Genomic DNA, 72,089 nt, shown 5'->3' with positions numbered 1-72,089 from the left:
GGCTATTGAAAACCTTTCCCCCTCAGAAATCCCCAAAGAAAGTAGTCACAAATGTTCAAATCTGGTGACCGCACAGGCCGCCCGACATCACCCCTCAAAGAGACGAGGAGTCCCGGAAAAGTTTATCTCAAAACAGCAAGTCAAATTCGAGCTGTGTGAGCAGTAGCTCCATCCTGTTGAAACCCAAAGTCCCCCAGTCCATATTCTTGATCAATCTCGTCCATTATCGGTTGCAGAAAATTTTGTAACTTTGAAACAAAACGTGAGGAATTCACTGTGACGGTCACTCCTTCCTCCTAAAAGAGGTAAGGGCCTACCACGCCGAATTGTGATATGGTTCGCCACACTGTCACTTTACGAGAATGTTGCGGCTTTTCATAAATAATTCGGGGGTTATTTTGAGCCCAGCAGCAAAGGTTTTGCTTATTCACACACCCACTAACATGCAAATGTGCCTCGTCACTACTGAAGAACGCTGCATTTGGAGGGATCTGAGCAAGCATTTGCTCACACAGATTTTGACGGTTGGCGTAGTCTGCTGGGCGTAATTCTTGAGCAATCTCTATTTTGAAAGGATGGAACTTCAAATCGCATTCCAGAATCCTTCTCAAACTACGGTCTGAATTCCCCAATGCAACAGCACGTCGTCGAGCAGAACTTTGCGGAAATTGTTGAACTGCTGTTCTCACCCCCTGCACATTTTATGGAGTTGTGATTGATCTACGTCGGCCATGTGTATCTGTTCTTACTGTGCCACCAGTTTCCTCCAATTGCCGAACCCAGGAGAGAATTGTGTTTGCATTAGGAATTGCATTGTTGCGTGGAATGTTGACCTGTCGGCGAAAAGCTCGTTGTGTAGAGATCACAGATCTGTTGTTTTCTTAATAAGCACGAGCGGCAAAACCACGATGTCCACCGGTCCAGACCATGTTGGCTTCTGATATGGGGTCAACGACTGAACAAAGGCAAACCACGTGCAACTCCCTACCCCCACCACAGCCCCAGCGGTAGTCGATAGAAACTGCTTAGTCGGTTCTGCGACACCCTGTACTACCTACTGGAAGTATTTTATTATTTAAAGAAAAGATTAGTAAGTTAAACAAACATATAACTTGTAACGATGATAAGAAACTGAATTAAAAACCGTACATAGACTTGCTTCCTTGCTGTACGTCTTACTTTTCCGCATCTGCAAGTAATTTTTGGAATCATATCTAAGAAAAAATCGTAAACGAAGTACAGAAGTACGGTTCAGTTTTCGAGAGCTACATTTAGAAAAACTGTTTAAAAGAAAATGTGGTAACACACCTCGCGTAATGTCCAATTCTATCTAAACATTAAGAAATATTATTAGCGCGTTTGATTTAAAATAAAATACAGTAACGCAACACATGCTCAACACTAGAAACCAGGTATTTGTTGAAGAAACGTTGGGTGGAGATGTAACGCAGAATGATTTCAAACAGTCCACGTTTCGTATTAGCAAACATTGTGCTTTATTTCATAACACACTCATGGTGCGATATTAAATACGAAAATGTTTTATGGAAAATAAATTTGTGAATACAGAAATATCAACGAAAAAGTGTTTCTAATGATTGGAAAGTAATTTATCAGAACGAAATTCGTATTCCTGCAAACAACGGTTCTTGTCAACGTGCTGAATGTCTTTAATGTATGATAACTGTGAGAGCTGTAAGATCATACAAGCGAAATATTGGCCATGAAACAAACTCTTAAATGAGCCCAGCCGTCCACATGCGATTTAACCTTGGTTCCCTCCTACTAAGCACTCAAAAGAATTCTATAATACACTAGAGCTAATAAATTCCATTACCACCATTCACACGCACAGCGTCTCATATTCCCGATACTAACTCAAGCAATGTTGCATGGGCCTCTAACACCTCCAAGTTTGTGTCACTCGCGTCCATATACCTCAAAAACATTCTCTTTTCCTGGTTTTCTGCATGTAACTCCTTTCAGCACCTTCCACCACCGCTCACCCTCCACTTTCCTTACCCTCCCTACCTATACCATGTTGTTCCATATTAATGAGGTTTCCTCGCCTCTTCAAATATCTCTAATATCTAGAACGCCTTCCAATGCCTTAAGTCTTTTGAAAACTTGAAACTCGGCAACCCGTCGTATCCCGATACGTTTCAGAAACCCGACCTGCTCCACGTTCTTCGGCACATCTCATTTACTTTGCCATCTCCAAACACTCCACACCTTTTTCCCGGGCTAGCTGACTCCCTGTCCATGATCATAAGAGAATCCTTGAGATTTACCATTCAGGCTGTAATCTGCTGTACCCCCAACTACATTACCCAAAAGAAGTCACCAACATATTCTCTTGCTGAAATCACCAAAATCCTGTGGAAAAGGGCGAATAAATAACATGCCGTTACTCATTACGTATTAAATGTACAGTTAAAAAATAGCACGTAATTATCAAAGCCGTGGTCTGGCTACTTTCTCCTCCGCGTTGCCACAGATTCGTATAGAGGAGCAGAATGTCCAATGGGCCATATTACACTGCTCCCCTTGAACAAGAGCTCTAGCAAACCTGGCGCCTCCATACGATGTGGCTGTCTCTGCACACATGTAGTATGTAGATGCTGAGTCCGTTGACTTCGATGAGAGTCTCTATGGAATTGTAATGAGACAACCAAAATTTGTTACGTAATGAATTCGGTTGTTTATATGGATGCCACCTATTTCTAGCTTAAATATGATCCGACGATAAAATAGTAAACTGTCCTTACACTGTTGCATAATGATGCCTACTCTCATCAAGTTCACGCGAAAGATCATCTATCAGTTTCATTAGTCAAAATTCAAACCTTCTTCAATTTATAAGAAACTCTAAATACCATAACACGTCGTAAGAAAAATCAGACTTTCCTGAACTATATAATAGTTGATCGTCTCTCAGATGACCGAACTTGAGCGCGTGCTAACACCATATCAGCATACGCGACACCCTGTGGCTTCTACACTGATCTGCCATTAGTTACATAAACCATGATACAAAAACTGATTCGTCTGTTCTAAGAATATAAATTGTTTATCTGAAATTAACTATAGAATTATGGTTTAAATAAGTCACGATGGCACGATATGTGAAGATTAATTTAGTCATACTTAATAAACAAAAATCAGTGGCTTGGAGCACAAACAACACGACAGTCCCGTAAATCTTTCCTTACAGAGGACGATAAGAGCGCAAGTAATTTCTGTTGACGCAATTTCTCAAGCGTTGTGCATCATACTATGGTTGTCGTATCGCAACTTGAGATGTCATGAGTCTGGTATTATGGCCTTCCTAAGCTCAGCTGAAAGCTGTACGAATATAGTAATGACTAAAAGATGCAGAAATGTTGCAACCCTCGCTATCAGTTTCTTCCTGCCCCACAACCTCAAACATTCTTTTCAATGTAATGTCCTCACCAATACCGATTACGCTTAAATTCGTCATCTTTCAGTTTCCAGGAGTTCTCATCATAACTAAGCAGAAAACTGCGTATCAGTAACGTCAAGGCACAAGTGATCAATTTTCCATCACAAAATTTGTGTTGTAATCAATGTATTTGTAAATCATAAGCTCAGGAACAATAAATGGTTTCCGCTTAAAACTCTCAACAGCAGGAACGTAGTTTGCTAACAACTTTTAAAAATTCATAAGACGCCAAACTAGTGAAGAAATAGCATATTTAAAAAATCAATTGCCAAAGCATATTTATGGGCACTTGCGTTGTTCTGGTGAATTCCATATAACAAAACTTATTTTACTGATCAAGTTGATCATACACTAAAGAGCTAAAGGAACTTGTACATCTGTCTGATATCTTGTAGGGTCCTCGCCGGCAGGCAGATGTGCCGCAACACGACGTGGCATGGAATCGACTAATGTCTGAAGGAGCGCTTGACACCATGAACCTGCAGGGCTGTTCCTAAATCCATGAGAGTACGAGAGGATAGAGATCTCTTCTGAACAGCACGTTGCAAGGAATCTAGATATGCCCAATAATGTTCAAGCATGTAGCTTTTGGTGGCGAGGGGACGTGTTTAAACCCAGAAGAGTGTTCCTAGAGCCACTCTCTAGCAATTCTGGAAGTGTAGGGTTTCTCATTGTGCTGCTGGAATAGCCCAAGTCCGTCGGAATGCACAATGGACATGAATGGATGTAGGTTATCAGACAGGATGCTTACGTACGTGTCACCTGTCAGAGGAGTATCTAGACGTATCAGGGATCCCATATCACTTCAACGGCATACGCCCCATACCATTACAGAGCCTTCACCAACTTGAACAGTCCCAGCTAACACGAAGGCCCGCATCTCATGGTCGTGCGGTAGCGTTCTCGCTTCCCACGCACGGGTTCCCGGGTTCGATTCCCGGCGGGGTCAGGGATTTTCTCTACCTCGTGATGGCTGGGTGTTGTGTGATGTCCTTAGGTTAGTTAGGTTTAAGTAGTTCTAAGTTATAGGGGACTGATGACCATAGATGTTAAGTCCCATAGTGATCAGAGCCATTTAACACGAAGGGTCCATGGATTCATGAGGTTGTCTCGGTACCCTTACACGTCCATCTGCTCGATTCAATCTGAAACAAGATTCGTCCGACCAGGCAACATATTTCCAGTCATCAAAACCACAATTTCGGTGTTGATGGGCCCAGGCGAGGCCTAAAGCTTTGTGTCGTTCAGTCATAAAGGGTACACGAGTGGTCCTTCTGCTCCGAAAGCCCATATCGACGATTTTTCGCCGAATGTCTCGCACGCTGACACTTGATCGCCCAGCATTTAAGTCTGCATAAATCCGCGGAAGTGTTGCACTTCTGTCACGTTGAACGATTCTCTTCAGTCGTCATTGGTCCCGTTCTTGAAGGATCTTTTTGCAGCTGCAACGGTCCGAGATTTGATTTTTTATCGGATTCCTGATATTCACGGTAGACTCTTGAAACAGTCGTACGGGAAAAGCCCCACTTCGTCGCTATCTCCGAGATGCTGTCTCCCATCGCTCGTGCGCCGATATAACACCACGTTCAAAATCACTTCAATGTTCATACCTGCCATTGTAACAGTAATGTAACCGATCGAACAACTACGTCAGACACTTGTCTTATATAGACGTTGCCGACCATAGCGCTGTATACCGCTTGTTTACATATCTGCGTATTTGAATACGCGTGCCTATACCAGTTTTTTTGGCACTTCAGTGTATGTCCCGACAGCACAGAAACTAAATATCACTGCCAGTGACGCCATATTGTTGAAAGTCTGAAAAGTTTTCAGTTTGGCCTCGTTCACGTCCTTTCCTCTCTGATCCTGCCTCTCTATAGTTGTCATCAATGGGCTCGATTTTCCATTGAAACATCCAACGTCAGAAATTTGATTCTATCTACATATCAAAAGTGTAATCAATATAATTTACATATAGTACGTAATTTCACAAAAATAACGGAAACTCAAAAATATCTTTGGGGAGTGTGAGACTTGGCTGTACTATCAACGATACAGCCATTTGTTATATACAATGTCACCAACTCTATTGCATTGTCGCTGGTTCTCAGAAAATAGATTTGTTCAATAATACTGTGGAATTCGGTAACTACCACTCAATTATTATCACTGCTCAACAATTCTTCCAGAGCACTAGCGATATTTTTTTTAATTTTCCGTTACCTATGGACACAGGTATACGAAACCGACCAGCTTTTAAATTATTTTTTCCTAATATTAAAAATATTGAGGAGAATTAATGTGATCAACATTTGTTTTGACTCACGTAACGTTAATAAAACCAAACACATAGTTTCTAAACGCAGGGGAATAAGACCTAAAACGATACTATCACTATCTTCTTTCTAAATTCTTACATTAATAGTTTCAGTAATAATACACTCCAGGCATCTTTTTCCTGGAGGACGTTCCGGCAGCCGTTAAACATTTTTCGTCTGAAATGATTTGACTCATTAATAGACACAGGTGAAAGAAACGGGTTTATCATGGATGATAAGAAATAATACTTTGAAATCAGTACTTGGAAAACAATGCGTATAACAGAAGATAACATGTTTACGCATAATAGGCCAACAATAACGGACTGCGAAATGTGTCGTCAAATAATAAAATAGTACTGAAAATTTACACACACATTACAGTGCAAAGCAACTGATCATAGATTCAAAATCGTTGGCGTTTTCTGTGGCCTCGAGCAGAACCACGAAACAGAAAAATATTTATTTTTTTCCCTCTATCACTTATACACAACACTTAAGTGTATCGACAAATTGGAACTTCAGTTGCGTACTAGGAATAAGATTTGAACATCTGACTCCTCCATACTTACGACTTATAAATTAACTACCAAATACCATGTAGTGACACAGAATTGTTCATGCGAGTATGTAATTACTCACTGAGATTGACAGTACATAAGACACCTCTTCCATCTGAGATATTTTCATATCTAATTGCAAGATCGTGTTGTAGTCCTTACTACACCGCTAGAAAGAGTTGTTGCGCCGACATTTCGCATGTATTTTCCGTGTATGAACACAGACATCAATGATATATGTAAGTAGCCTGCATGTATGTTGGCAGCGCTACAGATCGTATTCATATCGCTGACAGTGCTCTGCGCCTTCGGCAAGAGATTTTGTGGTTGGACGGACTACCAGTTAGCTAGTGGATAGGAAAGTGTATAGACATGACATTCTTTGTGGAGACTCTTTGTTGGTAGGACATGCATTGTAAAGTGACATGAAATGATCTATTTATAAGAAAAAACGCAAGGAAATATGTGACGAAGGACGTTTGGTTGATAAATTTTGTGCACTGGAATTATTGACAACTATATTGTTTTGGATCAGGATGTCACATGAATAAGGTAAAATTTTCGAAACGCATTTTTTGCTCTTCAAAAAATAAAAAAAATAAAAATAAAGAGGTAGCTTCACCTAGCAACTCTGCCAGAATAATTCGCTGTAATCTTATGGTTTCCTTGTAGTCAGAATAATTAGGAAATGCTTAGAATTTAGTTATTGTTGACTGCTAGCGCATAATTGTATGAATGGAATTACTTTTGTAGTTGTAGTTCCTTATTGTTGTATTGTATTGTCATGAGCAAAGTAGTTGTGGCATGCATATGGATTTGCACTAAATATCTCGCAGTCGCTTTTGCAACTAATTAGGTATTGATTATTTTCATTGCTATTTTAGTGTTTCTTCTTATTTTTGCTTTTCAAATTGTTTTAGTGTCTTATTGTGTAAAATTATTGTGATCATCATGGCTAGTGGGAATCGTAAAACTAGGCTGCAAAGAAAATTTAGACATGCGAGTGGCGACGAGCTACCTTGTTAGCACCACCTGGTAACTAATTGACAAATGTTCAAGACAATAATTTGGTAACAGTGCATAGGGACATGGACCAGACAGTAAAAACAGTGTAGCAATTGAAACAATCAGTGAACGGGGAACTGTTGACGATCGATCGGTCGGTAACAGTACGCCCCAGGAATGCGAAATAACAGAACAAAATCTTGTGAACACCGTATATTCAGGTTTTGCATCAATACAATTTTTCAGTTAAGCCAGGACACACTCTCTCCTTTTCAAAATACGAATACTGCCGTGCAAAGATACTGACGAAAAACACAAAGGAACATGTTTCAGTCACTAATGCATTGTTATTGCAATTAATTAAAAAATTTGATCAAACAGACCAAAAGCTTCAAAAGTTAGACACAGTGTAACAAAATCAGAAATATACACAGCAACAACTTGAAAAGGTAGACACAACTGATAAAATTAAACACAAACATCATCGGAAAAAGTAGCCAAACTTTCGGATCAGTTAACCAATATATCTACGAAGTTAGGTGATGATTTGAATGATACAAGGCCGGTAGCGTTTACTGACACAGAGGAGTACGAGGAAATAAGGAAATTTTAACAGAGTCAGAAACAAATTAATATGCAACACAAAAGAGAAGCACAGAAGTACAAGGTCAGTTGGTACAGGTGATATAAGAAATGTATATTTCAGAGGATACTCGCTCTCCAACATGAGAAAAGAAATTTAGAAATACGGAAAAGTCACACGGTAATAATACATGGTATTTTGCAGATCTTGAAAGGAGTCAGCAGACTGCACCTAGCCTGGAGATGGGACTGCCGACACGACGTAACAATGACCGATTTGTGAGTTGCCGACACGATGACTGTGTCTGTAAGCTCTTCATCACAACGCATAAATTTAAAACATTCAATATTTTAGTAATGACATACATCCGCAAGCTTGGCCTCATCAATTTTCTCATTGTTTTCCTCCAAATTGGTCATTACAGCATAGATTAGAATTCACGTGTGGCTATTTTGAAAATGAGCCAGCTGCAAGAATGGGATCGATTATTCGCGACTGTCACAGTGAAGGAGGTTTTTATCATGCCTTTATATCTGCATATTGGTCTCAGGCTACACAAGATTGAGTAAAACACAATATTATAACGACAAAGGATTTCGAACAGTCTGAATTTTCCAGCTCTGTAAAATATTTTGGAAATATGTTACACAAAAAATAACATTTGTCAAACCCATACAACCCTCGGAACTTATTCGCAGTTGTTTAGTTCAATTGGCCGGACACTTAAAGCATTTTATTTTGGCTGGACGTTGTAAAGATGACATCGTAGCTTTTCAGGGACTTTTGCATTAACTGGAAATCGACAATCGCATGGTTCAAAAACAGGAAAACAACTACGATTACAGGTCACATCAATCACAATTTCGTGACGACAGGAACAATAATCCTACATGACAAGTCTACTGCTATAATGCAAATCATGACCAAAACAGACACTACGCATATGACAAACATTGGCAGAATAACATTAACTACAAAGACAGATCACATTTCCGATGTAATGACTATGAGAGAGGCCACTGTAGAAGTAGACAATATGGGAACCAGAATAATTATTATCAAGGGAGACAAAATGACTTCAAACGCAACAGTCCACCCCAAATTACGATTCTGGGAGATAATCTTCACCACCTAATTGACAAGAAAGAAACTAAAGAAATTACCGGCAAGATGACCGACGCTATAGTGAAGACTACATACCAGAATGTAATCAGAACTGTCATGATTCAAATTAGGCAGGGCCCTCTCGACAAGTTGAAATTGTAGAAATTAAATCTCCAAATCCTAGTAATGATACGCGACAGCAAAGGGATAATAGGCAGTGACTCGCACCACAGGCAGCTACAAAACGTACTTATCAAGCTGACGACGTAGCTGCCATGACTATCAATTATGTGAAAATGGAAGACATTAGGGACATTTTGCTCCAGAAACATGACATGAAACAGAACAATACTGCGAAACCTGTAATTCACATCACAACAAATGACATAAAATTTACGACTGTACTTGAATCCGGCAGTCCTATTCCGGTAATCAGTGAAACATCTTTCAGTAAATGCAACAAATCGAATGATTGCCTCACACTTCCTTTACGTAAAATTAAGCCACAAGGTGCAAAATTGGGAAAAAGTGCCGATGTAAGCCAACAAACTAACTTAGAATTCTCTTGTCAAAGCCACAGATTTATTATGAATATTCTTATTGTTAAATTATTGTCGACGGAGATTATATTATGTATAGATTTTTTGAATCAGTATATAGTAACTTTTAAACTTTCACGACTCTGAAGCAAGTTTAGAGAAAGCATGTAAGTCAAAGCTTTGAAATTTGAGAATGGCTCTCAAACCGTGATCAGGAAATCAACTGACTTTACCTATTGTCAGATTACAGTTTGGAATTTTTGACGGAATTTGACACTAATGATCACTTTGGAGTAATTACCGGGATGATATTGGAGACGTATCAGATACTAACGTTTTAATTCAGGAAAAAAATTTAAACAATTGAGAACTGTAATGACATTGATAGGCAGGACCTTTTTGACATCTTACGAGTGCAGTCACATTCCACAGTTTTTACTCACAAACAGGAACAATTGAAGGATTTCAGAACAAATTTTGCGTCAGACCATACATAATGCCGGCACATTATAGGCATCGTGTTAGCACAGAAATATGATCTATGCTTGCCGAGGGCGTTATTGAACCAGTGGTAAGCTCGTACAATAATCCATTACATGTTGTTGAGAAGAAAAACGGATCGATTAGGCTTGTCTTAGATTCCAGACAAATAAGTACCGTACTCATTCCTGAAACGGACATGCCGCAAACATTGGAAGAACGTCTTCAAAATTTCAATGGCGTAAAGGTGTTGTCTTCTATTGATCTGAGATCCGCCATTTGGCAAACAGAACTTCATCCTGGATGTAGAAAATATATGGCTTGTCTTCGTTCCAGCGTTTGCCATCAATTTCAGAAACTTCCTTTTGGTATGAACATTTCTTTGGCGGCTATTCATTCATGGGCCAAATTCTGTATTACCTGAGTTTTTTAAACGACACATCACCTCATACGTGGACGACATTTTTATAGCAGAAGTCTCTTGGGAACAACGTAATTGTATCCTCAATAGTTTGTCACGTGTTTTTGCTGAATCTGGAATTAGAGTTGGAAAAATCTGAATTCGGTAGAGCAAAGTGGAAGTTTTTGGGTCACTGAGGGCGTTCATCAGTATCCTGAAATGTACGACGCAGTCAGAGCTATTCCTGTTCCATCCACAAAAAGAAAAGATCGCAGTTTTCTATGACTCGGGAATTTCTACCGTCGTTGCCTGAATATGCAAACTCTAGTAACTCTAAAACTTTGTTCTCTCACTGGCAGAAACACTATTACGAACTGGGACGAACAGGCACTGTTGTAATTTGATTCTTTGAAGGAAGCGCTACTTAATCCACCAATCTTAGCTCACCAAGATCTGTCACAGGATATCTGTCTTAGCACGGACTCTTTATAAAGTTGGTCATGGTGCCCATTTATTTCAAGAAGTTATGGAAAATGACATTACTGTTCAGAAAACCATCGCTTTTGCTACCCGTGTGAGAAAAAATATTCCGTTGCTGAATTGGAAGTTTTAGCTAACGTTTGGACATTTGGCAAATTCCGTTCCTTTCTTTCTCGCGAACATGTAAAAGTTTATAGTGATCATCTAGCATTACCATTTCTTATGTCTTCAAAACTAAATTATGACACTTTGAAAAGTTGGGCATTATTTCTGCAAGGACAGTCACAATAGTCTACATTTCTGGCATGGAAAACATGGTGTCGGACGCACTTTGATGTGCACCGGCCGTCCTTGAGAAAAGCAACACAGAAGCTCACCCTGAGAAAAATTTCAGTAATCTTTACAATCAAAAAGTAACTTTTCAAAACTTTGTCACTGCATCTTTAAAGGGCATTGCTCATGTGCAAGACAAGGATCCGATTTGGAAAGATATTAAAAGTAAACGGCATGGAAAAACACACAAGCAGATTCGTCATTATTATCTGGTTAGAAATAACATACTCTTCAAAAGTTGCACTGTTGATGACAAGCTATGGGTACTTTGCATTCCTAACGATTTTGTTAATAAGTTTATCTGGTACATTCATTTCAGCTACGCACATTTAGCTCCACGAAAATGTTATCTATTATACTTCGGACGACTTGTTATTTAAGCACCATGGAAAAGAGAAACAGAACAGTTCTGTCTATTTGCAAACATTGTTAAAGAGCTAAACCGTCTACCATCTCACAGGCTTCCTATCATTCCCACTAGATTAAAGGAATTAGCTGCAGTTGATCTTCTTGGATCCCTCCTTAAAACATTGAATGGATTTTCGTACGTTTTTGTCGCTGTTGAACTTACTTCAAAATTTGTTTCTTCCGTTAGGTAAAGCCACTGGACATTCTGTATCCAACGCCTTTGTTAAAAATCTCTTACGTGAAGTTGGATAACGGACCACAATTCGGGTTTACTATTTGGTCATTCATGCTTCGGGATCATAAAATCAAACCTGTTGTTATTTCATAGTACTGCCCACACTACAACCCGTCAGCTTGCATTGCGAAAGAAATTAACAAGCTTTGCAGCCCTTATTGTCACCGGAAGCATCCGTATTGAGACAGATATTTACACTTATTTCAAAATGTACTGAATGAAATGCCTCATGACTCCATTGCTTTATCACCTGTTCTTGTACTGAAGAATGAGGAACCAACGAACAGACTTAGAGGCTTATACCTTCTCCGAGAACACGTAAATTTCGACATAAAGACATAACTGATTTGGCTATTAAAAATATAAATTCTGATGCAGACAAAAGGAGAAAACTACACGGCATGACAAATGCAAAGAAACTACACATTGGTCAAATAGTTCTCATTAACGCCCATTTATTGTCACATAAAAAGAAACACTTGTGTTACAAATTCTTTTTGATTTACAATGGACCTTACAGGATCCGACATATACCGCATGATAAGTGCATTGAAGTTGAAATTCTGCGTCCTAAGAAAAGTAAAGGCTTACACCACATTTCTCATGTAAAACCATTTATTGAGAAATAATTTGCTTTCTGACTCAGTCTTTGCTATAAAATTTTTCACTTCAAGTTACTATTACGCTTTGTCACATTTAGAAACTGTTAACACACAGTGATGTTTTGAAATTAACTATTCACTCAAGAACATATTAAGACAGTAATTTTACGAGTACACTTTTATAGGGAACAGACGACACGTTCTTCCTGTGAGTACGTTTTTGCTTGTCAGTTACACGATTATATTACGACTATAATGCTAAAATTCTTCGAACTCATACTGCTACTAAGGTTTTACTGCAACAAGTTGGTTTACTTGAAAAGACATTATTAATTAAAGTACTTTCTGAGAGGTGACAGATGGCAAAGTGTTTGATTTGTTTGACAGCTACACGATTATATTACGACGCCACCAATGAGTGACACAATTTTTATTATTGCTTTTACGCTGTATGTGTTTTATGTCTACACAGTTTTTCTACGTTCTTCTGGAAAGTGAAACACGTTTTGGTAATAACTTTTGTGGCATGGCGACAATCAGACAGTTATTTTCGTAACACAACCATAGGTTACAGTAAGTACTTTCAAGGTCACTGCAATGAACGTAATAACTACGACATTTACACGCATGGTACTTTAATTTTGTATATGACAAGGTAAGTACAATGATTTCTGGAGAACTTTGCCTATGAACGACGATAACTACGACATTTGGCATATTTTTACCGTTAACCGATGAGAGAAATTTTCATACGATAATAAGTACAGTTTATGGCTACATGACACGCATTCCAGTGATTTGTTTTTGCAATTGAAACATTATTCGAAATATTTTTGAACTACAATGATACGGAGAAGGTTTTCAGTGATAAATTTCATTCCGCAGTTTTAGTAGGTAAGATCTGAAGTATTATTCCATTATCCCTCAAGGGGGTACGCCTACTTTGTTTACCATGAGCGTGGCAAGTCAAAGGAGCCCTAGCTAATATATTATTTGCATATATAGTTTTACACATTGGTCTCATATTTCTCTAACACAGAATTACAGAGCTATCTGGTCATGAGAGAAATGAACATTTTTACTACGTCACTACCGAGCGAGGTGGCGCAGTGGTTAGCACACTGGACTCGCATTCGGGAGGACGACGGTTCAATCCCGCGCCCGGCCATCCTGATTTAGGTTTTCCGTGATTTCCCTAAATCGCTCCAGGCAAATGCTGGGATGGTTCCTTTGAAAGGGCACGGCCGACTTCCTTCCCCATCCTTCCCTAATCCGATGAGACCGATGACCTCGCTGTCTGGTCTCCTTCCCCAAACAACCCAACCAACTACGTCACTGACACATGTCTACGTAATTGCGCAGTTGGATTACTTTGCATTTATGAAATTGTATTTTGTCTGCATTTTGTAGACTGTTCACGTATGTTTTCGGAATCATTGTGATACTGCGAGAGCTTTGAATGATGTGTATTGTATTGGGATCTTGATTTTTGAAGTACGTTTGAGGTAGTTTCAAATACCAACCTAAGAAAGTGGTCATACGAAGCACAATTTTTCGCACTGGAAGACGGAGCAAATACAGGACTTAATTCTCAAACAGTGAATAAAACTTACTTTTTCATTCGCTAAGTCTTTCAGCGGATAGAGTTTTCTTGTGAGGAATTTTACTTTGCTACGCTAGGAAGGGTCAAATATCAAATGACACATCAACAGTATCTTGTGTGAACTTTAACTAGAGAGCTAGTGGTAAAATACTTAGACTTTACTTACGTAATAACCAACAATCGCAAGCAGGGATCGCTATGATATTACCGCAGTTTGGAAATTTATCATCACTGTATTTCTCCAGGAAAGGTGGCAAGTTAAAAATAAAATTCCAATCGTGAAATCACGATGTCGTACATTTTTGCTTTCTTACACAGTATTAATGTAAAATTTCACAATGTGATGAAACAGAATATTAATTAAGTGGCAATAGAAGGATAATAATTATTACACAGATAGTATGGTGTGTGTGTGTGTAATATGTATGTTGCAAGGAGGACAGGTAACAAAGGTAATGTGTAACAAAGTGTTAACCTAAAATTATTTTTAAAACTATGGAAGACACAAATTTAGATGAACGAAACATGAAACCTCTCTGAATCATTACAAACTATTTCTTTAATAAATAAGCTTGAAACAGGTGGCGAAGATGAACGAGGTCACTGTAGGAACACTTTTTATGCTGCCGACTTCGATGTCTATTCACGCGGTGCCACTGAATATTGCAACACCTATGAAGACCGAATGAATTTGGGCAAAGTGCAGAACAATGTATTAGTAATAGATGAGTGGGACTGCATGGAATTGAATGCCCATACAGTCAGCAGTGCACCCTCTCGTGTGATATGGAAGCCACGTATGACGGGAAGCTTACTCGATGAAGAACGTTTAAAGAAAGCGCTCATTCCGTGACGGTACATCGATCACAAACGTTCTCACGTTCACCCAGTATAAAAGATCCCTGTTGCTCATTTTGCATGTGTCACCTGTTCAGTAAGATCACATGTATTTTCTGTGTTTTGTTATCAAGTTTTATTTTCTCTTAATGAACTCATGTATTATTTTTCGTTTTCTGTAAAGATTCGCGTGTTTTATGTCACTTACATGTTGTTTTGTTATGTTGACACTTACATCTTTGTACTAAAGGAACGTATTACGGCAACTTTACACGGTGAAGAACGACCAAAGTGGAAACGAGAAATAAAATGTTTCGTCGCAGTGAACTGGCCTAATTAGAGTGTCAGTGATGTAGAACGGGACAGAATGAGCATAATTCGAGAATTATGTTAGCAAATAATGATAATAATAATAATTTTCTGTGGCTCAATCTGTCAGTCCATGTCTTTCTACTGGACGCCATTTCAGCGACTTGCGGATTGCTGTTCTAACCCTCCTCCCCCCCCCCCCTCCCGCAACCACCCAGTCGCGTAGTAATCCAAGTGGGGAAAGGAGACCTACAGTTCAAAGTAAAGTGGAATCCGAGCTACGTGTCGTTCCCAGATTCTCATTAAAAATCGTTTGGTGGTGAAGACTGGCCTAGCCGGCGGGAGAGGCCGTGTGTGTGATGCCCTTAGGTTAGTTAGGTTTAAGTAGTTCTAAGTTCTAGGGGACTGATGACCACAGCAGTTAAGTCCCATAGTGCTCAGAGCCATTTGAACCATTTTTTTGAAGACTGGACTAAAGACAGACTAAAAATTTCCGAGGTCCTTACAAGATTCGATATCCTGTATGCTCTCAATTTCCCGGTGCCTGCTCTGCCATTAGACCACGAATCCCCACAAAAAGGTTAGTTAGAACTATAAATTTAGGTCTGTGCAGAGAATGCTTCTGTGGTAGCAGTGCATGTGCGGAGAAAGTGGATGAGAGAACATTGTACGTAACAACGAACTTCTACTGAAATGACCGCCACATGCTGCATCGCAGCAGGTAACAATTTATGATCGGACTTCTTCAAACAACTCTTGATACGAATGATTCTGTAATCTGCACTTCTTTTTAGTATGAAACTTATCTAACATAGATAAATGTTTCTCGATTTTCTTGTTGTGTCATGTTTATTTGCATACTCGATGTTTCAGAGAGCAACGCTGCCGTTATCTTCAAGACATAACTCATTTCATTTTTATGGAGCCTTTCAGCACAGAGCATCATTTTCCATCATGCACCGATAGGGGTATAGCTGCTGTCCTGGTTGTTGCATATTATGAATTCAACAGCTTCATTGGTGATCCCAGAAGATAGTTGTATGAGAAAAGATTTCCGAGTAATGAAATGTGATGTTTTTTGTGATGCTGTGTTTGCAAAAAGCGAATTTGACAAAATTGTGAAATTTAATGTGCTGTCGGTGATATGTGTAGAGTTCTGAGGTCGTTTGTAAATTCCAGGAACACTCAGATCCGGCTGGTGTTTACTGGGCACAGTATCCTTTAACTTTCTTGGGTAGTCGGCAAATTTATCTAACACTTTGCAAGATTCCAAATTTCACTTGTAACCAAGACTCTAATAAAAAAGGAAAGGGTAATGTTAATGAGAACACTGGGAGGACTTGCGATCTAAATAACAATAAATTAATTCATTCTTAACATCACAAGACAAAAAATTGATAAAGAAACGGCACACCAACTTTTCTATTGAACAAACGCTTTCAAAGATAAGCGGCGTATGGTGAACAAAGTGATCAGCTGGGGACACTAACCAGAACTATTCGCCTTACCTGACTTCATACATGTGAATCCGTGGTATGGTCCAAAAACTACGCTACTATCAAGCATCTGTACTTTACTACACCATAAAGAAAAATATGGATCCAAAGAACAGGGTGCTGAGAAAAATATATTGGAACCATACACCATAGCAGAGAATACCTTACCCTTCTCCAGGTCAGGGCAGCACACCACGATGTGCTCGGCGACTGGAGTCATGGATGGCAGCAATCTATTGTTAATGGCGCGCGTCCAAAGAAATGCAAGTATGTCGTCTCGCGTTCGGCTAATGCAGAATGCAGGTACTTCCTTATGAGCCTCTGAAACTCCGGTGGATTACAGTGTGCAGGTGGACCCGTTTGCTGGTCTACCAAACCAGTCTGACTCCATGCCACAACTATGTGTGACGGAATGTGTCAAACGTTTAGACAGCCGATTCGAAACAAATATGTACACCCATGCATCACTTGTCGTGTGCGTGATGTTAGAAGCAGTATCTCTGACGGTTCAGATGGTGACTGGCACAGGCTCTAAGTGGCACACTAGCAAAGGGCACAAGTCTCACTATATAGGTAAAGACCTGCACTTCTTTACTAGCGAAGCGCAGTACACGAGTGTCCTCTTCTCTTTCTCTCAGCTTTCCTCGCCACCTCGGTAGCATAGCACATTTACATCTTAGACTACTCCCACTTTAGCCCAAGCCAATCATGAGCTGGAGCGCGGCATTCGAAGCTGGGAGACCGCCCCTTGCTCTGCATACTCAGATTTGACCAATCAGCGACTTTAAAAATTTATTTGGAGGAAAGGAAAAAAGACTCAGGTTCACGGCCTCTTTTCCATGTGTTCATGCCATATCTTTGCTAAAAAGCATGACCTGGATAGAACCACAGCCTTCCATAAAGAGACCTTTATACTCCTGTTGCATCCATTTCGAACTTTCCAAAGAATGGCCAGAAACTCCCTAAAAGCTTCATGGCTTCCCAAATATGTTTTGTAGCAGAGTCTGGAAGCCTGGGCGCCACTGACCTGCTCCATGGAAATTCGCAGAAACTCACAGTCGTCTCATCAGCTTCTTGCATAAAAAGGGTCCATCCTCTGCTTTTTTGCCAGTCATCGGTGCTCTGCCCACAGCAGAGCGACTTCTTGGCGCTAGTCAGCTTACCTGGACGCAGCCGCCGACTGACCCGCACCTTCCAACATGTTTGCACAGCGAGACTGATGAACTGGGCAGTCTGCAAATAATTTCACCCAGATTCCGCAGAAAAAACGCTCCCCTTGACCCTGAGGCGCCAGACGCTTTTACTGCAGTCGTTTAAATTGGCACCCTCTTCCTTTGAACGCAGCTAAAGCTTACCACTATTCCTAGAGCACACAAGCAAGAGCGTTAACTACTGCAAACCATTTCATCATATGAACGAAGTCAGATCGTATCCAGGTATAGCAAGTAAGTAATGAAGATCAACTTCACTAAGAACATTACGCAGCATAACGCCATATTAGAAGTGAGAGTGCCCTGCAGTCTCTCACTTTGCTTGTACAATACTCAACTTTTTAATTTTTTGTAGCTCTGAAGAATGGAAGGAGTGCTGTAGGTACTTCATCTTGTAATGACTGAGTACTTCCAGGGCTTTCGTTCCCTGTGTGTGGCTAACGTAATAGTTCGTTCACTGTAGATATTGTTATGGAACATACTTTTCACCTATCTGAACTGGGAATCCTGGTGGTCCTTCTTAATTTTAGCTGTATGTTGTGTCCACTCTTATATGATCCTAAACTTAAGACCCTTTAATAATAAAAATTATTGGTTCATATACATAAATGAATATTTGATATTTAATATTAATATTGGAGTAAACACATTCCTAAGAACCTACAGGCTATGGTAGCTAAAGATATGACTTTTTGGTTTTTCTTTTCTTATAAATAGCGATGTAACACCTTGTGTCTCTCTCTTCCTTGTTTTGTTCTTTGTTATAATACTATAAAGTTCTGGTCTGTGGAAATATGTTAAAAATGGAGAGGATGTTGTATTTTATTTGACAAAACTTCAAACTGTGAAAACCTTTGAATGTAACTGGACAGATAAATGGCGTTTTCAAGTATTAAAGGAAGTGATAACTGATATAATTAACTTGAAAAAGTTTTAGACATCTATAGGCACTGACATTAATAACTGACAGTGTTTCTAAATGTTAACTGGTTAATTTACACCACGCAGTGCAGACGCAGTTCACTTGACTGATGAAATTACCTCTTTTTCGTGACATCTCTGGCAAGCATTCTTTCTGAAGATACTGCAACTTAATAATTGAAATAAAATTCTTTTTAAATCTGCCCATAAGCTAAAAGTGAGTGCATTTATCAGGTATCAGTGATGTTATCATGGCACTGAGTCTCAAACATGGACACCACTAGAATATTAGATAATTATACAAATTATACAAAAATTTACGCGTCTCTGAGACATTAAGGTCAAGAATCAATAAAACTTCAGAGAAACTTCATACATCCAGCACCGGCGGAGACACCACAATTGGCGCCCAAATTGGGGCAAAGCAAATAAAGAAGAAATAGGGTAATTATCATAAATTAAAACAATTTCTGTATTCCGAATTATTGTGAAATTTTTAAGTAAATGTTTCTAATTGTGCTGCATATAAATGTGTGTCTTCAAGTGATTAATCTGCAATTTTATTTGTGTCATGTACCCGCTATGTTTGAATTGTGGGCCAAATGAGCTTCACTAAATGTATTTCAATTAGTGAGGACCTAACTGAATACTGCCATGGAGTTGAGCTGATCTGTCCACGTCTACCAAAGGCTTTGGTCTTTGAACGTCTTCCCTTTTGCATATGTTAACATGAGCAGTCATTCGGCAGTAATAAATAGTTTGTTTTAAATAAATGAATACAGCACGCATTCTTTGCAGTTGTATTCAGATGTGCTGATAGTCAGTTGTTACGTTTGTTGTGTTGCATACTCTGATATGGACTTTGTGAAGGATATTCCTAAAATGAGGTTTTGGATTTTATGATTACGAGTAACAGCATTTGAAATTATAGGAGTAATTTTTACTTTTGAAATGGTAAAAGCAAGAAAATGATAAATGAAATTAGATAGATTAATCGATCCGGGTTTGCGAGAGAATTTACCAGTTTTGGACAAACCTGAAACGAAAAATATTCCGATGCCAGTAAAAAATAAAGTGACTTTCAGTGAAACGTCGAGCCTTTCAGACACTGCATCGGCTATAGAGGGTAGCGATACAGGTTCCGTGCGCACTGTGCATAAATTACCCGATGAAATTGAGGAACTGCCAAAAAATGAGGTAATGTACCGATCTGGTATAGAGCGTCCAATCCATTTACGTTTACCACCCTGTTAATGAAATTAGATGAAGGGGATACGTAAAGATATAGAAAGCAAGTTAAGCCTGAAACCGCACGAAATCGAAGATTAGTTGAACTCGAACTGGAACGGGATAGAAAATTAACTGAAAGAGACCAAAAAATCTTTATTGATTTGGAACAGATCCACGATAAGTTAGCTGAAGTAAACCGAAAATATGAGCGTCTACATGAGTTCGTCAGCCAATTAAAGATTTCAAAGCATCGCAAACCAAAGTAGAAAATACAGTAGGCTACCTAACTCAGAATATGAAAAGATGGTAGTCGAAAATAAGAAACTAATTGACGAATGTTCAGTGAAGCAATACAAGTCGGAGGACGATATGTTCGAATGGATAGACACTAGAAACAGTGAAGTAACTACGCATGTGACTTCTGAGATAACGTCAGTGGTGCAAAGTGGTACCAAGAAATCCGGATTTAATACTCATGAAATCGTAGAAGAGTTTAAAGCCGAATTTAAACAAATCAAAGCCAAATTTGTTTTGGGGATATCTAAATGGCAATGCAAAGTAGACGGTAACTCGGAATTAATCGAAACTCGAAGTCCGGCTGAAATAAGACACAACAGGTAGCGTTACCGCGTGGATTGAAAACAGATTATGTTATTCTCCCGTATCTACTTTAGACACCTGTTGTGTAAACGAAAACATCATATTTAGCACGTTTTCTGATCCAGTTGACGATATGCGAAACGATATTCCGTCGCTTTCGTTATTAAATCTGGAGGAGAGCATAACAAAAACAGTTTCAAACTTTTTCTTCTGAAAAGGACTTCCACGTACCATAATATTGTTTTATAGTTTTAGGAATATTTTTCCTGGATCGTGGAATGAATACCATAAAGTAGTATTTATTGTATCCCACAAAACCGGAGATTTTGCTTTGTACGCTAACGATGCGGCAGAGTATTGCAGGACGTACGGAGAATTTGAATGAATGTTTGTAGCCAGATTTTGGTCAACGAGTAAAAAAGAAAAATTACGTTACGAGATGAATAGTCCTGAATATTATAACCTGAAGAAAGGTAGTTTTAGAAAACATTTCTAAAGCTATATTAAGAAAACTAGATATTGCGATGAACCAATCTTGCACAGAAAATCCTTAAAGCGAAATTACCAATTAACAGTAGAGAAAAACTGATTTATATGCTTGACACGGATCGGGGACATTTTTTGTCCAAGGTACATTCATTACACTACACTTGAAACAACTTAAGTGAAATAGAATTAATAATTGTAATGTAAATGCTTGGGGAAACCATAGTTAAGGGGGACCAACATAATACGAATAATAATAATAATCAGAATCGTAATAGGAATGGATATGACAATGGTTGTGGTAATGGAGATGTTGTATATTCTCTAGATGCACAATTTCCGTCCTTATGACGGAAACAATAATGATATGCAGCACAGTGCAAGCAGGAAAAGAAGATATGATGATAATTTTAATTCTAATCGCTATAGCAATAATAGCTATTTTAGTAGCCAATGGCGTAATAACAACTCCAGTCCTTGGTACCCATCTGCTGCTGCAACAGCAACTGAGCAGAACTTGAGAACCAAGTAAATAGTAATGGTAACAATTTACAGCCAAGTGCTGGACATAGCGAAATCATAGTGTTAGAAGTCGAAGTAACTGACAGTCATGAAGTGGACATTCCACTTCGTCAAACTAGGCCTGATCAATCTTAGCCTCTTCAGGATGTCCCAGGAGAAGGAGGCAGGAACTGTTGCATGTACTGTGTTAATGCTACGGTATAATAACAGAATTACAATTCAGGATGAGTTAGCTAGTGAACTGAGGGAACAAAAATCTTGCGACAGCGAGATAATACAAGCCATGATTAAAACGTCAATATAAGATGCTACGTTAGACGTAATTACCGATACTGGAGTTACAAAATCTATAGTGAGTATGAGTTACTACAAACAGGTTAATATGAATATTAAAATTCCTTTTTATCCATCACAGAACTGTAATGTTACTGGAGCTTTTGGGGTCCAGTCATAGACTGTAGAATTTCAGATACAGGTAGACACAATGGTTCAAAGGAAGTACTTAAATGCATCTCCTTGGTAGTAAATAATATATTGGTATCCTGCATTTGGGGATACAACTTTCTGCGGGAGAGGAGACCCATAATAGACTTCAAGATAGGACTTTTATATTTAGAAAGCAGTGGTAATAAAGTTGCTTCACAGCATACCTCATTTTCGTTCAGACATCTCAACTCGAGAACAGTGAATAGAAATAAATGATCTTATTAGAATAAAAGTAGCTGAATCTGAATGTCTGACAAATGAACAACAAGAGGAAGTACACAGATTACTGTCTTGGTACATTCAAGGTATCAATGACGAACCTAGTGTCAAAAGGGATTACATTGGTCATATGGAGGTTTATCCTTACAGTACTATTTGTAGAGCCTATTACTACAGACCTTGGTCAAAAAAAAGAAGCAGTAACCAAAGAAACCTGCAAAACATGTCACTGGCAGATCATAGAACCATCAAATTTTCACAGAGTAGTTAGCCATAGCTAACCCAGGCGTTAGCATTCGCTTTGTTATGGGTGTGTGGGGCATAAACAAAGTCATTGTGCCCAAACATATGGGAGCAGAAAATCTAGAAGAACTGCTACAAAAATTTTATGGAGTAAACTTCTTCAGTTCCATAGATTTAAAAAGTTCTTACTAGCAGATTATGTCAGATAAGTAATCTAAAAACCACACTGCGTTTATCTTCCCTGGAAAAAGTTATAAATTTGACGTTATGCCTTTTGGATTGAATGTGAGAGGATATGTATTTATTGCAGCACTGAACAAACTGTTAGGACCCGAAGTACCAGACAAAATTAGTCTCCCTGCGTATGATTTACTAATAGCCACGGAAACGTGGAATGAGCACGTACAATTCCTTGAGAGCGTATCTAAGAAATTCGCAGAATATGGTGTTACTGCGAACCAAATAAAATGAAAATTCAATACGAAAAACACTAAATTTCTCTGGTGTATTATATCACCTTTGGGGACAAAACCTGACCCCAAGAAACTAGTCGAAATCAGGAATTTTCTACATCCTAGTAATAAAAAACAGTTAAAGTCGTATCTAGGTCTCACATCATTTTCTAGAAAATACATGTCTAATCAATTATTGAATTCTCTTTCGTGTAGTAAATATGGAAAAAAGAGGAAATCAGAGCTATGGGTTTCACTAGCCGAATTCTTTATGACTGCGATAGTAGTAGTATAATAACAAAATTAGAAGTTCTTGCATAAATTGGAAGCAATTATTTACTTTATACACGGAAAGCTTGTGAAAGTATATCCTTCATGCGAGACTTGTTCATTGGGCGTTAGTCTTACAAAATTGTGATAGAGAAATAGTTTAGTTGAAGGGAAAAGACAACATAGTGGCAGATGCTCTTTCCCAACTGCTGCAAGATTTCACAATCTTACATGAGACTGCTGAACAATCGTCTAGCTTTGAAGTACTGTTAATAAAGAACTCCGCATTCAGGCAAGAGAATATGACTATGTGTAAAAATATAGCGAGATTACAGGACGATGTTCCTAGATGATGTAGAATTTAGGAATTTTTAATGCAAGACAGTGATAAGGATGATTTAAGCAATTTTTAGTGCAAGATAGTGGTAAGGATGTATCCAAAACGTTTAAACTGTATTCTGATGCGTTATTTTATAAAGATAATGATGTTGTAAATACGTAGTAACTCTTTACTCCCTCCCTGTGTCTGTTAAACTTTATATGGTTTACTATCACTGGGGACTTTTGGGGTTGAGAAATGTGCATTCAAGATATGGAGACACTGTTATTATCCTAATTTAAGAATAAAAGTTAATAAATTGTTAAGAACTTGTTTAATAGGTCAAAACGTTAAACCTATTAATAGATGTATTGCAATAAATTTACATCCATTGAAAATCAATAAACCATTTCCAATCGTTTCTTTTGAAATAACTGGACCCCTATCCCTGTGTTCTATTTACTGCGTATCTAAACTCCATTATTAAAAGTTTTTATTAAAGGATATATTCCGCAGTTGGGGAAACCCAATGCAGTTCTGTCTGATAATGCTTCATATTTCGTCGAACATAAGTGAAAAGAATTTGTAAGGAACAAAACAATAAATATTTCTCATTATCCTGAGTTTTCCCCGAATCCAGTCCCAAAGGAATGTATCTTTAGAGAGTTCAAAATGTGTTTCAGATAATATGTGACCAGGCAACAAACCAAATGGATTGAGTATGTGTCTGTTTTTGAACATATTTTTTATCATTTGCTTCAGTCTCACATAAAGCATATGCCTTCTGAAGTGATGGTAAATTAGGTAATCAGAAACGAATGGATGGACTCACTTCTGAAGGTACTTGAGTCACTCATCAATAAAGAAGAGCAACTAAGACGAATTCTACAAGAATTAAGCATATCGCTCAAGTGCAGAAACTACAGTACGATAAAAAGTTAGGTACAATCCTCTAATACCAGACTGGAGACAAGATTTTACTTAGGACACATCCAAAAGTTTCATTAATAAAGAAACAACACATAAATCAAGCTATGTCTTCTGGGCCTTATACCTTTCTTGCATCCCTCAACAAGGGAGGTTTTAGTCGTAACGAGAAGAATAAAGGACTTCTGTCTTCACAAGGATGTGAAAAAGTATTGTGAATGAGAAGTGTTCTATGTATCTCATTAATTAGCATTTATAATGAAGAAGCAGAATCATTACGAAAACTTGTTGATTATTCATGTCTGTAGCAATTAAGCATGTTTACATTGTTTGTTCTTAAGTGTGAAATTTAAACTAGTCTAAAGAATTGTGCGAATAATTTCAGACAGAAGTGAAAGGAATAAAATTCTGCAAACAATGTTAATGACTCATGAGCCTTCAGCTCTTAATTCTATGATTTTGTCTTAGTGAGCTTTCAGCTCATATTTGAAATAATTTATGGATCTTTCTTCATGGGGCTATAGCTCTTATTTAAAACCAGTTATGACTTTGTGCTGATGAGTCTTCAGCTCTTACTTGAAACAAGTTATGATTTTATCTTAGTGAGCTTTCAACTCTTACTTGAAATACTTTATGATTTGTGCATTGATGATCCTTTCGCTATTATGGGAAATATTTTATGAGACTGTCTTAATAGATTCAGCCTAAATGTCCTGTTAATCCGAAAATGCTATTGAAATATTTTTTGTTTAAATGAAAACACTTTCTGCACAAGAGAATGTTAGTGATGTGTAATATATAAAACTGCATAAAGACTCGTAATGACAGTCCACACTTAGATTCAGGACAGTGTACTTTGTAACGGAGCATTCCGCTAATTAGTTTTGAGGCTAGTGGTTTATTTGTGGTATTTGATGGGAAAACTAGCCGCGAATACCAACGTCCGCTACACTCTCGAATAATGACTACAACTTTGTAGTTGCTTATGTGTACTTAACTGATTGTGACTGAAAGCTTTCAGACTGATTAACATTTTGAACCTGAACTTTTAAAATGTCAAACTGGAAACAGACGCGTTTAATACACTCCGTTGCATTAATTGTGTGAGACTGTACTAAAATACCTCGCAACAATGCGCAAGTCACTGACACCCAGAAGAGTTGGAGAGGAACATAGAAGCAAAAAGGGACCCTCAGTGACGTAAATTTGAGAAAATAGTTGTTATTAGAGTGTTCGAAAAGGTGTTAGTGACAGAATGCAGTAAAAATGTGACTATAAATCAGCGATATAATGAATCGGTGGACGATAACCTATCGTTATGGTGTTATAATATAAACTCACAACCACGCAGCTTGCAGTCTGGGGGCGGACGTTCTCGAGATAGGATCCCACTCAGTATCGGTTCATGTAACCACCAACCACAGATCTAGTAGGTCCGCCACATGGCACTCAATCTTTCAGTCACAAGAAAACGGCAACGAAACGTACGTAAGAAAAAATCAATGGATACATTAAAATTATATAGTCAATGTGGATAATATTAAGAAACTGATGATTATATTGCGATTTTAAAGACATTGAGATTTTTATGAGTGAACTGTTAGGCTCAATAGGATAGACAATGAATTATTTAAGTCATTTACCGCGTATATCTAATTGAAGCACTTAGAGTGTGAAAATGTATAAGTTCACGTAGTTTTAGCCATGAAATACGCAAGTTTAACTGTGACCAATATCATTTAGCCTCATGCATAGCACAAGTGTACATATATAGTTGAACAACCTGATATTTTTAAGACAAAAAGAAGAAAGAAATAGATAAGTTTTGTCGTGGTCTCTTCTGGACGGAAAGCAGCGAAGCAAACTTCCACTGCCCCCGTCTGGGGGCCTTTTTCTAAACACTCTTATACGACCGAAAGCCTTAAGACATCTTAGTAATAAAAATACAGGGTGTCTCACTCAAACCTCCCTGATTTCAAGGACCCAGGAGAGAAAAACCACAACAGGTATGACAATGAAAAATGCACCACATTGTACAGCATCTCAAATAATTTATATTCCCACATCATAAATGCCAAGTATCGTCGCCAGAGTGCAGCATGGTCGCATGAAGTGAAAATGGCAACTCCACAGCAGCGCGCGCAAGCAGTAAAGTGGTTTGCAGAAACAAAATCGCCGATTACTGTGCAATGAAATTAACGTAATGTGTATGAACGTGATCCAACTGATGTGAAAACAATTAAGGAATGGTACAGGACGTTTCTGGCAACAGGAAGTGTTCTGAAGCATTCTGGCGGTGCACGTTATGGAGTTTCAGAAGAGACAGTGGAGGACATCAGACAAACGTTTCTCAGAAGCCCACGTAAGTCAATTCGTCAAGCATCTAGGCAACTTGATGTACCTCGATCAACATTGCATCGTGCAGTTCACCAGTGTCTTCGTATGTGTACTTACAAAGTGCAAATTCGGCAACATCTGACGCTGAACGACAAACCACGCCGACAACAATTTGCTGCAGATATGCTGCAGCGTATTGATATGGATGCCAGCTTCCTGGAAATATATTTATTCTCAGATGAGGCAACCTTTCATCTATCAGGAAGGGTTAATAGCCATAATGTTCGGATTTGGGGTTCGCAAAATCCGCACGCTGTCATTGAGCATGTTCGTGATAGCCCTATACTAAACGTCTGGTGCGGACTAATGCGCGACAGAATTCTTGGACCATTCTTCTTTGCGGAACAAGCAGTGAATGGGTCAGTGTATCTGGACATGTTGTAGCAGTTTGTGTACCCTCAGATACAAGACTTGCAACACAACATCATTTTTCAGCAAGATGGTGCCTCGCAGCATTGGTCAATGGCTGTGCGGAAGTTCCTACATAGGAAATTTCCCATTCGTGGGATCGGTCGCGGAGGACCCATTACCTGGCTACCACGTTCACCCGGCATTACGCCGCTTGATTTCTTCATGTGGGGATTCGTGAAGGACAGCGTGTATGTGACCAAAGTGGATGATATTCTTATGTTGTGACATCGCATCACTAATGCGATTGCAACAATAACAGAGGAACTGTTACAAAGAACTTGGCAAGAAATTGAATATAGACTCTTCTTTGAGATGCTCTGCAATGTGGTGCATTTTTCATTGTGATACCTACTGTGGTTTTTTTCCTGGGTCTTTGAAATCAGGGAGGTTTCAGTGAGACACCCTCTAATTTAAGTAGTTCTAAGTTGTAGGGGACTGATGACCTCAAATGTTAAGTACCATAGTGCTCAGAGCCATTTGAACCAAGTAATGAGTGTGACGGACAAACATCTATTAGGCACACTACGAATGTAGTGGTGTGGACATGTTGGGAGTGTGGGTGTCACAGGGAGTGTGCAAGGGATAAGTCCCTGCAGGCGCACTATCCTCTGTGCACTCGGTGTCTCAGATGGATAGAGCGTCTACCATGTAAGCAGGAGATCCCGGGTTTGAGTCCTGGCCGGGGCACACATTTTCAACATGTCCCCAATGATGTATATCAACGCCTGTTTGCAGCTAGGGTGTCGATTTAATTATCATTTTAAGTGGTAGTGATATTTGAATAAGTTCCTAAGAAATTGTAGGCTACGGAAGTCAAAGATTTTTTTTGTTTTCGTTTTCTCATAAACAGCAATGTATCTCTTTCTTTCTCTCGTTCCCTGTTCTTATTTCTTGCTTACTTGTGTGTCTGTCTGGGGATACTGATCTCTATTATTCTGCTGAAAAAGTTCCGATCTGTGGAAAAACATTGAAAAACGAGAAAATATTGGATTTTATTTGACGAAGCTTCAACCTGCGAAAACCTGTGAAAGTAACTGGACAGATAATTAATATTTTCATATATTTAAGTTAAAAACAGAAACAATGAACTTGAAAAATTTTTGTGGACATTTATTTGCAGTGACTTTATTTACTGAAAGTGCATCAATAATATAAAGTGGCAGATTTACGCTACACAATGCAGGAGCAGTTTACTTGCCTCATTAGATTGTCGATTCTCGCGTTCTTGTGGTATCTCTGGCAGGTATTCCGACGATGTTGAAACTTGCAAAATGAACTAAAACTCTTTTTAAATCTACTAAATAACTGGAAGTGACTATATTTATCAGATAGTGATTTTATAAGAACATTGGCTCTCTAATATCGATATGGATAGAATATTAGTTAATTACTGTGTCATCTATTGCATCTACATCTACATCTACATCTACATGATTACTCTGCAATTCACATTTAAGTGCTTGGCAGAGGGTTCATCGAACCACAATCATACTCTCTACCATTCCATTCCCGAACAGCGCGCGGGAAAAACGAACACCTAACCTTTCTGTTCGAGCTCTGATTTCTCTTATTTTATTTTGATGATCATTCCTACCTATGTAGGTTGGGTTCAACAAAATATTTTCGCATTCGGAAGAGAAAGTTGGTGACTGAAATTTCGTAAATAGATCTCGCCGCGACGAAAAACGTCTTTGCCTTTATGACTTCCGTCCCAACTCGCGTATCATATCTGTCACACTCTCCCCCCTATTACGTGATAATACAAAACGAGCTGCCCTTTTTTGCACCCTTTCGATGTCCTCCGTCAATCCCACCTGGTAAGGCTCCCACACCGTGCAGCAATATTCTAACAGAGGACGAACGAGTGTAGTGTAAGCTGTCTCTTCAGTGGACCTGTTGCATCTTCTAAGTGCCCTGCCAATGAAACGCAACCTTTGGCTCGCCTTCCCCACAGTATTATCTATGTGGTCTTTCCAACTGAAGTTGTTCGTAATTTTTACACCCAGGTACTTAGATGAATTGACAGCCTTGAGAATTGTACTATTTATCGAGTAATCGAATTCCAACGGATTTCTTTTGGAACCCATGTGGATCACCTCACAAGATAACCCGAAAATTTACACATCCCTGAGAAATAAAGGTTAGGAATTAACCAAACTTGAGGGACACTTTGAACACGCGGCACCGGAGGAGACGCCAAAATATACTTAACATTTTTAAAGCTGGTTTCTTTTGGGTTGAGTGAAGTTGAGGCTACAAAACCGACCAACATTATCGCAGAATCTTGTTGTCAACGAGAACGTAACCATCTGTAGGGGTCCGAGTGAGACCCCCGCTGTTGTCGGGATGATGCAACGTAGAGTGCGGAGGGGCGGAACTGTTATTACATCGAAGTTTAAATCGTGTATTCTTCTCTGGGTCGGCGTCCAGGCCGACGGCAGTGCCGCGCACTGCCTCGGAACAAGCTGATGCTGTCTCTGCAATCTGGGGAGGACGTCTGTAATCTCGGTTCCGTGTGGCAGGCTGGCCTCGTTGGCGGCAGGCGTAGTGTGTAGAACATGCATTGCTCCCAGCACTGCGGATTATGAGAGCACTCTTGAAGACATCGAAGGAGCAATATCAGGTAATCTCTAAGCAGCTCTGGAAGGTGAAGTTAAACATCATCATAGCCCTTCCTGAAAGGAAGGCCAGGAATGTCAATGATTACTTATAGGTATTGATTGAGGGTGGGGGGGGGGGGGGGAGGCAGGAGCAGGAGCCGTTAGCCTCGGAATTATGCAAACACCATCAGATCCACTCAGCAAGCTAAAGGTAGAAGTCTCTAAGTCTTCTCATCAGTAATTGCGAGGTCGGCAGCTGACAGCTACTAAGTACGGCAGACCAGAGAGGTATCACTCTCGAAGGCGGAAGTTACCTTGGTGAATGGTAGCGGCGCGTCAGAGGATCGGCCTCGTAGCTGGTGCAGTGCAACGTAAAAATGTCGAGTCTCGGAAGCCTGAGTATTCACTGCTGTTTGTCTGAAGCAATGACCTTATATCTGGTCGGCGATGACCTAATGTAGCCTGCTTATCCGGACTCATCAGCTGTCTTCACCATCCTTCAAGAATGACTTTCAGGGCTTCATATTGTTGCTCTTCCGCCATATCAGTAGGCTGATAGGTGATCTTGTGAAGCTACTCTCTCTTACAAAATCAAGCTTTGCTGTTAGAATGACTTCATGTCCTCTGCACGCTGGGATCTCGTTACTGACTTTACAGTACCAGCTTCTCGCTCGCGCGAGGTGAGGCAATTTTCACTGTGTTTGCTCTACCGAGTCGGCTTTCTGTCTTTTTGTCGTGTTGACTGTTATACGAGGGCTATCCACCAAGTAATTTACGTTTTGGAATTAAAAATAAATAAAGTATTGGAAATTTTTTTATTATATACAGATGAAAGCCACACTTAAATACTACTTTTCTACATAGTTGCCATTTAAATTAAGGCACTTATCGTAGCGATGGACGAGCTTGGAAATTCCTTCATCGTAAAATTCTGCCGCCTGCGCCTTCAACCACGTGGTTGCCTCTTCTCGAAGCTGTGCGTCAACGCTGAATAGCCAACCACTTCTTCACTGCTGGGAATAAGTGGAAGTCGCTCGGTGCCAGGTCGGGACTGTACGGCGGATAAGGAAACAACTACCACTTAAAAGATTCGAGAACTTCACGAGTGCCATTTGCCATGTGTCGTGAATCAGCAAGATCTTTGAGCCCAACTTTCCCCTGCGCTTGTTTTGTATTTATCTTCTGAGGCTGTGCAGAGTTTGGCAATACCTTTGAGAGTTTATTGTAGTGCCTCTTTCCAGGAAATCCACAAAAATCACACCTTTTCTGTCCCAAAATGGGTAACCCCGTGGTTGAAGGCGCAGGTGGCAGAATTTTACGACGAAGGGATTTCCAAGCTCTTCCATCGCTACGATAAGTGCCTTAATTTAAATGGCAACTATGTAGAAAAGTAGTATTTAAGTGTTGCTTTCATCTGTATATAATAAAAAAAATTTCCAATACTTTATTTATTTTTAATTCCAAAACGTAATGTACTTTGTGGATAGCCGTCGTACATAGTGTTGCTCTGGTGCCTTGGCTTGATGCTAGTTAGAGAGGACGTTGAGAGAATTTTACATTTGCCCAAAAAACATAGAAAGTGAGATTGTTCAGGAATAAACCAATGCCACTCGTTTCCGTAACAGAGGTTGCTAGCGCAGGGCTGTGGGTTGGTACTCGACACGGAGATAAGCCCATGCGAGTCCTGCTGAAGTGAAGGCGTACGACACTGTTGATGATGGTCCGTACTTCGGACAGGACGTTAATTTCAACGGAAGCACTGGTGCTATCCGAGGAGAGTAGACCAATCCTGGGACCAAGTTTCACCATCTCCCTTCTCTCATCTTTATCTTCCAATTCAAACGCAGCACTGCACTTCACAGTGCATCGTTTACATGGTACCTACACTCCGCAATGTCGCATACGACACAGCTCTCACATATCCAAACACAAATGGGCCAATGCGCTCGGAGAAAGAACAACCTTTCCGATAGGCGACTGAATTCATCCCACAGAATTTTCTAGCCAACAGTGTCATACGACAGTTTCTCCGAGTTTATGACATGACTTATGGCAGCACGAATAGGCGTAACACTACGCTTAATTTTGGAAGCCAGTGATCATGAACAATCTGTTATCGAAATAAATTGTGTATCACGAACCAGTTCTGAGGCATAAACTTGATATCTGTCAAATCTTATTTATCTTTGTATTGCAGTTTCCACGAACATTGTCATGTAGAACAGAGGAAAACTTCATGATAGTAAAGTTAGAGAGGGGAAGGGGATTTCGAAGTTAGCAATATTTTACCAGATAACCACATGTAGGAAATGCACTACCGTGTAACTGCAGGGATAAGGCGACAGCCTTTTAGCTGCTAGAGCGCAGTTTGTACAATTAAATTGGCTTGTGCCTGTCAGTCCGTATTAAGCTAAAGAGCGCAGTCAAAGTTAACAAAACTCCAAATGTGTACCAATGGCTGGTTAGGTTAGACGCAAATTTTCTGTGACATTCACTAGGTAAAGCTTCACTATTAAATCAACGGCGCTAAAAATACCCTAATGCTCTTAATAAGCTGTACAGCAGAAGTAACTCTGTCGTAAGAGGGATACGCTCGCTTACCAGATAGCCTCTCGCACTCGCGTCGCTGATTGGCTGTCTTTTTACATCCGCACTTCCATTACGGTGCGCGTCCGGGGTATGGTTATCTGGCAAAATGCTGCTGGAATCGGTGTCTCTGCACTGACCATATTATCACGTCGTTTTTATTTAACCTGTAGATTAAGGCTGATTTTATAAAGAGATTTTCTGTACTTTAATCCATTTCACTAGGTGAGGGCACATGAAGTGAATATTTGTGGATAAATGTCGTTCGTTGAGATCACAGTTTTTCTTTACTGATTTACGGTTCTGGACCATTACCGAGCTATTTTCATATCAGTCTAAAATGTTGTTCAGTGTGTGACGTTCATTAGACATCGTCGTTTCTTTTAGAGCTAAGTCTTTGTCGTTTATTTTAATTGACAACGCTAATCAGAAATCAAATGTTACTTACTGCCACATATGTGTGGCAAAATTTGTACTGTAACAACATTTGATTTGTGACTAACGTTGTCAATTTACATAAACAACTGAGATTTTCATTTAAGATTTTTTTATTGAACTAGTGTGGCTTATTCCTAAGAAATACGACGATGTGCAGTGAGTGTCACTCACAAAATAACACTTTAGACGATTTGGAGTCAGCAGATCGCATATCTGCCCCAGTGACAACATCAAAGAATAGCATACGAAGTGCTCATCCAGTGGTACACTTAATTGATCGTGTGCTGTCGCAAACATCTTCACTGTGTTTAGGTCTGAATGTTAATATTTTCTGCTGCCTCCCCGCCTACAATTAATGGATTTCTGCCAAGACTGATGCACGAGCATAATTTCACTCTCCAGTAGCCCGCCTAATTGTCCTCACGTCCCAGCCATTCCACCGGGAAACGAACGCAGGTCCCTTCCACTGCAGTGAGACCACGCTGACCGCTCAGCAGTTGAGCCAGGCTTACGTAATTCATTTGAATTTGAATAGTGCAGGAATAGGGGGGGGAGGTGAGGTTTAAATATAATATATAATAGTAATTGATTAATAATAGATGCTTGAATAATGAAAAATGTAAAGAATAATTAAAAGAAACTGGAAGATACACATATACTGAGTGAACTTTAACTCACACTAATATCAACAGACTTTTAAAGGTCAATACATTTTCAGATTATCATTTGTCATTTTTAAGTTACCTACTTCTTTTTCCTGCTACCGCTATTGTGCATAGAGCTTCGTATAACAACATTGGTTCCGGATCGCCCCTCCTCTGCTCACGCAATTGTTTCTTTTTTGCTTCGATCCGCTTGATGCAACATTCTCGGCGTGTGCGAAATGATGAACAGATGCACTTATTAATAAACTTCTTCTCTCTAATAAGTTTTATAACACTTCTTTAATGTTCGGTTAGAATACAAATTTTTGAACAGTATTCATGCGACGGAACTCTTCATAAGTCCGCTCGTTACCACTTATAGAGACAAACAGCTGAAGATACAGCGATGAATCAATCTCTGCTTGCTTTGTCTGTATCCCAAGACTACCGCTGAATATATATGGGCAAAGTAGTTACAAAACTTTATTGTAATCATATAGAAAACTTACAAAAACATCATTCATCGACATAGTCTCCTTGTGTTTTAACGCACTTGGTCCATCGTTGTACAAGCTTTCTGATGCCCTCATAAAAGGTTAGATTTGCAGGAGAAACAGTAAAATCCCCCACCGAATAAACTTCATGATTGTATGGGCATATTCCAGTTACGTTCAATGTTGCCTTGTCTACTGTTCGTGCCCGGCAGTGGGCATTTCTGAATAACCAGCCGCAGTGGTGAGTGCTCCTGAAGAGAGTTCACTAGTTGTAACATCTCTCGTTTGATCCCACCGCACGACAAACAGCTGCTGCTGTTTCTCAGGGGGGTTATAGCACGCACATTCGGCAGCAAATACAGTAAACTGAACTGTAGTGACTGTTCAGTTAAAATCGCTCTAAGTAAGAGGTGTGTGTGTTGTAATATTATTGGGATTTCCGTAGTATTGAAACGTCCCCTGAAACATCACCTTTGAAAAATTTATACAATGACTGTGCTTAAACTGACACACAATATTTATAGCGCAACGCAATCTGACTTTCAAAATTCCCTACAAAAGAATGGCCCTGACTAACATTAAACTATACCTTTCACAAATCACTTACCTCACAAAAATCTTCGCTGCTCAAGCTACTGCAATACAGCGAGCGCCACTACTGCCAGCTAAATAAAAGATTCAAACTATGGAAGGCACTAACTACTGATAGGGATAGTTAGCAAATGAAAGATATTAGTAGAGAACAAAGAATGTATTTACCTTGATATCATCATATATATAGCAGTTCATGACAAATTACAAACCCCGCCATCTCTCTCCCCACATCCACCACTGCTGGCGGCTCACCTCCAACTGCACAACGCTACGCGCTGTTCACAGCCAGCTGCCTAACACTACAATGGCGAGTATTACAACAATGAAAAGCAGCCACAGACTGCACACAGCACAGCCAGTGATTTTCATATAGAGGTGGCGTTACCAATAAAAAAACCTAAACAGCCTACTTACATAGCCCCCATGCTCCCCACAAAAATTTTTACAAATTGGTTTGGGCAGTGCCCAATACAGATTTGAAAAAAATTTTCATAATTACAATAACAAAGAAATCAAATGCACACACTTATTGATACAATGTTGGTCAAAAGCTAAAATTTTCTCACAGTCCATGAAGACAGTCCTGATCATTCATCACATTGCAGTGTTTTTCTCAAAGTCTGAGCAGTAAAAGAAAATGCACACGGAAGTAGTGGATTTCCATGCAGTCTTGAAGAAGTATCGTTGTCCTTCCAACGGAAAGACAGTGCTGACTCTTGACATGCAGACAGGTATTGGTCCACAACAGAGCAAACCCACAGCGGAGTCAGTCGAAGTTTTGAAGAGTATTGGTGGGTAGGTCATCACAGAGCAGACCCACTGTAGTCCTGGTAGAGATTACGGTATTGGTGGGCCACCAGAGGCGCAGACCCACTGCAGTCCTTGTGGAAATAATGGTATTTATGGATCATCAAAGATGCAGACCCACTGTAGTCCTTGTAGAGATGGCCAGCAGCCATCCATTGTGACTGTGCAGGTGCACAATCACCATTGAAGAGTCTTGCGGATAATATAGCAAGTCCATAACCACCACTTGTGCACTCACAAAGTTTTTGGAATTGTCCTTAGAACCAGCAATGCTGTTATCCAGTCCCTTGCTGAATTATTAACACACATACAAACACTAACAGTCCCTACTTCTCACATATTGTCCATATACTATGACCAACAGAAACGTGTGCAGTGAAATGTAACTTACAAGTTAATAATATGATGAACTGGTGTCTATACAATTATAAATTTACAACATAAGAATACAATTACAAAGGTACAAAATACATTATTAAAGAACATAACAATACAGATAACATTTGTAGTAATAGGGGCTTTACAAAAGAATAGAAATATATACATCAGTGTTACAGGAATTATGACATGAGTACATACATGAAAGATCAGAGTAACTTTCGAAACATCAACTTCACCCATGAGCATTAAAACAAAACAGATAAATAATGTCTAAGCATCTTTACAAAGTAAATAACATATTATCAATGCAATTTATATTTGAGGATAACAGTATTCCTCATCATAGTTCATGTAGCTGAGTATTAGAAGAGAAAAAAGTTCTATGAAACTACACAGAGACAGGAAGAAAACAAATACACAAGGGTACACAAACACATAGGGGGATAACACAATGGAAAGGACAGGGTTCGTTTTCAGTGTAACTTTTGGTACTGCAGTATTTTGCGAACAAAACCTTTTTTGTTCTTGGAGATCTCCCTTCGTTCATCATTATTCCCAAAAAGTCCTATCTATACCTGCTTTCTCTACTCTGTTCATATTTCTTTCGAAATAATTATTTCTTAGTGCACAATACTCATTTTTGCCAAATCTGTTTCTTTTATAGTCTACCCCTCTTAAGCTAACTTAAATCTACTGAGCTCAGATGCTAGGACGAGGCAATGCAGCATCACATAAAACAATTAATATAAACAGCAATAAAAAAAACGCAGATTTGCGAAGCAAGCAGCATTAAGAAATTAGCAAAGCAATTGTAATATTACAACTAATCTAAGGCAATGTGCAGCAAACAATAAAAATAAATCATTAGTAAAACTGGCTTAACAGAATAATACAAAGTCAAATTCAATAACACTATGCCTGGCAAACAGCAGCAACTTATACCTAAACATGATATAGCTCAAGCAGAAAAAATATTACAGTAAAAATGGCCATGTTTAAAACTTACGTCACATCTTAACACTAGAGTGATGCATCACAAAAACTTACTCTACGGAAAAAAAAATTACCAAGTAGTTGAAAAGAAAATTATGTATGCAGTTCCTGTTATTAGTCCCTTCTTATTGTTCTTTCCATTCCAAGAGCTCCTTTTTCGAAGAATGTGGGTCATAAAATAATTATTTAATAGATCTGTTGACAGAAAGTGTTCACATTAGCAAATGAAATATTTTTTTTATATAAAACCCATGCTGCAACACAGCTAGAAACTAGATATCAAATGAAAGAAGCAACTATGAAAGGCAAAGCATAAAAATATCATTCAATAGTCATGTGACATTTCATAAGTTAGTAAAAAAATCTCTCATCTAGAAAGACAGTAGTCATAATCAGGTGTGTAGACAAACTATTTCTTGTCATTTCATTAGGCATTTCAGTAAATATCAGAAAGTACGATATGTTTCCAAGTAATTAGCGTGTCGTATTTGCGATGCTTTCTACAAAGGAACGTCAATAGCGAGGTTAATGGCCTCTTTTTTTTTCCACCTAATGGCTGTTTCTCCAGGTGGCTGGCACAGGTGGCCGCGACGCATTACTTGCAGGTGGTCACTTAACTTTCGTACGGAAATATTTACGACAGCAGTTTCCGCTACAGTGGCAGTCTCATATAAAAATATTTCACAGGTCAAGAATTAGCGTTGCAAATCTGTAGAAACAAAATCCTATAAATAAGTGTCCAAAAAAAATATTCGTCAGCATTGTGATACAGTCACGCATTTACACACATTTCATAACTCTTAAAGTACGATTCTTGGTTTCCAACATAGTTCTTCACAAGTCAAGGGTCCCTAACCACTATTCATTACTCCTTACCTTATTACACATATACAAATTCGTCGACACTTCTTCAATACTTCATCATAAGATACATAGCATAATCAAATTCCTCATATAGCATCAGCTTCTTTATCATAAACATACCGCAACAGCGTAATACACATCGTCATCATAACATCATAAAACCTCAGCCAAATCTCAAAATCGTCGTAGCTTCCTGAATATTTTAAAACCTAAAAAAAATTCTCTGCTCATTTCAATAGTGTCATCTACCTCAAGCATACTTTAAAAATCATGATCTCATATCAAATACATCGTTCAAAGCTCTCATAGTATCACAATGGTTCCGAAAAAATATGAACAGTTCACAAAGTACAGACAAAATACAATTTCATAAGTGTGAAGTTATCCAACTGTGTAATTACGTAAACATCTGTCACTGATGTAGTAAAAAAGTTTATCTCTCAGTTAAATGATCAGATAGCTATGTAATTTTGTGTTAGAGAAATATGGTACCGATGTGTAAAGTTGTATAAGCAAACACCATATTAGCTAGGGTTCCTTGTGGTTGCCACACACATGGTACACAAAGTAAGCGTGTACCCCCCTGAGGATTAATGTAATTATACCCTCAGGTGTTACAGATTACAGCAATGGAATGAAATGTATCACGGAAAACCCTTGTATCATTGCACTTCAAATATCTTAAAAAAAATGTTTTAAGTGCGAAAATAATCACTCAAATACGTGTACTGTAGCGCTAAACTGTGCGTCATGTTGTAAGATAATCTCTGTGGAAGTCTCGTATTTATCGTCCTCCGAAAGCTAAGTTCTGCAGAAGTCAATGTACTTACCTCATGATAAACAATAGTGAAATGCTTTGTGTATAGATATCGTAGTTATTACGCTTATTGTTGTGATGAAGAAAGTACTGTACTGTAACGTATTGTTGTGCCACGAAAAAGGCTGTCTCATTGTTGCTATACCACAAGAGTTACTACTAAAACATGTTTTTCTTTCCAGAAGAATACAGAAAGCTGTGCAGATATAAAACAGATACACCGCAAAAGCAACATTGTAAATTGTCACTCATTAGTAGCGTCGTGATAAAATCGTGTAGCTGTCACATAAACTAACCTCTATGTCATCTGGTATCTCTCAGAAAGCACTTTAATTTCAGAATGTATTTTCAAATAAACCAAAATGTTGCATTAAAAACTCATTAACAGTACTGGTAAATGTTCTAAGTATGTGAGCCTTATAGTCGTTACGTAATCGTGCAACAAACAAGCAAGAATGCACACACACAATAACACTGTGTCGTCTGTTCACAATAACAATGCATTCGTAATTTCTGTTTAAATAAGTTCTCTTGGTTCTTGATTGGATATTTAACTTCCAACATTGTTGTATGTTAACAGATTCTAAATCTGACAAGCATACTAGGAATGTAAAGTGAAAAATTTTATGGCAAAGACTAAGTTAAAAAGCATATCATCTCTCAATAAACGGTTTTACATGTGAAATGTGGTGTAAACCTTTACTCTTCCTAGTACGCAGAGTTTCAACTTCAACGCAATTATCATGTGGTATACGTCGGATTCTGTAAGGTCCATTGTAAACTAGAAAGAATTTGTGACGCAAGTGTTTCTTTTTATGTGACAATGAATGAGCTTTAATGAGAACTTTCTGACCAATATATAATTTCTTTACATTTGCTTTACCGTGTAGTTTTCTCCTTTTGTCTGCTGCAGATTTTATATTTTTAATAGCCAAATCAATTATGTCTTTGTGTCGAAGTTTACGTGTATTCGGGAAAGGTACAAGCTCTCTGATTCTGTTCGGTGGTTTTTCATTCTTCAGTACAAGAGTAGGTGGTAAAGCAGTGGAGTCATGAGGCATTTCATTCAGCACGTTTTGAAATAAGTGTATATATCTGTCCCAATGCTGATGCTTTCTGTGGCAATAAAGTCTGCAAAGCTTATTGATTTCTTTCATAATCCGTTCGGAGGGGTTACAATGTGGTGAGTACAATGAAATAAAAACAGGTTTGATTTTATGGTTGCGAAGCATGCGTGACCAAACAGCAGATCTGAATTGCGGTCCGTTATCTGAAATGACTTTACTAACGTGTCCAACTTCACGTAAGAAATTTTTAACAAAGGCGTTGGATACAGACCGTCCAGTGGCTTTACGTAACGGTGTGAAAGAAACAAATTTTGAAGTAAGTTCAACAGCGACTAGAACGTACGAAAATCCATTAGATGTTCTGACAAGCGGTCCCAAGAGATCAACAGCAGCAAATTCTTTTAATTTAGAAGGAATGATAGGAAACAGCGGAGCATGATGGGATATAGTAGATGGTTTCGCCTTTTGACAAAGTTTACAAATAGACAAGACTCTTCGAATTCTCTTTTCCATATTGTTAAAATAACAAGTCGTTCGAAGAATATGATAACATTTTCGTGGACCAAAATGTGCGTAGCTGAAATGAATGTACCAAATGAGCTTATTAACAAAATCGTCTGGAATGCAAAGTACCCATAGCTTGTCATCAACAGTGCAGCGTTTAAAGAGTATGTTGTTTCTAACCAGGTAATAATGCCGAATCTGAGTGTGTGTCTTTTCACGCCATTTACTTTTGATGTCTTTCCAAATCGGATCTTTATCTTGTTCATGAGCAATGTCCTTTAAAGATGTGGTGATGAAGTTTTCAAAGGCGACTTTCTGAATGTAAAGAATACTGAAATTTTTCTCAATGTTGCCTTCTGTGTTACTTTTCTCAAACCCAGCCGGTGCGCGTGACAGCGCGTCCGCAACAATGTTCTCCTTGCCGGGAATGTAGACTATTGTGAAGCGGAATTCTTGCAGAAACAATGCCCAACGTTTTAACCTGTCATGATTTAATTTTGATGACATAAGAAATTGTAATGCACGATGATCACTGTATACTTTTACGTGCTTACCAGAAAGAAAGAAACGGAATTTGTTAAATGCCCAAACGATAGCTAAAGCTTCTAATTCAGTAACTGAATAATTTTTTTCAGATTTTGTTAGCACTCGACTAGCAAAAGCAATGGTTTTCTGAACAATAGTGTCATTTTCTATGGCTTTTTGAAATAAATGGGCACCAAGTCCGACTTTAGAAGAATCCGTGCTAAGGCAGAAATCTCGTGACAGATCTGGATGAGCTAGTATTGGCGCGTTAAGTAGCGATTCTTTCAAAGAATTGAATTCCAACTGTGCTTGTTCATCCCAGTTCCAAATAGTATTTTTTCCAGTGAGAGAACAAAGTTTTGGTGTAACAAGAATTTGCATGTTCAGAAAACGACGGTAAAAATTTACGAGACCTAGAAAACTGCGGACTTGTCTTTTTGTGGATGGAACTGGAATGGCTCTGATTGCTTGTAACTTTTCAGGATCCGGCTGAATGCCTTCAGAAGAAATAATATGTCCCAAAAACCTCACCATTGACCTACCGAATTCAGACTTTTCCAAGTTAACTGTAATTCCAGATTCTGCAAAAATACGTAACAAACTGTTGAGGATGCGATTATGTTGTTCCCATGAAGCTTCTGCTATTAGAATATCGTCCACATATAAGGTGATATGACGTTTTAAGAACTCAGGTAATATGGAATTTAGCCCACGAATGAATGCTGCTGAAGAAATGTTCAAACCAAAGGGAAGTTTCCGAAACTGATAACAAACGCCGAAACAAAGGAAAGCTGTGTATTTTCTACATTCTGGATGAAGTTCGATCTGATAAAAGCTGGATCTGAGATCAACGGAAGACAACACTTTTACACCATTAAAATTTTGAAGAAGTTCTTCCAACGTTTGCGGCCTGTCTGTTTCAGGAATAATGATAGTATTGATTTGTCTCGAATCTAAGACAAGCCTGATCGATCCATTTTTCTTCTCAACAACATGTAATGGATTGTTGTATGAGCTTACTGCAGGCTCAATAATGCCCTCGTCAAGCATAGATTGTACTTCTGTTCTAACACGGTCCCTATAATGCGCCGGAATTACGTATGGTCTAACACAAAATTTAGTATGCTCACGAACACGAAATTGGTATTGAAATCCCTTGATTGTTCCTGTTTTGTGAGTAAAAACTGTGGAATGTGCTTGTAAAATCTCAAAAAGGTCCTGCCTATCAGTGTCATTACAATTCTCAATTGTTTGAATTTTATTCTGAATTAACTCATTAGTATCAAGTGCGCCGTCGATATCACCCCTGTCAGTACATGCAGAGTGATTGTTAGTGTCAAGTTCCGTCGAAAATTCCGAACTGTTGTCTAACAGGAGGTAAAGCCGATTAATTTCTTCGTCATGGTTTGAGAGCCAATCTTCAAATTTCAAAGCTACTGACTTACCTTCTTTTTCTAAACTTATTTCAGCATCGTGAAAGCTTAAGATTGCTTTGTATTCATTCAAAAAGTCTACTCCCAGTATAATTTCCGTCGACAATAATGGAACAATAAGAAAGTTCATAGAGAAGCTGTGGCTTTGACAAAAGAATTCTAAGTTGGTTTGTTGGCGTACATCTACACTTTTTCCAAAGATTGCACCTTGCAATTTAATCTTACGTAACGGAAGTGTGGGGCAATCGTTCGATTTGTTGCATTTGCTAAAGGCTGTTTCACTGATTACTGAAATGGGACTGCCAGAGTCAAGTACTGCCGTAAATTTTACGTCATTTACTGTAATGTGAATCACAGGATATGCAATGTTGTTAAGTTTTACGTCGTGTTCCTGGAGTAAGACGTCCCTAATGTCTTCCATTTTTACGTAATTACTAGCTACGGCAGCTGCGTCGTTAGTGTCATAAGAACGTTTTGTGGCTGCCAGCGGTGTGAGTCATTGCCTATTGTCTCTTTGTTGGCGCGCGTCGTTATTGGGATTTGGAGACCTAACTTCTACAAATTCACCGTGACAAGAGGGCCCTGCCCTGTTTAAATCCCGCCAGTTCTGATGCAATTCAGCCGTCTGTCGTTACGATCACATCGTCTGTCGTCATGTTGGTAGTTCCTGTAGTTTTTTTCTTGTCGGTTAAGTGGTGGAGAATTTCTCCCTGAATCGTAACTGCGCGCTGGACCGTTGCGTCTAAAGTTATTCTGTCTCCCGTAATAATAATTATTTTGGTTCCCATATTGTCTGTTTCTCTGATTGTCTCTGTGATAGTCATTACCGCGGAGAGGTGATCTTTCCCTGTAATTATTACTACTCTGCCAATGGTTGTTATACGGGTGGTGTCTGTTTCGGTCACGATTTGTGTTGTGAGAATAGCCTTGTCGCGTCCAGTTATTATTTCTTTCATCGCGGAATTGCGACGGATGTGATCTGTAATTGTTGTGCTCCTGCGTTCCGCGATTGTCAGTGTCAATTTCCAGTTCTTGTAACAGTCCCTGAAAAGCTTCAATGTCGTCTTTGCAACGTCCTGCCAAAATAATATGTCGTAAATGTTCAGGTAATTTGATTAAGCAAATGCGGATGAGTTCTGAGGGGCTGTATGGGTTTGACAGGTACTGGTTCTTGTGCAACATGTCTTCAAAATATTTCACAAGACTGGAGAATTCAGATTGTTCGAAATGTTTCATCATTATGATGCCATGTTTTACTTGGTCTTGTGTGGCTTGAGACCAATATGCTGAGAGGAAGGCATGGTAAAATTCTCCTTCACTATGACAATCGTGAATGACCGAACGCATTCTTACAGCTGGTTCATTCTCTAAATACCCACACATAAATTCTAATCTGTGTTCTAATGACCAGTTGGGAGGAAAACAATGAGAGAATTGATGAAGCCACGCTTGTCGATGAATGTCGTTGGCAGAATTCTTAAACGTTTTGAATTTACGTGTAGTAATGAACAGCTTATAGTCAAAATCATCGTGTCGGCGAGTAGCATATCGGTCATTGTTACGTTGTTTCTGTGATTCCATCTCAAAATTCGGTGTGCCTTGCCAATTTCTTTCATAATTTCCGAAATGCGCTGTGTTATTATTTTGTGGCTGTTCCGCATTTCTATGTCCCTCTTCCCGTATTGGGGCGTGAGTGTCCTCTGAAATACGTAATTCTTGTATTACTTGTGTCAGCTGATCTTGTACTTCCCGGATTTCTCTTTGGTGTTGCGTATTTATTTGATTCTGATTTTGTTTGAATTTCCTAATTTGTTCGCACTCTTCTGTGTCATTAAAGACTACCGGTTTTGTGTCATTCAGATTATCATCTACCTTCGTAGATAAGTTAGTGAACTGATCCGAAAGTTCGGCTACTTTCTCCGATAGTGAACACATTTCCTCAGTGTGTTTTTCTGAACCAAGTTTCAGAGTGTCCATTTGTGTTGAAATCGAATCTACTGTGTCCTTTAAGTTTTCTTGAGTTTTTGCAAGTTGCGTAACCGAATCGGTAGATGCAACTGAGTCAATTTTAGCCAACAAGGTCTCATGATTTTCATGAACAATGGTTTGCAGTTCTTTTATGGCTGCTTCGTGATTCTGTAATGCATTTTCATGCCGCGAAAAAATAGGTTGAAAATGCTCACAAATTTGTGTTTTTACGTCATTACAGACTTTTTGACATTTCGATTCGATGTTATGTAACTCAGTAGTTAAATCTTCACGTGTTTGTTCAAGCGTGGTGTGAAGATTTTGTTCCATTGCGTCTAACTGTTGCTGTGTTTGTCTCTGGTGTTGTTCCATTGTGTCTAACTTTTGAAGATTTTGTCCCATTGCGTCTAACTGTTGCTGTGTTTGACTCTGATTTTGTTTCATTTGTCTCTGATTTTGTTCCATTTGTTGCATTAATTGCAATAATAATGTATTAGTGTCTGGAATCTGTTTCTCTATGCTTTTTGGCAGTGCATTTTCACCGGCAACATTCACATTTTGACAAGCAGAAAATGTGTCTTGACTCATTTGAGAAAACGGTGATGACCCAGAACCTGAATCTACAGTATTTGCGAAATTGTGTCCTGTCATTTCGGATTCCTGAGGCGAGCTGTTGCCGACCGACCGATCGATAATGCTTCCCTGCTCACTAATTGTTTCACTGTCTACGCCATTGTTTGCCGCCCGCTCCATTTCCCTATGCACAATTACCAAATTATTACTTTGAACATCAGTTAATTCATTACTCGGTGGCGCTGACACACTGCTTTCGTTTTCACTGTCATTTCGCAGTTTACTTTGGAGCCTAGTATTACGTTTTTCACACGCCATTATTGTCACAGTATTTCACACGACAACACAGAAAAACACAATTTGAAGAGCAAAAATAAGAGAACACATTAACATAACACTGAAAATAATATCTAGTTAATTGTAGCTGCGAAATACTTGGTGCCAATCTACATGCATGCCACAACTGTTTTACTGTACAACAATGAAAGACTGCAACTACAAAGGAGATTCTCTCTACAATTACGCACTAGCAATAAACAAAATCTACACTAATTACACAAACTACAAAAAAAAATCAGAAGATTCCAGTGAGGTATCCTGGCAGGGTCGCCATATGAAACGTCCCCTTTGAAAAATTTATACAATGACTGTGCTTAAACTGACACACAATATTTATAGCGCAACGCAATCTGACTTTCAAAATTCCCTACAAAAGAATGGCCCTGACTAACATTAAACTATACCTTTCACAAATCACTTACCTCACAAAAATCTTCGCTGCTCAAGCTACTGCAATACAGCGAGCGCCACTACTGCCAGCTAAATAAAAGATTCAAACTATGGAAGGCACTAACTACTGATAGGGATAGTTAGCAAATGAAAGATATTAGTAGAGAACAAAGAATGTATTTACCTTGATATCATCATATATATAGCAGTTCATGACAAATTACAAAACTCCGCCATCTCTCTCCCCACATCCACCACTGCTGGCGGCTCACCTCCAACTGCGCAACGCTACGCGCTGTTCACAGCCAGCTGCCTAACACTACAATGGCGAGTATTACAACAATGAAAAGCAGCCACAGACTGCACACAGCACAGCCAGTGATTTTCATATAGAGGTGGCGTTACCAATAAAAAAACCTAAACAGCCTACTTACAGTATCAAAGCTGTGAGTACCCTTGGAATGTCATTTACTTATCAGTACATTAAATGACCAGCTTATGAGATGAGACCTATTCTTTGAAAGACATTTGTTTTATATAATTTACGTAAATAAAGATGCGCATCTAGCGCGGACGCTAATACATCGATTGCGCAGTGAAAGAAACATTTTAACAGAAGCTGAACTGAACGTTCCGCTTCGATCTAAATAAAAGATGACAGTAAAAACTTTTGTAGATCTTCAGATTTTCTCGTACCTCTACTTGTAACGTGAAAGCGTAGAGAAGGTCTTTTTTAAGCCATAAAAGCGAGCGGTCTTGCCAGCGTGCAGACAACATTATTAATTAATAAAAGTCCAGTAGTTTATGTTCGACACTGTAAACCGACAAGTTATTGTTATGAAGGTGTTTAACGGTATAAGAATTGTCTTGAAGGAAGGAGAAAAGTAATGACTGTAATTTGTGACAAAAACGTGAACCAAGGAGCTACCACAGGACAGGCTGAAATCTGATCGCACCACACAGTTATAAAAGTACTTATGTAAGTTATACTGTTTATAAATAAGCCCAAATTGCTTGTGAGAATTGTTTGAATATATTAAGTGTTTACCAGATTTCTTATTCTATTCTTTTCGTTTCTATTTTTTTACCTCCATGTCATATTATTTTTGTAAATATCAAACAGCCTTACTCCTGCAGAGAATACTGCGGCATCCTGGTCGTAGACAGAAGGCCGCTCCTTGTCTTCTATACTACTCATAGCTGCCCCATTTATTAATGATTTCATTTGCAAATGCAATTTTTTTATTGTTCATTGTTAAAGGTCCCTTAGGCGATTATAAATTTCATAGTGATTACGTAAAGAAATCCGGGTGGTTCTTCTTCAAATAATAGAAGTCTTTGCGTAATCAAAAACTAGCCTCCTTCTGACAACGATCAGGAGCCGACCAGAAGACGGACGTCTTCGACCGCTTTCGTGTTTCCTGTGGCAAAGCTGTGCCAAACTGGGAACACGACATTCTAGTTTGAAGCACAATATATATATATATATATATATATATATATATATATATATATATATATATATATATGTATATATGTATATATGGTAACTAGACTACAGTTATTTTACTGCCCAAACTGTACCGTTTCTAGGGCAATGTACTATGATGTTCTTCTCATTACTCAAAAGGTGATTCTAGCTTTTGCTTATTTGTTCCATATGTCTCTTGCGTCAATATATATATATATATATATATATATATATATATATATATATATATATATATATATTGTGCTTCATATATTGTGATAAGTATATATATTGTGCTTCATACTAGAATGTCGTGTTCCCAGTTTAGCACACCTTTTTTTTATTTTAATCTGATATATATATATATATATATATATATATATATATATATATCAGATTAAAATTTAAAAAAAATTCAAATATATTTAACCTATTTTTTTGTCATACTCGAGTGTGTATGTGTGTGTGTGTGTGTGTGTGTGCCGATCTTTATCTCATACCGATTCACGGTGCATAGAATGAACGTATTTTTTCTCATTTGTAAAGTCAATTACGGTTTTTTTTTTTTTTAACGTGTGGAGTCAGTGTCTTACACCGCTTCATGGTAACTAGACTACAGTTATTTTACTGCCCAAACTGTAACGTTTCTAGGGCAATGTACTATGATATTCTTCTCATTACTCAAAAGGTGATTGTAGCTTTTGCTTATTTGTTCCATATGTCTCTTGCGTCTAATGTACGGTTTACTAATCATTTGCATTAATCTGTCTCGTGTCTCATTTATGAGTCTATTTCTTGGAAAATGTTTTCTTACCTGGGTACCAAGAAGGAATGGAGGACCTGTTCTTTGTGACACAAAGCAATACTACAGGAATGGTTAGCGAAGGCCAGTTACCCGCCAAATGCAACCAACCCAGCTACTCTCAGACAATGAGTACCGCCCTTAAGTAAAATTTCGGTATTTGCTGTCCTTTCTGATGTAGTTTTAATTGATAGCGGTATAGTTTCGCAGTAATTCAAGCAGTCTCTGAATATTTTACGTCAGGACAGTAGCTTTTAGGTATACGCGTCAGCACCAGAATGAGATGTTACTTTGCTTACTGTCAAACGCAACCGCCACGGCGCACTCCTCTACTTCACTTATCCAGCCGCGATCAGTTTTGTTGCCCCACATGGGAGACGAAACTTCTCTGCCAGCATAAGGCTCCACCTGAAATTCTGCGAGGCTCATCAGGGATTCTAAAGCCAAGCCGAATAACTTTATGAGGATCCGACACCGAGTGCAGAAAGGCGGCGAACGACGCGACTGCTAGCGGAGAGAATAAAATTCTGCCAATAAAGGACGCCTGCGTCCTCTGTAGGAACGTTTGAGTGTGCCTCTGCTGCGAAGCTGGAGGGAATCCGAAATACGATATCCAGCTGCACGGGAGAGGAAAGACGCCGGCTGCGTAGCGAGGAACGCTTCGCTGGTCGATGTTACAAACATGGAATTGGCTTATGGTCCACTGAAAGTCTTCGTTAAATTCTGTTGCGATCGTTCGGCCTACATGTCGTCCCTCGTTGGATATTTTTCTTCATGAGGTAATATGTCCTTTTTTTATCCTTCCGCGGACGGAGCTCCTTACCTGTAACAGAGAGATTTATATACCCCTCAAGTTGCAGATGTTTTTCAGTACAACAGAATAAAGTACACCCAAAATGAAGTCATCAAGCACAATGACATATACGTTGGATGTATGGCAGGATGTATACGGTGTAATGCCATTTGCTAAATGTTTCCAAAGAGGCATATGTAAGATAAAAATGCGCTACAGCAGAGATACTGTTAAATGAAAGGTGAAAATGTTATTTTTTTTTTCCTTTTTTCTCAGGCCGGCAGAAAGAAAAGTCTGTGGTGTGTCTTTAGAATGAGAGGACGCAAACATTTTTATCCCTTTCCTTATGCAATAGTTTCTTTAATAAGACTGGATTTTGGGTTAGTATAAAGAGCGTGAAGTGAAATACAGTGCCTATCTACTTATTTGACAAACAATTCACATCACCGCTTAGAAATATGAGTTCCTTTCATTAGGTCAACAGTTAGCAACTCCTACGGCAGCTATATTCGAAACGACCATCGCAGCAGAAAGAAGAGGTAAAATTTACCACTGAGAAGAAAATACAATTAAGAACATTTACTATTAAATTTTCTAGATGGTTTATTTCAGATATGTTTGATGGTGTCTTTTCAGCAGCCAGCCGTAAAAACATTTCATTAACTTCCCTTTATGACTTCTTAGTTAAAAGTCACAAAACATTTCCATTTCTAAAAGTCTACTCTATTATACAGACTGCATTACTAATAAAATTCGGACTTTGGACTGGAGATCGCAACAACAACAACATTAATAATAATAAATAAAAAGCAAATGAGACAATAGACTGGCGACTGAACAGAGACCAGATCCCATAGTCTCCGGCTCGTAAGTCAACATTAATGTAATTGTAACAGTGATTGTTTAAATACTAGTTTATTTTGTCTTTGTTCCATATACTCGACAATGAGAATACAATGAGACAAGGAGAATGTTATCTGTAAAAAAGGAATAAAATCATGGAAACTGAAGAAAAGTTTCTCCAGAGCAAGTAACTAAACTTTACGGAACTTGAATAGATGTACGTCAAACAAACGTAGAATCAAGAGTATTCCATTGATCACAGTAAGCAATAGAAATTTCGCCACAATGTCTTGATCCTTTACCTGCATGAAACCTGCTGTGCGGTTTTCGTCTTTCCCAACGTAATAACTGTTTCATTTGTTCACAGGAGTCACGTCAGATAATGTGAAACTTCAAGACAACTCCTCGCCACCTTCAAGTGATTGCTGACATGCTTCAATGGCTCGCCGATATATACGCTGGCTCGCTAGAAAAGCGCAGGTACCAAGGGGTGGAGCTATAACGTCATAGTAGACGAATCGTAGAGCACCGCGACATCCACGCCCCCCGTTGGAGAGACGGGCGACGGCCTTCGCAAGCACGGCCGCAAATCACGGACCAGCGCGCGCGCTGGCAGAGTGTTGGCGCCCAGTTTAAGTGTGCGGACTCCGATTCCCCGTCTGTGTTGACTCGGATTTGTACGTCTGCGCCCTAAGATGCCTTAGTAACGCCAATGCTGATTCCCATGCCTCATTGTGCTGAAATCCCGAGTCTCTGTTAATCAGGTCGTTACTTATACGTATTTCGACTGCTGCTTTAATGATGGAGTCCCAGTACGTGGTAGCGAATGAAAGGACCTTTGTCACTCCGTACTTCATGCTATCTCCCGTGCCAAGACAGTGTTCATCAACAGCAGACGTTTCTGGCTGACCCAATCTGGTGTGACGTCTATGTTAAGTGCATCTATCCTTAACAGTGCGACACGTTTGACCAGTGTATGGTTTTCCACAAGTGGCACGGATCTTGTATGACTCTGGTCTCCTTAGACCTAGGTTGGCTTTAATAGAACCCAACACTCGCGTTGGAGGGCTGAAGACACATTTTACTTTATGTCTCTTGAACAGCCGGCCGATCTTAAAGGCCACGTCACCAACACAGGGTAGAAAACCATCCTCGCCAAGTTCTCAGTTTCCTCTCGTTGTACTTGAGGGCGTACAGGTTGAAATGCATTACTAATAAGTTTATCAGATTACCCGTTACGTACAAAATCACAGTGAAGATGACTAAGCTCTGCTGATAAGCTCCCTACATCTGAGATAACTGTAGCCCCATGAAAGAGAATTCGTGGTCAGTGTGCATTGATTTACGAATCACACTGTGACCCAAGGAACCGTCTTGTTTCCTGCTGACCGAGACAATCCACTCCAAAAATATTGCCTATCAAGGCCAAAGAAATATTGGTCTCAGGGAGATAAGCAAAGACTACCATTGAAAGTTTTTGACCCACAGGCATTTAACACAAATAAAGAAGGACTGCGCCGGTATTTCGAAAGATACTTCAACAAGACGAGATTCTGGAGCAATCTGATAGCACATGGGATGTTTTGAGCATATTAAAGTGTCGATTGCGGAATAACATGCTTGAGAAACTGGTACCAACTTATGATCTATAATACTTTCTCGCGTCATGGATTCGACCGACTTCTTCCATGAGGGCAGTCAACACTCAAATGAATGTGACAGAAACCAGTCAGGTCCACCGAAAAATAAAGGAGTTAATAATCGTGGTAAGAATAGTATCTACAACAACAACAACGACAACAATAGCAGAAATCAGTACGGCAATGCGCAGAGCGGTTGGCCCCCGTATGAGCTGCCGCAGGGATATAGCGACAATGGAGGATTCGGAAATCGTCAAAGTAACGGTTTACAGGAGAGAAATATTAGAAATTACAATTCAGGGTACAGTGGCTCACCATCAAGAAATAACTGTAAGCTTCGAATAACTGGTGCGATCCCGGCGACAATAGACAGCAGGGGTGTAGGAACGGAAGTTAAAATCCACGCATAAATAATTGTGATGAAAACAATAGTAGTGGGAGCGGCATAAGCGAAGATCAGTGAAACGCCATCCCCAATTACGTACAAAACAGTCGGTGTAAAAATAATGATCGCGTTTTAAAAGCTGACTAACGGGAGCATCAGCGCCCCGCCTCCCCAGACCGAAACGGCGATCGGTCAGCCTAGCTCCGCCTCCCCCCCTCCACCCACACCATCGACCAAAAACGGGTATGTGTGCATGACGCTAATAAATGATTATTTCTAAAGGTATGACAGCGAAATCTATTTGCAAGATGAGCTATATACAGATCAGGCAAATGATATAACAGAATAACGATGAAGTACAGAAGGTGGTTAATGTCAAAATAGAAACAACAGATGTGCATGTTAGACACAAGAACTTCTACGAATTTTGCTTCTTTGTTCAATGAAATGAAAAACAATTAAACCTAACAACTTTACCTGTGCATAATTGGCATATTTTAACAACTATAAGAAATAGGTCAAAAGGCATCAAGTTTAAACTTATGTTGCAATAACTTTCGCTGAAACCATAATCACTCGTACATGCCTAGTAACAGATAAACAATAGTTAACTGTCTCCTAGGAATGGATTTTTTCAGGCAACATCAAGTGAAATATGATCTAGACGATAACAAATGTTATCTTCACTCAGGCTATCACGTAATTTCAATTGATTTAATAAAAGCACAGTTTTATGTGAATAACAAGCAAATAAAGTGAGTATCGATCTGATATATAAAGAAGTCTTTTGCGTGAATCAGCATGAAGTCACAGGCAAATTAAAGAAATCAGAATTTGCCATAAAACAACTTAAGTTCTTAGATCACATTATTTCACCGACAGGCATTCGGCTTGATCCACACATATTAGACGCCATCAGACACTTTCCTAGCCCACAAACTAAGAAAATAGTTAAAAGCATTCGTGCGCTTAGCCACATTCTTCCTTAAGTACGTGGCTCATCAGCCACTACACAGTGATGCACTGCTTTATTTTTTGAGGAAAACCCGCACATGGCTACGGACAGAAAATTGCCAGAATAGCTTTGACGCCATAAAACAACCTTTAGGAATCTATGACATATTAATACATCCTCATATAACACACGAATTTTGAATCAGTACCGATGCGTCCTTTCAGGGTCTGGTGGCCATATTGTTTCAGATTAACCATGATAATCAATATCAAAATGTAAATATAAACAGTTTTGGTATTCGCACACTGACACAGTGTGAAAGAACTTATTCCGTAACAGAACTTGAAGGCTCTCAGTAGTATAGGCATATATTGTAATCGTCAAGCACTTCCATTCTTACTGACATGTAAAATATTGCACGAAAGATTAGCCAGATGGTGTCTTTTCTTTTTTTTTCCAGTACGCGATTTTCAGGTGAACAGAACATTTTGGCACATGCCCTATCTATACTTTCACAACGGTTAAATGAATATGCAGAATTGACAGAACAAACATTCGACTTTAGGATTCTATTCGTGCACGCTGGTACATATAGGTTCTATTGTGTGAAGAGTTTAAAAATATCAGTCAGCTTGAAGTGAAATATACTCTATGGAACAAGGTAGGGCAACAACTAAAAAACATCGACGATGCAGATTTGAAAACACAGTATAACTTACATAATGGAGTCTTGTTTTACCGTCGAACGCCTCAGTCTGGTATTTTTTGTGTTTGTTTACCTGAAGCATGAATAGACAGTTTTGTTAGGTACGGGCGCTACTCATAACTTGTGGGTCGACTATGGTGTAGTCAAGCGTGCGCAGAAAATAATGTCATACTTCTGTTTCCCTAACATTAAACGTAGAGTACAACAACTCATCAACAAAATGGTTCAAATGGCTTTGAGCACTAAGGGACTTAACATCTGTGGTCATCAGTCCCCTAGAACTTAGAACTACTTAAACCTAACTAACCTAAGGACATCACACACATCCATGCCCGAGGCAGGATTCGAACCTGCGACCGTAGCAGTCCCGCAGTTCCGGACTGAGCGCCTGAACCGCTAGACCACCGCGGCCGGCAACTCATCAACAGTTGTGGAGTCTGTCAAAATACCAAACACTCAAACAGATCACTCAGTGAATCAGATCCTATTATACCAGTAAGACCTCTCAACCTCGTATCAATCGTTGCCGCAGGACCTTTCTCGACGGCAAAAGGAGGAGTGACTAAATATCTGCAGATGTGTGCCATTAAGACTCTAACGGCAAGGCCTGTAATCAAACGAATCGTGAGAGAATATTTTGTGAGGATTGGCAAACCAAAAGCTATTCGGGCTGATAATGCAGCTAACTTCACATGTGCGAAGTGGAAATATTTGCCAAATCACATAACACAAAACATATTTTTGTATCCAAATTTCATCCCGAGGCCGTGAAATAATATACCACACTCATCGACAGGTTATACACCAATCGAATTAATGTACGAGAAGTATTAAATAGACGACTAGGTTAATCTCTTTCCTAAATTTTTTGAGAACGAAATATCGCTGGAAGAAAAGGTTAGCCCTGTTTTAAAAACGTTGGAAGGAACTACTTTTCAGGGATGGACAGGAGCTGCTGTTGAGCACGAATCCTCAATTTACCAAACATAGAAAGCTTAACAAAAAATGGTAGTTGTAAACAGGGCCACACCTTATACACAACATACCACAGCTGAGGCGCTGTTTGTTGAGCAACCCAACAACTAGGAAAATAAGTGGATTGTATCTACATAAAAATATCAAATAATTTGTGCACTAAACGTAAGAGATAAGTGTGACTCAACCACTTCAGCACCTACAGCCCTTACGCAAAATACAACCATCTATAATCCTTACAGAAATTTTTAGAATCTATTTGATATTCAGAAATGAAAACATTTATGCGATGTGACATAATATACATTTTCGCTTAACTAATCCAAAAACCCACATTACTCTTGCAAAAGAAAAATGGAGAATCTCATAATCAATGATACACCAGGTATAAACCTAGGTAAGTACGAACATTGCTTGAAATCTATTATGAAAATTCTGTTATTCTACTTAGAGCGAAGTGAGAGTATGCATATTGTACGTTAAACACATTTTTGGAAACGATGAATAAGAACGGCAACAGTACAGTCTTGCAGCTTACACTTGGCAAAGTGCGAGCGGAGGATAAACTGATTTGCGGGTGGTAAACGGTCTCCCCCTCCCCTCTCTCCACCATCCCCACCCTCTCCTCACCACACTTTTGAAGTAACCTGCGGTGGCAATATTAACTCATGCGCGCTGTACCTAACGCGACAGCCAGTCACTTAACAAAGAATGATAGACTATAACAGAAACAGCGCGTCGTTCAGATATGAAGTAGTTAAAAGAATTGAGTTAATTACACAAAGGATATGCTATGAATAAACCGAATTAAGTAAACAATGCCACGTACTTAAGACTAAATTACAAGAATTTCGAACAAGTGAAGTAACAGCTTTTTCAGTGTTACGTCTACAACAAATTACAGGAAAAAAGAGTACACTTGATAACCCATATCGCTAGCCAATTTTTAATCATAAGAGTAAACATGTATAACAAGTACAGTTACCGCAAATTTTGTATTTTCTACACATATTTTGCTAGTATGATATATTTTATCTAATGGCATGTCCATTTTGCTTCGCCATTACGTAACAAGCTTCAAAACCAACTCCAAACACCTATGACCGTACACAGACGTAGGACTGTATACAAGATGCAAGATATGTTCGAATAAAAAGTTATAAACAAAAGAAATTATTTACACGGAAAGAGCTATGTTCACCCACGAAGAAAAAGTATGTACGGAAAGGTTACGATTATACTAAAGTAATAAATAAAGCAAACTTTAACGAGAAAGCTATGAAGAGGAGCACGCTAATTAATGTAGTAATGGTACTGATATTAAGTGTGGTTTAAATTGCACTTTCTAGAGATACAATAAGAAAGAAACCATCGTAGCTTACGGAGTCCTTAGGCAGGTGTAAATTATTACCCTGAATGGACACTCTGAACTGATCACATTCCACCAAGTGCCCGAAAAATGCTCTAGGTGGTGCAGAAAACAATAGCCGCAAGGAACTTCAAACAATGGTGCCAGCCCACACCGAAGACTCACCAGCCACAGAAAAACAAAGGAAAAAGAAGACACAAATTTTTGTTGTAAATTAAAGGAAAGACAAGTACTTCTCACACATAATTTATTACAAATATAGCCAGCTCAGAATCAAAACCAAGCAACTTCTTATTTGATAAGATATAAAGTGTGTAAGCTACATGTCTCAAAATTTCCAACAACGAAATATTTTTACAAAGTAAGTGGGGCGAATGTTGCCATCTCGATAGTGTAATTCTTCTCGTTTCAGGGTAGTTTACCTACAGTGTAGAGCCAAAGAAACTGGTACATGTGTCTAATATAGTGTAGCCCCCCCCCCCACCCCCCACGGAGCACGCAGAAGTGCCGCAAATGATATGGCATGGACTCGATTAACGTCTGAAGTAATTCTGGAGGGAAGTGAAACGATGAACCCTGCAGGGCTCTTCATAAATCCGTAAGAGTGCGAGGGAATGGAAATCTCTTCTGAACAGCACTTGCAAGGCATCCCAGATATGCTCAATAATGTTTATGTCTGGGGAGCCTGTGGCCAGTGGAAGAGTTTAAACTCAGAACAGTGTTCCTGGAGCCATTCTGTGGAAACTGTGGACATGTGGGATGTCGCATGGTCCTGTTGGAATTTCCAAAGTCCGTCAGGATGCACAATGGACATGAATGGACGGAGGTGATCAGACAGGATGCTTACGTACACTATGTAACCAAAAGTATCCGGACACCTGATTGAAAATGACTTACAAGTTCATGGCGCCCACTATCGGTGAGCTGTGGCTGGCTCAAGTCACTCTTGTCTTGGGTTAAATTTTGGTTGCAGTCCTGTGGTTTTATTTCTGCTGCAGTTATCACAATAACGTTGCTGTCCTCTCCATGAGTGGCAGCAGCAGCGTGTATGACACTAGTACTGTTCTACTATCTTTGGTGTGACGGATAGAGTTTCCGGCTGGCGGTGTGTGACCAGTTGGTCGGTTGGCATGGAGCAGCAAGGAAGTCTTCGTCGCGTGTCCTCTTGCCGGGGCCGCTGGCAGTTAGCACGTGCGATTGGAGTGTGAGGTGCTGCTTGCGAGCGCTACGAAGTTCGTCGCCCACCGATCTTGGACATGAAAGTTGTGTCCTCTCTTAACCTACTATCGAGCCTCAACTGTTTACATTTCTTCGTTTCATCCTGGTTTTCGCTTTTGGGACATTCCCGCGAGCAACAACGTGTGTGTATTCGGGACAGCTATGATTCCAGCCGTCTTCCTGTGGAGTTTAACATAATTTATTCCCCTTTATTGAAGTTGACCAGCGGTATCTTCTGCCTTGTGGCCATTGAGGTTCCAGTTACCTGCCCTGGTTATTCAAGTAATTTTCGGCAATGTATTTTCCTCGTCGTGTTGTTGCTGTCCAGCGCAGCGTGTATCTCGACGGCTGAGGTGTTGTTGGTCATTGTGGGATCCAATATTCTGTGTGTCGTTGTATTGAAATCTTGTGGTCGTTTTACTGGTTCCATCGAGCGGAACAGATTTTGTTGATTGGTCGTTCGGCTGTGTGTCGGTTGGATTACCTTCAGATTAGAAGTCGTTGTACAGGCTGCCTGTCTCACTTAAATGGGCATCAGTGTGTCACACTGACCGTTGGAAACTTCAAAGCGCCGTTCCTTGTGTGTTACGTAGTAATTTCCATGTTTGGGTTTTAGTTATTTGGTTGTTGTGTGGCCTTCAGCCAAGTATCAGTATCTCTTAAATTAATGTTCTTGTCTTGCCCTTAAGGCATGAGATTGTTATTCTTTTATATGGGGCTTTTAGCCGAATTCTGTATGAAATGTTTTAAGATACGGCCTTCTGCCTTTTAAAATTAAAACTCTTCTTTCTAAGGCTTGTAGCTTACTTTTCAAAAAACTGTGACTGACACCTTAACAACAGGGACTTACGTGCATTGAGAATAGAAAATACTGCTTTGAGAATGGCTAGCTACTAGCCGAGATCTGGATTTGCGTAATAACATCTAAAGAAGGACGACTGATTGCTGCGCTCTATAATTCATCACTGCTACAATAATATCGGCAGTATTCCCTATAATGTGCTTGCATACTCATTTCTCTACCTGTTCCTACTATCTTTCCCCTCTACAACGCTATCTGGCGCCAAGTCAACTATTCGTGTAAGCTGCAAAAATGTTCATCTAACTTCTCTCTAAATTTAGTCATGTTCTTCCATAGCCTTCATTTCCTTGGCAATTTTTTCCGGTACATCGTTATTGTGTACTTCGTCTGTCCATTATACTATTTCCATAGCACCACATTTCATTTATCTCTAGTTTCTTTTACTCTGAGTTTCTGATAAGTCACATTTCACTTTCACACGGTACTGTACTGCAGCCGCAGACATTCAGAAAACTCTCTTCCGTATCAATACTTGATAACAGCAGAGCACTTAATCTACAGGACGCTTTCTTCGCCTGACTGAGTCTACTTCTTTATCTTCCACCACTTCACCCCTTTCAAGCAGGAAAGTCAAACAAACGTCCTAGCTTATATGTGACTCAGTGTTTCCTAACAATGTGAAACGTGGGTCAAAAAGTCATTTGAAAGTTAATAGTTTGAATGCCAAACAAGCCCCTTGTCCGTTAGCCAGATGCATAAGGGGCGACGGAAATGTTGTCGTTCGAAGTGTGAACAGTCCTGAATCGGTAAGTCCATCAGCCAAAATCTCCTAGAGCATTAAGGCAAGCATCCCACCGACACACAAACTTGAATACATCCCTTTGGTACAACAGCCATGTCTAGCAGAGGGTGAGTTAATCGTATAGGAGGATAGGAGGGGGGGGGGGTGGGGGGGGGGAGATCAGGACTATAGAGCGATAGAGCGGGTACTCTTATGTTTTCTGATTGAGATGGCGTAACTTCTGCGTTATGACATTTGCAATATCGGGATATGCATTATCATCGAACAGCAGCACCACTTTTCACAACATTCCGCAATTGTGTTTTCGACAGACATGCTGCCCCATACACATTCTTCGTTCTCTAGCAGTGTGTGTCCTTCGCCAGCCAAGAAAATAATAACATCATATTGGCTAACGTTCCTTCATGCATGTCAGAAAGTTACACACGTCACATTAATTCCTTATTGGGAACGCACTACGATATATATATGCTGCTGCAACACCCTCAAACGGAAACTGTTTTGAGAATGAGAGCACTTAGTGGCTTCCAACAAACTTTGTACATAATTTCAGACCATTTTCAAACATTTTTCTGTTGGAATCTTCCTTATAATAATAAAGGATAACATTTTAACGATTAGCATATTTCTGCCTTCCATGCATTAAAACTTCAGCGTGAGACACGCCATTCCAGTTTATTACTAGTTTACCACTTACTGTATTCACACTACATTTTACAAGTCGCACCTATGTATACCATTAAATACACCTGCTAAATTGTATCATTTTACAGCATGTAGGTGATCATGAACAACGGAACGTGTGAAAGGGATGTTCTGTATATGGGAGCTGCATTCCTAAAAGAGTTGGGATGGGGTTACACATTAACACACGTACTATATCTAAGCAGAATATTTAAACAGTATCTATATAACTGAATGCTGGCTGACAAGCAAAGAAATTAATTGAATGTTTGTAAGGGTTGTTGGTCCTGTTGACATTTATGTTTATAATCTACTGGATATGAAGCAAATTAAATTGAATGAATGGTGTTCGTTAATTGTGACTAGATTATTATTTTTACTGAATGGAATTCTATGTCTTCAATGTGCACTTGGTGCTGAATCTTTATCTTAAAGATCAGACGTGGAAATGTCGTTAGCTATTATAATTCAAAAACACTGCATAATACATCTGCCAAAGAAATCTGAAAAACGTTTCTGAAATCGTTTATCGCCGAATGTCTCTTCCGTGAAATGCTGCATCTGATTTAAGAATTATGGAGTTCTTCTAATGTGTTATGACGAATCTCAGCTTGGAGAGTGAACGAGTATTCTGGGTATGTTGTACATTAACATGCAGTTCGGTTTTTTTTTTCCTTTTAAAAAAAAGTTAACTGAATCGGCTGAACCACATTGCAAGATTCGACCAAACTGTAAGCTTTCACTCTTTCCTGTACCTTATGTCTCGAAAGTCCTTAGTGCATGAAATAGGTCTCAATGATTATGAGGAATTCACTGAATGTAACTAAATTAATGTAGATTTTAAGATTTTCTACTGTTCACAACTTTACCATCCTTTAATACAATGAGCAGATTCTCGTCCCACATCGAACATAACATCATAAATTACGAGTTTTCCTTTAACTAGAAGCAATCCGAAGAAAATTACTTAAGTTCTTAATGCTGTCCCACGGAGTAAGTGTCCTCCTCCCAAAGAGTATACAGCTAACTCGCTGCAGTCATTTCTGTACCATCGCTAGTCACAATCCACCTCGTAGCAAAACTTCACGTAATACACATTTTACGCACATACCGAGACTTTCTTAGAGTGATGGCGACAGCATACATGCCTGTCACGTGTCAGGGCATGAATGTGCATTAGAGAATCCGCTGAACATCCAAAATTCAGAATTGTTTTTAAAGTATCTTTAACCCGTTATCATAACCGATTTTATTAGCACAAAAAGCATCACAGAAGAATTGAAACATATCACTCACAGAATTTGTCACCAGTGGAAGTGTAGCTAGGGAACCGGAAACAAGTATGTGTATGAAGTTAACAATGAGAAATTGTAAACTAGATCTTTACACGTCAGTCTATAAACTAAATATCAGTATGTAGAGAAATGAGTGAAATAGACAGAAAAAAAAACTGAAGAACGCTGTTTTAAAATAGTGTCGAAAATTACTGCGCATCATCTATAAAGAAATTCGTTTCACTCCCGAAATCAGAATGGGGAAGTTTTGACTGACTCTGAACACAAGCTGGCTGGCAAACAAGCGCTAGGTTAATGATGGGTCGGTTTCATGTCACTGTGTGAAGGCTGTCCATTTGTTCTCAGCTGAATGTACGCGTCAAGTTACGTGCCGCGCCTGCGGATGAGTCTTCTATCCGAAACGTATCTGCTGCTTTTGTGAAGCAATAGTGCGCCGAATGCGCGCAGGGCAGGCTGCGCAGCTCTTATCTGCGCTTCTGCGGCAGCCGACAGCGAACCTGATAGCGCAGCGACAGTCGGATCTTCCGGCCTTCTGCTCGACACTCAAAGCCGTGTTCTCAGTGTTGTACGCTGGCCCAGTCCGCCACCATTTCAAAGCCAAATGCCTGTTTGTGACAACCTCTGTGAGAACTTTGTCCAGCAGGGTGAGGATAGATAATACACAGCTTTGTTCCGGAATCTCAATGTGTGGGTGTGGGATTGTTTTGTGAGTGTATATGTTTCTAAAAGACAGATAGAAGCGTGAGGTAAAGAAAGAGAGAAGCAGAATAGATGAGAGGCATGGGCGAGGGTATCAGGAGAGAGAGGAAAGGAACAAGTCGACTGATAGCGAATACGTAAGAAATATATATTTTAGTTAACTGTTTATTGGGGCTATTAGACTTTCTCTTACATCTAACTACGTGTCCCACATATTTCACACAACACTCATTATGACAAACGTGCTATAACCTACATGTAGCAGACAGTTACTGTGCCATAAACTGTGTAGGACGAGTTAGTAGGAATGTAATAGGATTCTGGATACCAACTGATCTTTGGTCGTTTCGCTTGTACTTTTTTTTTTAAAAGAACCGGTGCCTTTCCCATCAAACCATGCAAGAAGGAGACTCTAGTAGTACACTGAGGTACTCCTACTGTACTTAATGCCGGAGTCACTGTTAAAAGCAACAGTCGCTGCGGAGATTGTGCCACATGATTATAGTGATTATAGAACCTTCTGACATGTAGTTTCTTTTAGTAGCCATGTGAAAGAAATCATTGAGAGTAAAAGTAATTGTATCTAAGTTATTGTTGAACAGATTTGTGTTTGTACTACTGCTTTTATGAGTGTTATCGAAATGAAACTAGTGGGACAGTACGTAGTTATGATACAAAATTTATTAAATTTCAGACCTATTTTTGCTTGTTATGCAGCACTACAATTTTTTAAGCGTTATGAGCTAACGGAAGTTTTCAGATGTGAAATTCATTTTAGCAAATATGCAAATTTGTTTTCAAATATATCACATGAAGTTATGGGCGAAAACTATAAGTCCCTGAGGTTCCAAAGTGAAACCACGTCCTTAAAGCAACTGATTATTTATCTTCTGACAATTTCATGTAACATTCGTTGCTTACTATAATAATAATCGTCAATTTTGTAGAAAATGTACACATATTCCAAAGCGCAACCACCTCCTTAAAACATTTTGTTACTTAATTTTTGCTGGTTTCTTGTTGTACCTGTTTCTTACGATGATAATAAAGGTAAATTATATGAAAAACTTGAAATTATATTTTCTCATACTATTGCGTCTAAAAGCGTTCTCCTTGGCCTCATAATGTAATCACTCCTTCCACTCCACTCACGATTCGTCTCCCCCAGCCATTATCTCTAGCCCATCACATTGTAACATTAAAAAGAAACAGCCAATCAAAGTAGAGTACAGCAGGTATAGCTCAATGGTGACGGCAGGAAATCTAAAACACACTACCCCTCTCAAGTCAATCACAGTGAGGTACTAAAAGGAGGCAATCGTTCAGAATGTTATAATATCAAATATGTAAAATAAATTAAAAAATAAAATAAATTTAAAGTATCCCACTAGTTTGCTAATGCTTTGTACCCCTCCTCTCCTCTCCAGGGAATGACAGTATTTCGAACGTAATACTAAAATAATGGGTAATAATGACGTCAAGCTCAAAGATAGGCGCTATTCACATGAAAGTCGATTTTTATGTACTCGTACTTACCTCTTTTGTGACATTGAGGCCGGCCGTTGTGGCCGAGCGGTTCTAGGCGCTTCAGTCCGGAACCGCGCTGCTGCTACGGTCGCAGGTTCGAATCCTGTCTCGGGTATGGATGTGTGTGATGTCCTTAGGTTAGTTATGTTTAAGTAGTTTCTAAGTCAAGGGGACTGATGACCTCAGATGTTACGTCCCATAGTGCTTATAGCCATTTGAACCATTTGTGACATTGAAATATTGTATAAACATTATGACATGTAGCTTGAGTTCCGTGATATTTAAGGAAAATTATGTAAACACTCATTCACACCCTCACCCCCTCCCTTCCTCTCTCTCTCTCTCTCTCTCACACACACACACACACACACACACACACACACACACACAGACACACATACACACACAACAACCACACACACACACTAAAAGTCCCTTATCCTCTTACGACGACCTAGTATTATAGTCGCCCTTAAAATGAAATGACCAATTGCATTGTATCTTCATATTGGCTTTGCCCAAAAATATTAGAATTGTTTTTCAAAAAAATTAGGTTTTCAGTATTTCCACCACTAAAACACGTAAGCCCAACTGTTTTGTGTAAAAGGATGACACAAAATATTGGCAACTATGTTTTCTTTACTAACTACAAAAATTCTTTAGTGGACCGGCTCGCATCTCTGAATTTCATTGTAAGGAACATATCATTCGCTTTGGCATAATAGAAGAGCTATAAAACATACTCTCCGTAAACTGTTAAGATTTTTGCCATATGGAGCTTCCCGCGAATTTTTCTTTTTTCTTAAGAGGCCCACTACTTCAAACTACTACGTACTCGGTAAGCCAGCAATGTCCTTTAACGTTAGCCAAACGAAAACTGACAGAGCCACAGTGAACGGGCAATGAGTCGGATGGAGCTTTTGCGGAGGTGGACTATCGACACGTTCTTGTTTTTCAGGATTCCTACGAGGGCATATTTTTTTAAGAATTGTGTGCTTGTTGTTATGCTTGCATACTTTTTCTTCAGAGGAATTCGTTTAACGTTCTCAAGCAGTGTTGAGGGATGCTCTTTAAATATTTATCCGGTTTTAAGAGCTCGGCCGATGATCCTGTCATCTATTTATTTTGGTGAGATGATGATACATTCTGTTCTTTGAAGGGGCCTCCTTTTTGTTGAAAGTATTACTTTAAACTGCGTATTAGTGAGTAGTCGTACGCATGGGCTCTTCCTCCCATGTTGGTACATTTGATTTTGAGCATATAGTGTGTGAGGACTCACTATCCTCCCCTTATTTCCAATCACAATCATTGGATGGAACACAATATCTGGTATAAATGTTTGTTCTAATAAACTTTACAATGTGCACAGGCAGCGCGCCAACTGCGGCTCCTGGCTTAGCAAAGAGACAAACATGCCCGTCAGCTACGGGGTTTCGAAGTTACCTGCTCGGCCGTTACAACCGCTAATCTTACCTGCAAGCACAAAGGACCTGGGAGATCGACTTTTGCACGTAGGTTCCAAGGTCTCCTGACAGGGAGCAGACTATACTGGACAGTCTGACCTCTTACCTGCGCGAACAAAGAATCTGGGAGATCCACTTCTGAACTTAGGTTGGAAGGTTTCCCGACAGGGAGCAGACTATACTGGACAGTCTGACCTGCCCAGTTTGGAAGCTGTCACTAGATGGCAGTTTGAGTCAGTTGCAGAGTCCAGACAGTATTAAAGGGGTGGTGCTCATATTTATTGTCTTATCACTACGCTTGAGTAATTGTTTGTGCTTCAGTGACCTTCCAGAATTGTATTACCTTTGAGTCACCAGTTTTTGAAGTTGATAAGTAGAGCAGAGTCACTGGGGTATCGAGCTGAAGATGACGTCTGTTGTAGTTTTAGTGTTTTAACTGTTTTTCTCTTTTTAACCAATAAATGAGTTTTCATTTGCAATTCATTTTTATGGGTCTAAAGATAATTCTATATTCTAGTGTAGCTAAGCTATATTTAGTTGCTGGTCCCTGATTAAAACTGCATCTTACCGTACATGATGGTGACAAGCACCACATTTGTAGATACGTTACAAACACGTGTAATCTTCAGCCTTGCAGAGCGACAGTAGGTGTCGTGTGCCAGTTTTAATGATAAACAAACTTTTCCTTCCAAAAATCTTGTGTGGGTATGGTGTAAGTGTCGTGTTATTTTTATTTCTTTTTGTTTTCACTATAGGAAATACAGTCTGTAACCGTTCTTGAGAGATTTAGTTTTGATTGTTGAACGTTTTAAAGAGCCATACCTCTAATTGGAACAGTTTTTCGTACTTAACATTGGCCAAGTCCTACCACTTATGATACTTGCCGATGAGTATCATCGATTATATTTTTTCACCCATACATTATCTTTATCCTTGTCCTCAAATGATGGTGAAACACAGAGTGCACCAAGCTTATGCATAAAGAATTACATTTAGAATAGCTATTTGCTTTGGTGTTCGTCTAGTATTTTATCTTGGTCTGATTAGTTTTGATTCTGTAGACTAACTGTGTGTTACTTATCTTAACTGGCGTTTGGTTAGGCATGGAAATAGGATAGTATAGAGTCTGCAGTCATGTTTATACTTTATTTCTGTTTTTGTTATTTCGCCACAAATAGACGGTTTATCAGTGAATAATACCGCTCCTCAGCCGTAGGTTACACAAATTGAAAAGATGGTTTACAGCCCATAAAAAGAGATTACTGGGAGTAATGACTTTTTAAAAACTCACTAACGAACAATATTTATGATTGTTATGCCGTAGACCCCAATTTGACGAATACATGAGCAAAATAACATCCTGACACTTGACATAAACACTGTAATACTTGACATTACAATCGCACTTTTTTGTGATGCTGGTGGATGTATTCAGACATTTTAGAATATTTGTGACATCTGAATGAAACACCAAAGCAGTAAAAAGTTGCTTTTCCATTACTTATGGACATTATGTTTTATACGCCCTCGGCTATTCCTTAGAAAATGATGAACAGCTTCCAATGAAATTCACGGAAGCGTCTGGTGAGGACTCCATAAACGACTTTTGTTGTTAGTAATGGAAAAAATAGTTGACGATGCTTTTGGTGTAAAATTTCGGAACGAAGGTGGGGTTACATACATTAGATGTGGAGACCTTGCGCATTAATTTTATTTTATAAATGATTCGGACATTGTTGAGCACAGTCAAGGTGAGGCTACACAGTAAGTGGGTCTCCAAATTGAATGGCACCGACAGTTGGAGGGTATGAGAGGTACGTTGTCCAGTGTGTACGCTTACCCAATTTTATGTAAATATTACGGAAATAATGTAAGCTACCAACATTTTTACGTATCATTTCAATAACACATAAGAGATACGTTTGTGTACGTAAATATATTTTACTTTCAAGAGAATAATTCGTATCGTCGAACTTGGCTATATTTTTAATTATTTGTTGCTTAATAAGCCTGACCAGGTTAGGACCTTAATGCCCTTTCTTACATCTGACAAGGAGCGACAAATATAAAATGTATTACATAAAATTCACAGAACAGTAATAATAATAATAATAATAATGAGAAGAAGAAGATAAAGTATAGTATGGTGCATTAAAGGTCATATTGATTAGTTTAGTATATTTGAAGCTTTACTTAGAGTATCAAAAATGGAAGGGATGATGAAACAGGAAAGAACTGAAATGACAGTAACATTGTCTTCTGAGAAAGAATGGAGTGCAAATAAAGAAAGCTGTTGGTCATTGGAGTGAAAAATTGTGGCGGAATGGGGCTGGTAAGAGTAAGTTGCAGACAAGTATACAGAAGATATAGCTATTGTGATAGAAGGTGGACAACTAGCTCACTTTTAAAGTTTGAAACGAATTTAAGTTCTCTGTTGTTTTTATGAAGGCTTCACGATAAAGAAAATGATTTTGATGACATGGGATCATTATGTAATGATCGTAGAGGATTTTACTTTGTTGAGGACGCGTATTTCCGCTGTACCGTTCAGATAGTAGTGAAAGACATGAAGGTAAGGAACAGTGAATACCATAATGGAGGAGACGATAGAGCAGACAAAGGAGACCTTGTCTGCTACTCTCATCTTCGCATAGCTGTGATAACTGTTAGTAAGCAGGAAAAATAGTCGAAAAAGCGTACCTCAAATATGTATCATATACATGCATTCGTCGCCAGTTTCTGTTGATGTGAGCTCTCATATGAAAGTTCTTCGACGATAGGATCACCACAATTAAGTATGAGGAATGTTGGTGATTCTCCAAGTTTCTTTTCAAGCTCGAAAGGAAGTACTTTTTCTCATTTCCGTAGTGAATGATATGTCGCATACACCTTCTTACAGTCGGTAGCTCTGTGTTCAACCCTGTATGAATGACGGTCCAGGATTATCATTATGTCCTTTGCAGATGAGGAAAAGCTTATTTCTTTGCCATCCAGGATTAACAGCAGAAAACGTTTTCTGAACAGCGAGGTGACAGAACTGCTTCAGTAAGCCTTAAACACAACGCCGAGGTCGCGGTTGTAATTTGTTCTGAATATGGGATAAATATCTCATTCCTAGCCTGTATCAGGAAAATACATCTTTTCGACAGCTCATTCCTAGCACTGTTAGATTATTTCTCCTGAATGACCTCTCCACGCAACACTTTTAGTGTGCAACCATTATTCCAACATCAACAATACCTCTGCTCACACTAATTTGAGTTAAAGAATGACAGAGTTGAAGAACATTGGAATGTTGATGTAATAGTACAGAGAACTACATCAATTTAAACATTTATTGGACCATACCCGTAACTAATTACTAATGCGCTGAATCTTGGGCAACACTAATTTTGAAAATTTATTAAAATGTCTACCATTTCCGTACTACCATCATTCAACAACACAGCTGCTGACCCTTGGTTTTCTACCTCAGCCAGAAAATAGTCTCTATTATTATCAAACTACATGTCTAGCCAGATTAACAGAATGATACTTAAAACTTAATCTTTCCTGCACATCAGGGGCTACTAGGTTAAACTAACACATATGGCAGCACGAGCCTCGCCAACATCGACTATTGTGATTTGTAATGATCAGTGGCAATGCACCACGTAACCATGCTCATAGCATGGTGGCACAAACTTCCACTGGTTATCCACAGATTTCAATTTACACTGCAGCTCTTCTTCATTAAGACACAGTATCACCAGCACACCTCTTGGCTCCATAATTGATGACAACAAATCTATAATATGAACTCAGAAGTAGAAAATAAATCTAACAAAGCACAAGAGGTATAAAAATATTTTCATAAAACAAATAAAATTTTAATTTTTAACAGTTTTGTTGAAGTACCCGTGCAAACGTTTTCTGCAACCATTGGAAGGATAGAGAGTGAGCAGTGGGAGTGGATAAGTCAAACACCCAAAAAATAAAGTAATTTATTAACTCATAAAGCAGTTATGGCCATTACTGCACCAGAATAATGAAATTTAAACAATCATATTGCTATGAGGCTTTGATCAGAAATACAGACAAGTACCTCATGTTTATAGCGCACCAAAACATATTTACAAAATTGTACAATAATGCATGCAATACGAAATAAATAGATGGGCTCATTAACCAAGTCTAGAGCGTATGAGTTTGCTCTACAGGGTTACTGCAAGACTTAGAAAACTGTTATGGAACATGTACAGAATAAAAGGAATATGTCAAACACAGAATAAGAAGCACCAGAAACATGAATTAAACAATGCCTCCAGACACTTTAGGTTCGTCATGACAACTAAAGGGGCCACCAGCCTTACATGAAAGAACTTTCTGAAAACCAGTAACAGCAGAGGATGTTATAACCCTGATGTTTAATGAATTAAAAAACAGCCTTATTCTTTTCAATGACTGGGGACATATAGTCATCGCAAAAACACAGCCAAAGGTAAACAATCCTGCAACAACATGGCCAGATAAATGGCGTGAAAGAACTGTTAACTGTGGTCATATGAAGCACTCAACGAAGTGTTTGCTTCAAAACATTCTGCACCAGAATTAATCATTCTGTATTCTCCTGAAAGTTTGACCAAAGGGGATCGAAATATTCCGTGGAAACTGAGGAAAAACCATGGTCCGTGACAGTGATGGTATCATTTTATTTAAGCATATTTATCAGTAAAGACAACTTTACTGTTAAACCTCTCTGTATAAGCTGATGGTCTTCTACAGAAGAAGCTTCCAGAAGCTTGAGCAAAAGTGGTGAAGCAATTGTCAGAGTACTGTTGTCAATCATTGGAAATGAAAATGAAAAATCTTTGTTGAAATCTAGAGCTAGAGGCATTGTATACTTTTGAGACATCTTTTATGACTGCAATTTTGGATAAAATTCCTGAAAGATTAAATGTTGTAAGTAATTACAAACAGTAGTCACTGATGTAGCCGCTGTTCTGAAGTTGTACAATACCTCTATAAGGTGCTACTTGTAGAATAGCTACTCAAATTTGTATGTAGATCAAATGTTTTTGAGCACCCCGGCTTCCAGTTTCACTAGAGCACCTTGCTGTAAGACATACAATTTCTTGTAGGCATCACAATACCAGGATCACCTTAATTATGTTGGTGTCCTTGTTACCGATTCAGACTCGACAGTGAAATGGCAGTACGCAGGAATCGTAAACTTCTCTGCAAAGGACAGGACGAGCGAAAAACACATTGTTACATAAATAGTCAGTGTTTGGACCTTATGTTTTATAGATATAATGTAAAGGGTTTTCATTCTTTTCCTTTAATTTTAATAAAAGCACAGTTATAATGATTGCATTCATATATATTGTGCGACACTTCCTTAATTTTCTCTATTTGTAATTTTTTAAAAGCACACATTTAGGTTTGCAACATACACATAAGCAACATACACATGCCCACTTGTTAGGCAAACTTTGGTAAAGAGCCCTATTGAAAGTGGAGCAGAGAATCTTTCATCAAGGGGTGCCAGGTGTCATAACTATGAGTCTGATTGTCACCTATACATTACAGCAGCACCATGCTGTGATATTAACCTGATATTGCATTAAAAATCTCTGTTAACTTCTGCTTATAGTACTAAGATGGCAACGAAGTGATTGATGGCACAAAGCAATAGGCGTTTCAACACACTCTTTCCCTGCTCTTGTACTTTACTTAATTTTGCATTTACTTCTTGTCCTAATTGTATGCTACCTGAAGCAACATGCTTAATTTGGTGAGTTAATTCACTTTCTACTGTTACGACAGCACTGTTTCTTTCTTGTTTGACTCTAGTGACGTCTTTCTTTACACTATCATTAAAAAGAGTCATGCCATTTTTACACGAATCCGTTAATTTGGAAATCTTCTCATCCATTGTAATTTCAAGGTCGGTTGACATGTTACTAAACGTTTGGTTAACTTCAGAAACTAACCCATCCGTTTCCGAATGCAGGGAACTCATTTCATTTATTTCAGAATTCTTGTCAGAGCTTAACGATTTTTTTATGTTAGAGCACATGTCTTTCACCTTTTATTAACCTCAGAACTCATTTCCGCAATTTATTTCATTAAGCTAGCTAATATAGCTCCAATACTGCGTTTCTGTTCACAAGCCCCTGATACTCGCACCCTTTCCTTTTCTGGAACAGCAAGAGGTTAATATCGGCCACAGATTCTGACTGCCTTCTTACCTCACAAACAGGGATGAGTGAAGTGGTCTCAACCGCGTCAGATTTTGTCTCCCTTTCTATCCTCTGAAAACGAAATAGTTTAAATTTGACATTGGTTTCCACTGGGTCTCTTTCATTCTCATCAGTAGAAATTATAGAATCTAACAATCCACTGTCGTTTGCTTATGACATATCAAAATTAAATTTACCTGCCTTACATCATCTGCTGGTCTTAACTCTTTCAAACCAGCCGCCTCATTCTCGTCAGTTATCACTGCATTATCACTCTCTACCGCACTCGCAAGTGTTTTTACACACACGCACACTACGCAAAATACAGGGTGTCCAGAAAAGGACTACCTGATTTCAAAATTAAATATCTCGAAAACAAAGATCGATAGAGGAATGCAGTAAACGGTATGTTTATTGTGAAAGCTGTAAGAAGTTTATACAGCAGTTTGAAATAATAGTTACAAAAGCTGCTAACAGATGGCGCTGTAATCGCCATACGTAATGCCTGGTATAAATAGTGATCCGAAGCCCAGAGCGATCAGTTCCACTATTGAAACGTGAAAGGAGGTTAGTGTACCGAACGAAGAGACTAAAACCATGTACTCCATTGAACAACGCGTTTTTCTGGTGCTAGATTACCACAGGTTAGAAGAGAGTCCTACGGCAACAAGGCGAAGTTTTCAATCACGATTTATTCTTCCAAAAGGACCCGATTCGAAAACCATTCGTACGCTCTTCGCAAAATTTCAACGAACAGGCAGCGTAACTGATGATCTAGTGGGGCATGTTGGCCGCAAGCAAACCGCAGTTACGTCTGAAAATATCGCCACAGTTTCTGGAATTATTCAGCGAAATCCAATGTCATCCGTCCGTAGAATTGCATCTGAGACTGGTTTGAAGCGTTCCAGCACGCAGAAAATACTGAGAAAGAGGCTACACATGTTTCCATTCAAAATTCAAACGCACCAGGCCATACCCGTACGAGCTGTGCAACAAAGGGTTGCCTTTGCTAATCAGATGCTCACAATGATTGATAGTGAAGGATTTGATGTTGGCTGCATCTGGTTTACAGGTGAAGCACACTTCCACCTGAATGGATACGTGAATAAGCAGAACTGGCGATTTTGGGTTTCCGAAAAGCCATATTGGTGTGAAGCGAAACCCCTGTATTCTCCTAAAGTTACTGTGTGGGCTGCAGTATGCAGCAGAGGCATTATTGGCCCTTTTTTCATTCGACTAACGGTCACTGGTGCACCTTACGTTGCAATTTTGGAACAATTTGTCGCCACACAGCAAGCGTTAGAGGATCGACCAGGTACTGAATGGTTTATGCAAGATGGAGCCCGACTACATCGGACCGAACAAGTGTTTCGCTTTCTTGAGGAATACTTCGGGAATCGAGCCATTGCTTTGGAATATCCCAAATTTACTGGTGCAGGCATGGATTGGCCTCCATATTCGCCGGATTTGACTCCCTGTGACTCATTTTTGTGGGGCACAGTGAAAGACATGGTCTACCCGAAGCATCCCGCCACACTGGACGTGCTTGAATCGGCGATCTCTGGGGCATGTGAATCCATTTCGGTTGAGACACTACGAAATGTGATGGCGAATTTCATTCTTCGTTTGCGCCACCTCTGTAGTGCCAATGGTGAACATTTTGAAAACATTGTGATGCGATTATTTGCAAAGATTGTTTTCATACGATTATTTCACTTATGTATGCTGATATGAGGTGTACAGCGTACAGCACCATCTGTTAGCAGCTTTTGTAACTATTATTTCAAACTGCTGTATAAACTTCTTACAGATTTCGCAATAAACATACCGTTTACTGCATTCCTCTATCGATGTTTGTTTTCGAGATATTTAAATTTGAAATCAGGGAGCCCTTTTCTGGACACCCTGTAAATCAGTAATTAGGTTTTCATTTCCTTCGCCTGCTCGGCGAGGTGTTAACTGCAGGT

The sequence above is a fragment of the Schistocerca nitens genome, chromosome 1 (assembly GCF_023898315.1).
Source record: "Schistocerca nitens isolate TAMUIC-IGC-003100 chromosome 1, iqSchNite1.1, whole genome shotgun sequence".
Taxonomy (NCBI): domain Eukaryota; kingdom Metazoa; phylum Arthropoda; class Insecta; order Orthoptera; family Acrididae; genus Schistocerca; species Schistocerca nitens.
This window is presented reverse-complemented; position numbering follows the sequence as displayed.